At 43.6% G+C, this 72,089-nt stretch overlaps 2 protein-coding genes and 1 long non-coding RNA gene across 13 annotated transcripts in view; 1 reads left to right on the top strand and 2 right to left on the bottom strand.

Annotated features, from left to right (window-relative positions):
- Positions 1 to 9,763: 9,763 nt before the first annotated feature.
- On the bottom strand, positions 9,764 to 10,822 carry LOC142923245 (uncharacterized). 8 transcript variants are annotated; one of them, XR_012940635.1, is made up of 3 exons: positions 10,633 to 10,822; positions 10,033 to 10,532; positions 9,764 to 9,992 (listed from the first exon to the last, which is right to left on the bottom strand). It is a non-coding gene; the product is annotated as an uncharacterized LOC142923245 (long non-coding RNA). The 8 variants fall into 8 exon arrangements; XR_012940632.1 differs by having other exon boundaries at positions 10,563 to 10,822; XR_012940636.1 differs by adding an exon at positions 9,993 to 10,032 and having other exon boundaries at positions 9,764 to 9,922; positions 10,063 to 10,822.
- Positions 10,823 to 18,201: 7,379 nt separating this feature from the next.
- LOC142923244 (ubiquitin-ribosomal protein eL40 fusion protein) lies at positions 18,202 to 38,479 on the bottom strand. Of its 2 annotated transcripts, none has more exons than XM_076064185.1 (4): positions 38,177 to 38,340; positions 31,480 to 31,599; positions 27,586 to 27,672; positions 18,202 to 18,353 (listed from the first exon to the last, which is right to left on the bottom strand). In XM_076064185.1, exons 2-4 carry the CDS (start codon positions 31,580 to 31,582, stop codon positions 18,247 to 18,249), a joined length of 297 nt encoding a protein of 98 aa, XP_075920300.1. In that variant the 5' UTR covers positions 31,583 to 31,599; positions 38,177 to 38,340; the 3' UTR covers positions 18,202 to 18,246. The 2 variants fall into 2 exon arrangements, with proteins under 2 accessions (XP_075920300.1, XP_075920299.1); XM_076064184.1 differs by lacking the exon at positions 38,177 to 38,340 and adding an exon at positions 38,382 to 38,479 and having other exon boundaries at positions 18,203 to 18,353.
- A 22,449-nt stretch (positions 38,480 to 60,928) lies between these two features.
- LOC142923252 (uncharacterized) overlaps positions 60,929 to 72,089 on the top strand; it is a 43,090-nt gene continuing 31,929 nt past the window's right edge. The window contains exons 1-2 of one of the 3 annotated variants that reach the window (XM_076064252.1): positions 60,929 to 61,366; positions 67,978 to 68,112. In XM_076064252.1, coding sequence (XP_075920367.1) covers positions 60,970 to 61,366; positions 67,978 to 68,112 — 532 coding nt within the window. In that variant the 5' untranslated portion in view covers positions 60,929 to 60,969. Of the gene's footprint in view, positions 61,367 to 67,977; positions 68,113 to 68,565; positions 69,086 to 72,089 lie in introns of those variants that run through there. The other 2 variants (XR_012940644.1, XR_012940643.1) reach the window with 2 other exon arrangements.

A 72,089-nucleotide genomic window follows, 5' to 3' on the forward strand; every position in this document is an offset into this window, starting at 1 on the left:
CCGGTACCACCTGGACCTCTGTGGTATTCAGGAGGCCTGGTAGACTGGATTTGGTGTGTACACAGAGGAGAGGCTGACACTACTCTTGTCAGGAGCTGGACCGGTACCACCTGAACCTTTGTGGGATACAGGAGGCCTGGTGGACTGGATCTTGTGTGTGTGTGTAGAGGAGAGGCTGCCACTCCCCTGTCAGGAGCTGGACCGGTACCACGAGGACCGGTACCGCCTGGATCACTGTGGTATTGAGGTCCGGTAGACTGGATCTGGTGTGTGTGTAGAGGAGAGGCTGCCACTCCCCTGTCAGGAGCTGGACCGGTACCACCTGGATCACTGTGGTATTCAGGAGGCCTGGTATACTGGATATGGTGTGTACACAGAGGAGAGGCTGCCACTACTCTTGTCAGGAGCTGGACCAGTACCACGTGGATCACTGTGGTATACAGGAGGCCTGGTGCACTGGATCTGGTGTGTGTGTGTACACAGAGGAGAGGCTGCCACTCTCCTGTCAGGAGCTGGACTGGTACCACCTGGATCACTGTGGGATACAGGAGGCCTGGTGCACTGGATCTTGTGTGTGTGTGTGTAGAGGAGAGGCTGCCACTCCCCTGTCAGGAGCTGGACTGGTACCACGTGGACCTCTGTGGTATTCAGGAGGCCTGGTGCACTGGATATGGTGTGTACACAGAAGAGAGGCTGCCACTCCCCTGTCAGGAGCTGGACCGGTACCACCTGAACCTCTGTGGGATACAGGAGGCCTGGTGCACTGGATCTGGTGTGTACACAGAAGAGAGGCTGCCACTCCCCTGTCAGGAGCTGGACCGGTACCACCTAGATCACTGTGGTATACAGGAGGCCTGGTGCACTGGATCTGGTGTGTGTGTGTAGAGGAGAGGCTGCCACTCTCCTGTCAGGAGCTGGACCGGTACCACGTGGACCTCTGTGGTATTCAGGAGGCCTGGTGGACTGGATCTGGTGTGTGTGTGTAGAGGAGAGGCTGCCACTACTCTTGTCAGGAGCTGGACCGGTACCACGTGGACCTCTGTGGTATACAGGAGGCCTGGTGCACTGGATCTGGTGTGTGTGTGAGTAGAGGAGAGGCTGCCACTCCTCTTGTCAGGAGCTGGACTGGTACCACGTGGATCACTGTGGTATTCAGGAGGCCTGGTGGACTGGATCTTGTGTGTGTGTGTGTAGAGGAGAGGCTGCCACTCCCCTGTCAGGAGCTGGACCGGTACCACCTGGATCAGTGTGTGATACAGGAGGCCTGGTGCACTGGATCTGGTGTGTGTGTGTAGTGGCTACCACCACAGTCTACATTATAGACTGTCAGTACACTCACCATACTTAATAACCATTGCTACAGTCTACATTATAGACTGTCAGTACACTCACCATACTTAATAACCAGGCTACAGTCTACATTATAGACTGTCAGTACACTCACCATACTTAATAACCAGGCTACAGTCTACATTATAGACTGTCAGTACACTCACCATACTTAATAACCATTGCTACAGTCTACATTATAGACTGTCAGTACACTCACCATACTTAATAACCAGGCTACAGTCTACATTATAGACTGTCAGTACACTCACTCAGCTTAATGACCAGGCTAGTCTACATTGTAGACTGTCAGTAGACTCACTCAGATTAATAACCAGGCTACAGTCTACATTATAGACTGTCAGTACACTCAGTTTAATAACCATTACTACAGTCTACATTATAGACTGTCAGTACCCTCAGCTTAATAACCAGGCTACAGTCTACATTATAGACTGTCAGTACACTCAGCTTAAAAACCAGGCTACAGTCTACATTATAGACTGTCAGTACCCTCAGCTTAATAACCATTACTACAGTCTACATTATAGACTGTCAGTACACTCACTCAGCTTAATAACCATTACTACAGTCTACATTATAGACTGTCAGTACACTCAGTTTAATAACCATTACTACAGTCTACATTATAGACTGCCAGTACACTCACCATACTTAATAACCAGGCTACAGTCTACATTATAGACTGTCAGTACACTCACCATACTTAATAACCAGGCTACAGTCTACATTATAGACTGTCAGTACACTCAGCTTAATAACCATTACTACAGTCTACATTATAGACTGTCAGTACACTCACTCAGCTTAATAACCAGGATACAGTCTACATTATAGACTGTCAGTACACTCAGCTTAATAACCATTACTACAGTCTACATTATAGACTGTCAGTACACTCAGCTTAATAACCAGACTACAGTCTACATTATAGACTGTCAGTACCCTCAACTTAATAACCATTACTACAGTCTACATTATAGACTGTCAGTAGACTCAGCTTAATAACCATTACTACAGTCTACATTATAGACTGTCAGTAGACTCAGCTTAATAACCAGGCTACAGTCTACATTATAGACTGTCAGTAGACTCACTCAGCTTAATAACCATTACTACAGTCTACATTATAGACTGTCAGTACACTCACCATACTTAATAACCAGGCTACAGTCTACATTATAGACTGTCAGTACACTCAACTTAATAACCATTACTACAGTCTACATTCTAGACTGTCAGTACACTCACCATACTTAATAACCAGGCTACAGTCTACATTATAGACTGTCAGTACACTCACCATACTTAATAACCAGGCTACAGTCTACATTATAGACTGTCAGTACACTCACCATACTTAATAACCAGGCTACAGTCTACATTATAGACTGTCAGTACACTCACCATACTTAATAACCAGGCTACAGTCTACATTATAGACTGTCAGTACACTCACTCAGCTTAATAACCAGGCTACAGTCTACATTATAGACTGTCAGTACCTTCAACTTAATAACCATTACTACAGTCTACATTATAGACTGTCAGTAGACTCAGCTTAATAACCAGGCTACAGTCTACATTATAGACTGTCAGTAGACTCACTCAGCTTAATAACCATTACTACAGTCTACATTATAGACTGTCAGTACACTCACCATACTTAATAACCATTACTACAGTCTACATTATAGACTGTCAGTACACTCACCATACTTAATAACCAGGCTACAGTCTACATTATAGACTGTCAGTACACTCAACTTAATAACCATTACTACAGTCTACATTCTAGACTGTCAGTACACTCACCATACTTAATAACCAGGCTACAGTCTACATTATAGACTGTCAGTACACTCACCATACTTAATAACCAGGCTACAGTCTACATTATAGACTGTCAGTACACTCACCATACTTAATAACCAGGCTACAGTCTACATTATAGACTGTCAGTACACTCACCATACTTAATAACCAGGCTACAGTCTACATTATAGACTGTCAGTACACTCACTCAGCTTAATAACCAGGCTACAGTCTACATTATAGACTGTCAGTACCTTCAACTTAATAACCATTACTACAGTCTACATTATAGACTGTCAGTAGACTCAGCTTAATAACCAGGCTACAGTCTACATTATAGACTGTCAGTAGACTCAGCTTAATAACCATGCTACAGTCTACATTATAGACTGTCAGTACCCTCAACTTAATAACCATTACTACAGTCTACATTATAGACTGTCAGTACACTCACCATACTTAATAACCAGGCTACAGTCTACATTATAGACTGTCAGTACACTCAACTTAATAACCATTACTACAGTCTACATTCTAGACTGTCAGTACACTCACCATACTTAATAACCAGGCTACAGTCTACATTATAGACTGTCAGTACACTCACCATACTTAATAACCAGGCTACAGTCTACATTATAGACTGTCAGTACACTCACCATACTTAATAACCAGGCTACAGTCTACATTATAGACTGTCAGTACACTCACCATACTTAATAACCAGGCTACAGTCTACATTATAGACTGTCAGTACACTCACCATACTTAATAACCAGGCTACAGTCTACATTATAGACTGTCAGTACCTTCAACTTAATAACCATTACTACAGTCTACATTCTAGACTGTCAGTACACTCACCATACTTAATAACCAGGCTACAGTCTACATTATAGACTGTCAGTACACTCAACTTAATAACCATTACTACAGTCTACATTCTAGACTGTCAGTACACTCACCATACTTAATAACCAGGCTACAGTCTACATTATAGACTGTCAGTACACTCACCATACTTAATAACCAGGCTACAGTCTACATTATAGACTGTCAGTACCTTCAACTTAATAACCATTACTACAGTCTACATTCTAGACTGTCAGTACACTCACCATACTTAATAACCAGGCTACAGTCTACATTATAGACTGTCAGTACACTCACCATACTTAATAACCAGGCTACAGTCTACATTATAGACTGTCAGTACACTCACCATACTTAATAACCAGGCTACAGTCTACATTATAGACTGTCAGTACACTCAACTTAATAACCATTACTACAGTCTACATTATAGACTGTCAGTACACTCACCATACTTAATAACCAGGCTACAGTCTACATTATAGACTGTCAGTACACTCACCATACTTAATAACCAGGCTACAGTCTACATTATAGACTGTCAGCACACTCACCATACTTAATAACCAGGCTACAGTCTACATTATAGACTGTCAGTACACTCACTCAGCTTAATAACCAGGCTACAGTCTACATTATAGACTGTCAGTACCTTCAACTTAATAACCATTACTACAGTCTACATTATAGACTGTCAGTACACTCACCATACTTAATAACCAGGCTACAGTCTACATTATAGACTGTCAGTACACTCACCATACTTAATAACCAGGCTACAGTCTACATTATAGACTGTCAGCACACTCACCATACTTAATAACCAGGCTACAGTCTACATTATAGACTGTCAGTACACTCACTCAGCTTAATAACCAGGCTACAGTCTACATTATAGACTGTCAGTACCTTCAACTTAATAACCATTACTACAGTCTACATTATAGACTGTCAGTACACTCACCATACTTAATAACCAGGCTACAGTCTACATTATAGACTGTCAGTACACTCACCATACTTAATAACCAGGCTACAGTCTACATTATAGACTGTCAGCACACTCACCATACTTAATAACCAGGCTACAGTCTACATTATAGACTGTCAGTACACTCACTCAGCTTAATAACCAGGCTACAGTCTACATTATAGACTGTCAGTACCTTCAACTTAATAACCATTACTACAGTCTACATTATAGACTGTCAGTAGACTCAGCTTAATAACCAGGCTACAGTCTACATTATAGACTGTCAGTAGACTCACTCAGCTTAATAACCATTACTACAGTCTACATTATAGACTGTCAGTACACTCACCATACTTAATAACCATTACTACAGTCTACATTATAGACTGTCAGTACACTCACCATACTTAATAACCAGGCTACAGTCTACATTATAGACTGTCAGTACCTTCAACTTAATAACCATTACTACAGTCTACATTCTAGACTGTCAGTACACTCACCATACTTAATAACCAGGCTACAGTCTACATTATAGACTGTCAGTACACTCACCATACTTAATAACCAGGCTACAGTCTACATTATAGACTGTCAGTACACTCACCATACTTAATAACCAGGCTACAGTCTACATTATAGACTGTCAGTACCCTCGGCTTAATAACCATTACTACAGTCTACATTATAGACTGTCAGTACACTCACTCAGCTTAATAACCATTACTACAGTCTACATTATAGACTGTCAGTACACTCAGTTTAATAACCATTACTACAGTCTACATTATAGACTGCCAGTACACTCACCATACTTAATAACCAGGCTACAGTCTACATTATAGACTGTCAGTACACTCACCATACTTAATAACCAGGCTACAGTCTACATTATAGACTGTCAGTACACTCAGCTTAATAACCATTACTACAGTCTACATTATAGACTGTCAGTACACTCACTCAGCTTAATAACCAGGATACAGTCTACATTATAGACTGTCAGTACACTCAGCTTAATAACCATTACTACAGTCTACATTATAGACTGTCAGTACACTCACCATACTTAATAACCAGGCTACAGTCTACATTATAGACTGTCAGTACACTCAGCTTAATAACCATTACTACAGTCTACATTATAGACTGTCAGTACACTCACTCAGCTTAATAACCAGGATACAGTCTACATTATAGACTGTCAGTACACTCAGCTTAATAACCATTACTACAGTCTACATTATAGACTGTCAGTACACTCAGCTTAATAACCAGACTACAGTCTACATTATAGACTGTCAGTACCCTCAACTTAATAACCATTACTACAGTCTACATTATAGACTGTCAGTAGACTCAGCTTAATAACCATTACTACAGTCTACATTATAGACTGTCAGTAGACTCAGCTTAATAACCAGGCTACAGTCTACATTATAGACTGTCAGTAGACTCACTCAACTTAATAACCATTACTACAGTCTACATTCTAGACTGTCAGTACACTCACCATACTTAATAACCAGGCTACAGTCTACATTATAGACTGTCAGTACACTCACCATACTTAATAACCAGGCTACAGTCTACATTATAGACTGTCAGTACACTCACCATACTTAATAACCAGGCTACAGTCTACATTATAGACTGTCAGTACACTCACTCAGCTTAATAACCAGGCTACAGTCTACATTATAGACTGTCAGTACCTTCAACTTAATAACCATTACTACAGTCTACATTATAGACTGTCAGTAGACTCAGCTTAATAACCAGGCTACAGTCTACATTATAGACTGTCAGTAGACTCACTCAGCTTAATAACCATTACTACAGTCTACATTATAGACTGTCAGTACACTCACCATACTTAATAACCATTACTACAGTCTACATTATAGACTGTCAGTACACTCACCATACTTAATAACCAGGCTACAGTCTACATTATAGACTGTCAGTACACTCAACTTAATAACCATTACTACAGTCTACATTCTAGACTGTCAGTACACTCACCATACTTAATAACCAGGCTACAGTCTACATTATAGACTGTCAGTACACTCACCATACTTAATAACCAGGCTACAGTCTACATTATAGACTGTCAGTACACTCACCATACTTAATAACCAGGCTACAGTCTACATTATAGACTGTCAGCACACTCACCATACTTAATAACCATTACTACAGTCTACATTATAGACTGTCAGTACACTCACCATACTTAATAACCATTACTACAGTCTACATTATAGACTGTCAGTACACTCACCATACTTAATAACCAGGCTACAGTCTACATTATAGACTGTCAGTACACTCACTCAGCTTAATAACCAGGCTACAGTCTACATTATAGACTGTCAGTACCTTCAACTTAATAACCATTACTACAGTCTACATTATAGACTGTCAGTACACTCACCATACTTAATAACCAGGCTACAGTCTACATTATAGACTGTCAGTACACTCACCATACTTAATAACCAGGCTACAGTCTACATTATAGACTGTCAGCACACTCACCATACTTAATAACCAGGCTACAGTCTACATTATAGACTGTCAGTACACTCACTCAGCTTAATAACCAGGCTACAGTCTACATTATAGACTGTCAGTACCTTCAACTTAATAACCATTACTACAGTCTACATTATAGACTGTCAGTAGACTCAGCTTAATAACCAGGCTACAGTCTACATTATAGACTGTCAGTAGACTCACTCAGCTTAATAACCATTACTACAGTCTACATTATAGACTGTCAGTACACTCACCATACTTAATAACCATTACTACAGTCTACATTATAGACTGTCAGTACACTCACCATACTTAATAACCAGGCTACAGTCTACATTATAGACTGTCAGTACACTCACTCAGCTTAATAACCAGGCTACAGTCTACATTATAGACTGTCAGTACCTTCAACTTAATAACCATTACTACAGTCTACATTATAGACTGTCAGTAGACTCAGCTTAATAACCAGGCTACAGTCTACATTATAGACTGTCAGTAGACTCAGCTTAATAACCATGCTACAGTCTACATTATAGACTGTCAGTACCCTCAACTTAATAACCATTACTACAGTCTACATTATAGACTGTCAGTACACTCAGCTTAATAACCAGGCTACAGTCTACATTATAGACTGTCAGTACACTCACCATACTTAATAACCATTACTACAGTCTACATTATAGACTGTCAGTACACTCACTCAGCTTAATAACCATTACTACAGTCTACATTATAGACTGTCAGTACACTCACCATACTTAATAACCAGGCTACAGTCTACATTATAGACTGTCAGTAGACTCAGCTTAATAACCATTACTACAGTCTACATTATAGACTGTCAGTACACTCAGCTTAATAACCATTACTACAGTCTACATTATAGACTGTCAGTACACTCACCATACTTAATAACCATTACTACAGTCTACATTATAGACTGTCAGTACACTCACCTTAATAACCAAGCTACAGTCTACATTATAGACTGTCAGTACTCAGTTTAATAACCATTACTACAGTCTACATTATAGACTGCCAGTACACTCACCATACTTAATAACCAGGCTACAGTCTACATTATAGACTGTCAGTACACTCACCTTAATAACCAGGCTACAGTCTACATTATAGACTGTCAGTACACTCAGTTTAATAACCATTACTACAGTCTACATTATAGACTGCCAGTACACTCACCATACTTAATAACCAGGCTACAGTCTACATTATAGACTGTCAGTACACTCACTCAGCTTAATAACCATTACTACAGTCTACATTATAGACTGTCAGTACACTCACCATACTTAATAACCAGGCTACAGTCTACATTATAGACTGTCAGTAGACTCAGCTTAATAACCATTACTACAGTCTACATTATAGACTGTCAGTACACTCACCATACTTAATAACCAGGCTACAGTCTACATTATAGACTGTCAGTACACTCAACTTAATAACCATTACTACAGTCTACATTATAGACTGTCAGTACACTCAACTTAATAACCAGGCTACAGTCTACATTATAGACTGTCAGTACACTCAGCTTAATAACCAGGCTACAGTCTACATTATAGACTGTCAGTACACTCACCATACTTAATAACCATTACTACAGTCTACATTATAGACTGTCAGTACACTCACCATACTTAATAACCATTACTACACTCTACATTATAGACTGTCAGTACACTCACCCAGCTGAATAACCAGGCTAGAGTCTACATTATAGACTGTCAGTACACTCACCATACTTAACCATTACTACAGTCTACATTATAGACTGTCAGTACACTCACCATACTTAATAACCAGGCTACAGTCTACATTATAGACTGTCAGTACACTCACCATACTTAATAACCATTACTACAGTCTACATTATAGACTGTCAGTAAACTCAGTTTAATAACCATGCTACAGTCTACATTATAGACTGTCAGTAGACTCAGCTTAATAACCATTACTACAGTCTACATTATAGACTGTCAGTAGACTCAGTTTAATAACCATTACTACAATCTACATTATAGACTGTCAGTACACTCACCATACTTAATAACCATTACTACAGTCTACATTAGGTTTTTTTTATTATTTTCATTAACTTGATTCTTTATTTTCCCATCTACGCGACCGTACCGAAGGAATGTTACTTTGTGGGCGTGAAAGGGCAAACAGGGAGAATCGTCAACTTTCATACCAACTCTTTATTCAGAAAGTTACAGCAGACGGAACCTCTCGAGAGACTCACGGAGACTCCCAGAGACTCCAGGAGACTTCCAGAGACTTCCAGAACCTCCTGGAGACTTCCAGAACCTCCCGGAGACTTCCGGAGACTTCCAGAACCTCCTAGAGACTTCCAGAACCTCCCGGAGACTCCCAGAGGCTCCAGGAGACTTCCAGAGACTTCCAGAACCTCCTAGAGACTTCCAGAACCTCCTAGAGACTTCCAGAACCTCCTAGAGACTTCCAGAGACTTCCAGAACCTCCTAGAGACTTCCAGAACCTCCCGGAGACTTCCAGAACCTCCTAGAGACTTCCAGAGACTTCCAGAACCTTCAAGAGACTCCCAGAACCTCCCGGAGACTTCCGGAGACCCCCAGAACCTCCTAGAGACTTCCAGAACCTCCCGGAGACTTCCAGAACCTCCCGGAGACTTCCAGAACCTCCTAGAGACCCCCAGAACCTCCTGGAGACTTCCAGAACCTCCCGGAGACTTCCAGAACCTCCTAGAGACTTCCAGAACCTCCTGGAGACTTCCAGAACCTCCCGGAGACTTCCAGAACCTCCCGGAGACTTCCAGAGACTTCCAGAACCTCCTGGAGACTTCCAGAACCTCCCGGAGACTTCCAGAACCTCCTAGAGACTTCCAGAACCTCCTAGAGACTTCCAGAACCTCCTAGAGACTTCCAGAACCTCCTGGAGACTTCCAGAACCTCCCGGAGACTTCCAGAACCTCACGGAGACTTCCGGAGACTTCCAGAACCTTCAAGAGACTTCCAGAACCTCCTAGAGACCCCCAGAACCTCACGGACACTTCCGGAGACTTCCAGAACCTCCTAGAGACTTCCAGAACCTTCAAGAGACTCCCAGAACCTCCCGGAGACTTCTGGAGACTCCCGGAGACTCCCGGAGACTCCCGGAGACTCCCAGAACCTCCCGGAACCGTCTCCAGCGTGGTTCCTGCGCTCACTTCAGCTTCTTCTTGGGACGCAGGTTGTTGGTGTTGACCGCACTTCTGCTTACGGCAATCACAGGCTGCGTGCAGACAGGTCCATAGCAGAGAGACAGATGGTGAGAGAGAGGTGAGATGGTGAGAGAGATGGGGTAGAGAGAGAGAGTAGAGAGAGAGAGAAGATGGTGAGAGAGAGAGATGGTGAGAGAGAGAGAGTGAGAGAGAGGAGAGAGGAGAGATGGTGAGATGGTGAGAGAGGAGAGAGAGAGGAGAGATGGTGAGAGAGAGATGTTGAGAGATGGTGAGAGAGAGAGATGGGGTAGAGAGAGAGATAGTGAGAGAGAGTGAGAGAGAGAGAGATGGTGAGAATTGGTGAGAGAGAGATGGTGAGAGAGAGATGGTGAGAGAGAGATGGTGAGAGATAGTGAGGTGAGAGAGATGGGGTAGAGAGAGATAGTGAGAGAGAGATGGTGAGATGGAGAGAGAGAGAGAGAGACAGAGATGGTGAGAGATGGTGAGAGAGAGATAGATGGTGAGAGATGGTGAGGAGAGAGATGGGTAGAGAAGAGAGAGATGGAGGAGAGATAGTGAGAGATGGTTGAGAGAGATGGTGAGGAGAGAGATGGTTGAGAGATAGTGAGAGATGGTGAGAGATATGGTGGAGAGAGACAGAGATGGTGAGAGATGGTGAGAGATGGTGAGAGAGATGGGATAGAGAGAGAGATGGAGAGAGATAGTGAGAGATGGTGAGAGAGAGAGAGATGGTGAGAGATGGTGAAAGAGAGGTGGTGAGAGATGGTGAGAGAGAGAGATGGGGTAGAGAGAGAGATGGAGAGAGATAGTGAGAGATGGTGAGGGGAGAGAGATGGTGAGAGATGGTGAAAGAGAGAGATGGTGAGAGATGGTGAGAGATGGTGAGAGAGAGAGATGGGGTAGAGAGAGAGATGGAGAGGGATAGTGAGAGATGGTGAGAGAGAGAGAGAGATGGTGAGAGATGGTGAAAGAGAGAGATGGTGAGAGAGAGAGAGAGAGGTGAGAGAGAGAGAGATGGTGAGAAGACAGTGAGATGGATGGTGAGAGGAGAGATGGTGAGAGATGGTGAAAGAGAGAGATGGTGAGAGATGGTGAGAGATGGTGAGAGAGAGAGATGGGGTTAGGAGAGAGATGGAGAGAGATAGTGAGAGATGGTGAGAGAGAGAGAGAGATGGTGAGAGACAGTGAGATGGATGGTGGAGAGAGAGAGAGAGATGGTGAGGAGATGGTGAAAGAGAGAGATGGGGAGAGAGAGATGGTGAGAGATGGTGAGAGAGAGATGGTGAGAGAGAGAGAGAGATGAGAGAGAGAGAGAGAGATGGTGAGAGAGAGAGATGGTGAGAGATGGTGAGAGAGAGATGGTGAGAGAGAATGAGAGAGAGAGATGGTGAGAGAGATGGTGAGAGAGAGATGGTGAGAGAGAGAGAAGAGAGAGAGATGGTGAGAGATAGTGAGATGGTGAGAGAGATGGGGTAGAGAGAGAGATAGTGAGAGAGAGATGGTGAGATGGTGAGAGAGAGAGAGGAGAGACAGAGATGGTGAGAGATGGTGAGAGAGAGATGGGGAGAGAGAGAGAGAGGAGAGATGGGAAGAGAGAGATGGTGAGAGATGGTGAGATGGTGAGAGAGAGAGAGATGGGGTAGAGAGAGAGATGGAGAGAGATGGTGAGAGATGGTGAGAGAGATGTGAGAGATGGTGAGAGATGGTGAGAGATGGTGAGAGAGATGGTGAGAGAGAGATGGTGAGAGTTAGTGAGAGATGGTGAGAGATATGGTGGAGAGAGACAGAGATGGTGGAGATGGTGAGAGGAGATGGGGTAGAGAGAGAGATGGAGAGAGATAGTGAGAGATGGTGAGAGAGGAGAGAGAGATGGTGAGAGATGGTGAAAGAGAGAGATGGTGAGAGATGGTGAGAGATGGTGAGAGAGAGAGAGGATTGGTGAGAGATGGTGAAAGAGAGAGATGGTTTGAGAGAGAGATGGTGAGAGATGGTGAGAGAGAGATGGTGGAGAGAGAGAGATGGTGAGAGAGAGAGAGATGGTGAGAGATGGTGAGAGAGAGAGGTGGTGAGAGGATGGTGAGAGAGAGAGAGAGATGGTGAGAGAGAGAGAGATGGTGAGAGAGAGAGATGGTGAGAGAGAGAGAGAGATGGTGAGAGAGAGAGGAGAGATGGTTGAGAGACAGTGAGATGGATGGTGAGAGAGAGAGAGAGATGGTGAGAGATGGTTGAAAGAGAGAGAGATGGTGAGAGGACAGTGAGATGGATGGTGAGAGAGAGAGAGAGAGAGGTGAGAGATGGTGAAAGAGAGAGATGGGGAGAGAGAGATGGTGAGAGATGGTGAGAGAGAGATGGTGAGGAGAGAGAGAGAGAGATGGTGAGAGAGAGATTGTGTGGAGAGAGAGATGGTGAGAGAGAGAGAGATGGGTGAGAGAGATGGTGAGAGAGAGAGAGAAGATGGTGAGAGAGGAGAGATGGTGAGAGACGGTGAGATGGATGGTGAGAAGAGAGAGAGATGGTGAGAGATGGTGATGAGAGAGAGGATGGTGAGAGCAGTGAGATGGATGGTGAGAGAGAGAGAGATGGTGAGAGATGGTGGAAAGAGAGAGATGGGGAGAGAGAGATGGTGAGAGAGATGGTGAGAGAGAGAGAGAGATGGTGAGAGAGAGAGAGATGGTGAGGAGAGAGATGGTGAGAGAGAGATGGTGAGAGAGAGATGGTGAGAGAGAGATGGTGAGAGACGGTGAGATGGATGGTGAGAGAGAGAGAGAGATGGTGAGAGATGGTGAGAGAGAGAGAGATGGTGAGAGAGAGATGGTGAGAGAGGTGAGAGATGGTGAGAGATATGGTGGAGAGAGACAGAGATGGTGAGAGATGGTGAGAGAGAGATGGGGTAGAGAGAGAGATGGTGAGAGTTGGTGAGAGATGGTGAGAGATGGTGAGAGAGAGAGAGATGGGGTAGAGAGAGAGATGGTGAGAGTTGGTGAGAGATTGGTGAGAGATATGTGGAGGTAGAGGAGACAGAGATGGTGAGAGATGGTGAGAGATGGTGAGAGAGATGGGGTAGAGAGAGAGATGGAGAGAGATAGTGAGAGATGGTGAGAGAGAGAGAGATGGAGAGAGATAGTGAGAGATGGTGAGAGAGAGAGAGATGGTGAGAGATGGTGAAGAGAGAGATGGTGAGAGATGGTGAGAGATGGTGAGAGAGAGAGATGGGGTAGAGAGAGAGATGGAGAGAGATAGTGAGAGATGGTGAGAGAGAGAGAGAGATGGTGAGAGATGGTGAAAGAGAGAGATGGGGAGAGAGAGATGGTGAGAGATGGTGAGAGAGAGATGGTGAGAGAGAGAGAGACAGAGATGGTGAGAGAGAGAGAGATGGTGAGAGAGATGGGGAGAGAGAGAGATGGTGAAGAGAGATGGGAGAGAGAGATGGTGAGAGAGATGGGGAGAGAGAGAGAGATGGTTGAGGAGGGATGGTGAGAGATGGTGAGAGAGAGAGAGATGGTGAGAGAGATGGGGAGAGATGGTGAGAGAGAGAGAGATGGAGAGAGATAGTGAGAGATGGTGAGAGAGAGAGAGATGGTGAGAGATGGTGAAAGAGAGAGATGGTGAGAGATGGTGAGAGATGGTGAGAGAGAGAGATGGGGTAGAGAGAGAGATGGAGAGAGATAGTGAGAGATGGTGAGAGAGAGAGATGGTGAGAGATGGTGAAAGAGAGAGATGGGGAGAGAGAGATGGTGAGAGATGGTGAGAGAGAGATGGTGAGAGAGAGATGGTGAGAGAGAGAGAGACAGAGATGGTGAGAGAGAGAGAGATGGTGAGAGAGATGGGGAGAGAGAGAGATGGTGAGAGAGATGGGGAGAGAGAGAGAGATGGTGAGAGGGATGGTGAGAGATGGTGAGAGAGAGATGGTGAGAGAGATGGGGAGAGATGGTGAGAGAGAGAGAGATGGTGAGAGAGAGAGAGATGGTGAGAGAGATGGGGAGAGAGAGAGATGGTGAGAGAGATGGGGAGAGATGGTGAGAGAGAGAGAGAGATGGTGAGAGAGATGGTGAGAGAGAGATGGTGAGAGGGAGTGTGAGTGTCTGTGTGTGTGTGTCTGTGTGTGTGTCTGTGTGTGTGTGTCTGTCTGTGTGTCTGTGTGTGTCACTGTGTGTATGTCACTGTATGTATGTGTATCACTGTGTGTGTGTGTGTCTGTGTGTGTGTGTCTGTGTGTATGTGTATCACTGTGTGTGTGTGTATCACTCTGTGTGTGTGTATCACTCTGTGTGTATCACTCTGTGTGTGTATAAGTGTGTGTGTATCACTGTGTGTGGGTGTCTGTCTGTGTGTCTGTGTGTGTGTCTGTGTGTGTCACTGTGTGTATGTGTATCACTCTGTGTGTGTCTGTCTGTGTGTGTGTCTATGTGTGTAACTGTGTGTGTGTGTATCACTCTGTGTGTCTGTGTGTGTGTCTATGTGTGTGTGTCACTGTGTGTATGTGTATCACTCTGTGTGTGTGTCTGTGTGTATCACTGTGTGTGTATCACTCTGTGTGTCTATGTGTATGTATCACTCTGTGTGTTTGTGTGTATCTCTCTGTGTGTATCACTCTGTGTGTGTGTCTGTGTGTATGTGTGTGTGTCACTGTGTGTGTGTGTATGTGTGTGTGTATCACTCTGTGTGTGTGTATCACTGTGTGTGTCTATGTGTGTGTCACTGTGTGTGTATCACTCTGTGTGTGTGTGTGTGTCTGTCTGTGTGTGTCTATGTATGTGTCACTGTGTGTATGTGTATCACTCTGTGTGTGTATCACTCTGTGTGTGTATCACTCTGTGTGTAAGTGTGTGTGTGTGCCACTGTGTGTGTGTATCACTCTGTGTGTGTGTGTGTCTGTCTGTCTGTGTGTGTGTCTATGTGTGTCACTGTGTGTGTGTATCACTCTGTGTGTGTGTGTGTGTATATCACTGTGTGTGTCTGTGTGTGTGTATCACTCTGTGTGTGTATCACTGTGTGTATCACTCTGTGTGTCTGTGTGTGTGTGTGTCTCTGTGTGTGTGTATCACTCTGTGTGTGTGTATCACTCTGTGTGTGTGTATCACTCTGTGTCTGTGTGTATCACTAAGTGTGTGTCACTGTGAGTGTGTCACTGTGTGTGTGTGTCACTGTGTGTGTGTGTCACTGTGTGTGTGTGTCTGTGTGTGTGTGTCACTGTGTGTGTATCACTCTGTGTGTGTCTGTGTGTGTGTATCACTGTGTGTCTGTGTCTGTGTGTAAGTGTGTGTGTATCACTCTGTGTGTCACTCTGTGTGTCTGTGCGAGTGTGTGTGTGTAAGTGTGTGTGTGTGTGTCACTCTGTGTGTGTGTATCACTCTGTGTGTGTGTGTGTCTATGTGTGTGTATCACTCTGTGTGTGTGTGTATCACTCTGTGTGTGTGTGTATCACTCTGTGTCTGTGTGTGTCTATGTGTGTGTGTGTCACTGTGTGTGTGTCACTGTGTGTGTGTTTATGTGTGTGTGTCTATGTGTGTGTCACTGTGTGTGTCTGTGTGTGTGTGTCACTGTGTGTGTGTCTCTGTGTGTCTGTGTGTGTATCACTCTGTGTGTGTGTGTCTATGTGTGTGTATCACTGTGTGTCTGTGTCTGTGTGTAAGTGTGTGTGTATCACTCTGTGTGTCACTCTGTGTGTCTGTGCGAGTGTGTGTGTGTAAGTGTGTGTGTGTGTGTCACTCTGTGTGTGTGTATCACTCTGTGTGTGTGTGTGTGTCTATGTGTGTGTATCACTCTGTGTGTGTGTGTATCACTCTGTGTGTGTGTGTATCACTCTGTGTCTGTGTGTGTCTATGTGTGTGTGTGTCACTGTGTGTGTGTCACTGTGTGTGTGTTTATGTGTGTGTGTCTATGTGTGTGTCACTGTGTGTGTCTGTGTGTGTGTGTCACTGTGTGTGTGTCTCTGTGTGTCTGTGTGTGTATCACTCTGTGTGTGTGTGTCTACGTGTGTGTATCACTGTGTGTCTGTGTCTGTGTGTAAGTGTGTGTGTATCACTCTGTGTGTCACTCTGTGTGTCTGTGCGAGTGTGTGTGTGTAAGTGTGTGTGTGTGTGTCACTGTGTGTGTGTGTATCACTCTGTGTGTGTGTGTGTGTCTATGTGTGTGTATCACTCTGTGTGTGTGTGTATCACTCTGTGTGTGTGTGTATCACTCTGTGTCTGTGTGTGTCTATGTGTGTGTGTGTCACTGTGTGTGTGTCACTGTGTGTGTGTTTATGTGTGTGTGTCTATGTGTGTGTCACTGTGTGTGTCTGTGTGTGTGTGTCACTGTGTGTGTGTCTCTGTGTGTCTGTGTGTGTATCACTCTGTGTGTGTGTGTCTACGTGTGTGTATCACTGTGTGTCTGTGTCTGTGTGTAAGTGTGTGTGTATCACTCTGTGTGTCACTCTGTGTGTCTGTGCGAGTGTGTGTGTGTAAGTGTGTGTGTGTGTGTCACTGTGTGTGTGTATCACTCTGTGTGTGTGTGTGTGTCTATGTGTGTGTATCACTCTGTGTGTGTGTGTATCACTCTGTGTGTGTGTGTATCACTCTGTGTCTGTGTGTGTCTATGTGTGTGTGTGTCACTGTGTGTGTGTCACTGTGTGTGTGTTTATGTGTGTGTGTCTATGTGTGTGTCACTGTGTGTGTCTGTGTGTGTGTGTCACTGTGTGTGTGTCTCTGTGTGTCTGTGTGTGTATCACTCTGTGTGTGTGTGTCTACGTGTGTGTATCACTGTGTGTCTGTGTCTGTGTGTAAGTGTGTGTGTATCACTCTGTGTGTCACTCTGTGTGTCTGTGCGAGTGTGTGTGTGTAAGTGTGTGTGTGTGTGTCACTGTGTGTGTGTATCACTCTGTGTGTGTGTGTGTGTCTATGTGTGTGTATCACTCTGTGTGTGTGTGTATCACTCTGTGTGTGTGTGTATCACTCTGTGTCTGTGTGTGTCTATGTGTGTGTGTGTCACTGTGTGTGTGTCACTGTGTGTGTGTTTATGTGTGTGTGTCTATGTGTGTGTCACTGTGTGTGTCTGTGTGTGTGTGTCACTGTGTGTGTGTCTCTGTGTGTCTGTGTGTGTATCACTCTGTGTGTGTGTGTCTATGTGTGTGTATCACTGTGTGTCTGTGTCTGTGTGTAAGTGTGTGTGTATCACTCTGTGTGTCACTCTGTGTGTCTGTGCGAGTGTGTGTGTGTAAGTGTGTGTGTGTGTGTCACTGTGTGTGTGTGTATCACTCTGTGTGTGTGTGTGTGTCTATGTGTGTGTATCACTCTGTGTGTGTGTGTATCACTCTGTGTGTGTGTGTGTATCACTCTGTGTCTGTGTGTGTCTATGTGTGTCTATGTGTGTGTGTGTCACTGTGTGTGTGTCACTGTGTGTGTGTCTATGTGTGTGTGTCTGTGTGTGTGTCACTGTGTGTGTGTGTGTCTGTGTGTGTCTGTGCGAGTGTCCGTGTCTCTCCTCACTTGCGGCAGATCATCTTGTCACAGTTGTACTTCATGGCTAGCTGCTTCAGCGAAGGCTCAATGATGCCTCCCCTGAGCCTGAGGACGAGGTGAAGGGTCGACTCTACATAGACACGGAGACACACAGTGAGACACACACAGTGAGACACACACAGTGAGACACACACAGTGAGACACACAGTGAGACACACAGTGAGACAGACACAGTGAGACACAGTGAGAGACAGTGAGACACACAGTGAGACACAGTGTGAGACACACAGTGAGACACAGTGAGACACACACACAGTGAGACACACAGTGAGACACACACACAGTGAGACACACACAGTGAGACACACAGTGAGACACACACAGTGAGACACAGTGAGACACACAGTGAGACACAGTGAGACACACACACAGTGAGACACACACACAGTGAGACACACACACAGTGAGACACACAGTGAGACACACAGTGAGACACACACAGTGAGACACACACAGTGAGACACACACAGAGTGAGACACACACAGTGAGACAGACACAGTGAGACACACAGTGAGACACACACAGTGAGACACACACAGTGAGACACACACAGAGTGAGACACACACAGTGAGACACACACAGTGAGACACACAGAGACACACACAGTGAGACACACACAGTGAGACACACACAGTGAGACACACACAGTGAGACACACACAGAGTGAGACACACACAGTGAGACACACACAGAGTGAGACACACACAGAGTGAGACACACAGAGTGAGACACACACAGTGAGACACACACAGTGAGACACACAGTGAGACACACACAGTGAGACACAGTGAGACACACAGTGAGACACAGTGAGACACACACAGTGAGACACACACAGTGTGAGACACACACAGAGTGAGACACACACAGTGAGACACACACAGTGAGACACACAGTGAGACACACACAGTGAGACACACAGTGAGACACACACACAGTGAGACACACAGTGAGACACACAGTGAGACACACACTGAGACACACAGAGTGAGAGACACAGAGAGACACACACACAGTGGGAGACACACAGTGAGACACAGTGGGAGACACACAGTGAGACACAGTGAGACACACACAGTGAGACACACAGTGAGACACACACAGTGAGACACACAGTGAGACACAGTGAGACACACACACAGTGAGACACACAGTGAGACACACAGTGAGACACACACTGAGACACACAGAGTGAGAGACACAGAGAGACACACACACAGTGGGAGACACACAGTGAGACACACAGAGTGAGACACACAATGAGACACACACAGTGACACACACAGTGAGACACACAGTGAGAGACACACACAGACACACACACAGTGAGACACACAGTGAGACACACACAGTGAGACACACAGTGAGACACACACAGTGAGACACACACAGTGAGACGCACAGTGAGACACACACAGTGAGACACACACACAGTGAGAGACACACAGTGAGACACACAGTGACACACAGTGAGACACACAGTGAGAGACACTGAGACACACAGTGAGACACACAGTGAGACACACACAGTGAGACACACACAGTGAGACACACACAGAGTGAGACACACAGTGAGACACACACAGTGAGACACACAGTGAGACACAGTGAGACACACACAGTGAGACACACAGTGAGACACACAGTGAGACACACAGTGAGACACACACTGAGACACACAGAGTGAGAGACACAGAGTGAGACACACACACAGTGAGACACACAGTGAGACACAGTGAGAGACAGAGTGAGACACACACAGTGAGACACACACAGAGTGTGAGACATACACAGTGAGACACACAGTGAGAGACACACAGTGAGACACACAGTGAGACACACAGTGAGACACACACAGTGAGAGACACTGAGACACACAGTGAGACACACACACAGTGAGACACACAGTGAGACACACAGTGAGACACACACACAGTGAGACACACACACACAGTGAGACACACAGTGAGACACACAGTGAGACACAGTGAGACACACACACACAGTGAGACACACAGAGTGAGACACACACAGTGAGACACACACACACAGTGAGACACACAGTGAGACACACAGTGAGACACAGTGAGAGACACAGTGAGAGACACACACACAGTGAGACACACAGTGAGACACACAGTGAGACACACACAGTGAGACACACACACAGTGACACACACACAGTGAGACACACAGAGTGAGACACACACAGTGAGACACACACACAGTGACACACACACAGTGAGACACACACAGTGACACACACACAGTGAGACACACAGTGAGACACACACAGTGAGACACACAGTGAGAGAGACACAGTGAGACACACACAGTGAGACACACACAGAGTGAGACACACAGAGTGAGACACAGAGTGAGACACACACAGTGAGACACACAGTGAGACACACAGTGAGACACACAGTGAGACACACACACAGTGAGACACACAGTGAGACACACAGAGTGAGACACACAGTGAGAGAGACACAGTGAGACACACACACACAGTGAGACACACACAGTGAGACACACAGTGAGAGACACACAGTGAGACACACAGTGAGAGACACTGAGACACACAGTGAGACACACAGTGAGACACACACAGTGAGAGACACTGAGACACACAGTGAGACACACACACAGTGAGACACAGTGAGACACACACACACAGTGAGACACACAGTGAGACACACACACAGTGAGACACACACACAGTGAGACACACACACACAGTGAGACACACAGTGACACACACACAGTGAGAGACACAGTGAGACACACAGAGTGAGACACACAGTGAGACACAGTGAGACACACAGTGAGACACACACACAGTGAGACACACACAGTGAGACACACAGTGAGACACACAGAGACACACACAGTGAGACACACAGTGAGACACACAGAGTGAGACACACACACAGTGAGACACACACAGTGAGACACACACAGTGAGACACACAGAGTGAGACACACACACACAGTGAGACACACACACACAGTGAGACACACACAGTGAGACACACACAGTGAGACACACACTGAGACACACACACACACAGTGAGACACACACACAGTGAGACACACACAGTGAGACACACACTGAGACACACACACACACAGTGAGACACACACACAGTGAGACACACACAGTGAGACACACACACAGTGAGACACACACAGTGAGACACACACAGAGTGAGACACACAGTGAGACACACACAGTGAGACACACAGTGAGACACACAGTGAGACACACACAGTGAGACACACACAGTGAGACACACACAGTGAGAGACACAGTGAGACACACACAGTGAGACACACACAGTGAGACACACACAGTGAGACACACACAGTGAGAGACACAGTGAGACACACACAGTGAGACACACACAGTGAGACACACACAGTGAGACACACACAGTGAGACACACACAGTGAGACACACACAGTGAGACACACACAGTGAGACACACAGTGAGACACACAGTGAGACACACACAGTGACACACACAGTGAGACACACAGTGAGACACACAGTGAGACACACACAGTGAGACACACACAGTGAGACACACACAGTGAGACACACACAGTGAGACACACAGTGAGACACACAGTGAGACACACACAGTGAGACACACACAGTGAGACACACACAGTGAGACACACACAGTGAGACACAGTGAGAGACACACAGTGAGAGAGACACAGTGAGACACACAGTGAGACACACAGAGAGACACACAGAGAGTGAGACACACAGTGAGACACAGTGAGAGACACACAGTGAGACACACACAGAGTGAGACACACACAGTGTGAGACACACAGTGAGACACACACAGTGAGACACACACAGTGAGACACACAGTGAGACACACACAGTGTGACACAGTGGGACACAGTGAGACACACACAGTGAGACACACACAGTGAGACACAGTGAGACACACACAGTGAGACACACAGTGAGACACACAGTGAGACACACAGTGAGACACACAGTGAGACACACACAGTGACACACACAGTGAGACACACAGTGAGACACACAGTGAGACACACACAGTGAGACACACACAGTGAGACACACACAGTGAGACACACAGTGAGACACACAGTGAGACACACAGTGAGACACACACAGTGAGACACACACAGTGAGACACAGTGAGAGACACACAGTGAGAGAGACACAGTGAGACACACAGAGAGACACACAGAGAGTGAGACACACAGTGAGACACAGTGAGACACACAGTGAGACACACACAGTGAGACACACACAGTGAGACACACAGAGTGAGACACACACAGTGAGACACACACAGTGAGACACACACAGTGAGACACACACAGTGAGACACACACAGAGTGAGACACACAGTGAGACACACAGTGAGACACACAGAGTGAGACACACACAGTGAGACACACACAGTGAGACACACACAGTGAGACACACAGTGAGACACACACAGTGAGACACACACAGTGAGACACACAGTGAGACACACAGTGAGACACACACAGTGAGACACAGTGAGAGACACAGTGAGAGAGACACAGTGAGACACACAGTGAGACACACAGTGAGACACACAGAGAGACACACAGAGAGTGAGACACACAGTGAGACACAGTGAGACACACACAGAGTGAGACACACACAGTGTGAGACACACAGTGAGACACACAGTGAGACACACAGTGAGACACACAGTGAGACACACAGTGAGACACACACAGTGAGACACACACAGTGAGACACACACAGAGTGAGACACACACAGAGTGAGACACACAGTGAGACACACACAGTGAGACACACACAGTGAGACACACACAGTGAGACACACACAGTGAGACACACAGTGAGACACACACAGTGAGACACACACAGTGAGACACACACAGTGAGACACACACAGTGAGACACACACAGTGAGACACACACAGTGAGACACACAGTGAGACACACAGAGTGAGACACACACAGTGAGACACACACACAGTGAGACACACACAGTGAGACACACAGAGTGAGACACACACAGTGAGACACACAGTGAGACACACACACAGTGAGACACACAGTGAGACACACACAGTGAGACACACAGTGAGACACACACACACAGTGAGACACACAGTGAGACACACAGTGAGACACACACACAGTGAGACACACACACAGTGAGACACAGAGACACACAGTGAGACACACACAGTGAGACACACAGTGAGACACACACACAGTGAGACACACACAGTGAGACACACAGAGTGAGACACACACAGTGAGACACACACAGTGAGACACACACAGTGAGACACACACAGTGAGACACACAGAGTGAGACACACACAGTGAGACACACACAGAGTGAGACACACACAGTGAGACACACACAGTGAGACACACAGTGAGACACACAGTGAGACACACACAGTGAGACACACAGAGTGAGACACACAGTGAGACACACACAGTGAGACACAGTGAGAGACACACACACAGTGAGACACACACAGGGAGACACACAGTGAGACACAGTGAGACACACACAGTGAGACACACACAGGGAGACACACAGTGAGACACAGTGAGACACACACAGTGAGACACACACAGTGAGACACACACAGTGAGACACAGTGAGACACACACAGTGAGACACACAGAGTGAGACACACACAGTGAGACACACACAGAGTGAGACACACAGTGAGAGACACACACAGTGAGACACACACAGAGTGAGACACACACAGTGAGACACACACAGTGAGACACACACAGTGAGACACACAGTGAGACACACAGTGAGACACACACAGTGAGACACACAGAGTGAGACACACAGTGAGACACACACAGTGAGACACAGTGAGAGACACACACACAGTGAGACACACACAGTGAGACACACACACAGAGTGAGACACACAGTGAGACACACAGTGAGAGACACAGTGAGAGACACACACAGTGAGACACACAGTGAGACACACAGAGTGAGACACACACAGTGAGACACACAGTGAGACACACAGAGTGAGACACACAGTGACACACACAGTGAGACACACAGTGACACACACACACAGTGAGACACACAGAGTGAGACACACAGTGACACACACACAGTGAGACACAAACACAGAGAGACACACACAGAGTGAGACACACAGTAAGACACACACACAGTGAGACACACAGTGAGACACACACACACAGTGAGACACACACACAGTGAGACACACACAGTGAGACACACACAGTGAGACACACACAGTGAGAGACACACAGTGAGACACACAGAGAGACACACAGTGAGACACACACAGAGTGAGACACACACAGTGTGAGACACACACAGTGAGACACACAGTGAGACACACAGTGAGACACAGTGAGACACACAGTGAGACACACACAGTGAGACACACACAGTGAGACACACACAGAGTGAGACACACACAGAGTGAGACACACACAGTGAGACACACACAGAGTGAGACACACAGTGAGACACACAGTGAGACACACAGAGTGAGACACACACAGTGAGACACACACAGAGTGAGACACACAGTGAGACACACACAGTGAGACACACAGAGTGAGACACACAGTGAGACACACACAGTGAGACACACAGTGAGACACACAGAGTGAGACACACACAGTGAGACACACACAGTGAGACACACACAGTGAGACACACACAGAGTGAGACACACACAGAGTGAGACACACACAGTGAGACACACACAGAGTGAGACACACAGTGAGACACACAGTGAGACACACAGAGTGAGACACACACAGTGAGACACACACAGAGTGAGACACACAGTGAGACACACACAGTGAGACACACAGAGTGAGACACACACACAGTGAGACACACACAGTGAGACACACAGAGTGAGACACACACAGTGAGACACACAGTGAGACACACAGTGAGAGACACACACAGTGAGACACACACAGTGAGACACACAGTGAGACACACACAGTGAGACACAGTGAGAGACACACAGTGAGACACACACAGTGAGAGACACACAGTGAGACACACAGTGAGACACACAGAGTGAGAGACACAGTGAGACACACACAGTGAGACACACAGTGAGACACACACAGTGAGACACACAGTGAGACACACACAGTGAGACACACACACAGTGAGACACACAGTGAGAGACACACAGTGAGACACACACAGTGAGAGACACAGTGAGACACACAGTGAGACACACACAGTGAGAGACACAGTGAGACACACAGTGAGACACACACAGTGAGACACACACAGTGAGACACAGTGAGAGACACACAGTGAGACACACAGTGAGACACACACACAGTGAGACACACACACAGTGAGACACACAGTGAGACACACAGTGAGACACACACAGAGTGAGACTCACGGAGACACACACAGTGAGACACACAGTGAGACACACACAGTGAGACACTGAGAGACACACAGTGAGACACACACACAGTGAGACACACACAGAGTGTGAGACACACACAGTGAGAGACACACACACAGTGAGACACACAGTGAGAGACACACACAGACACACACACAGTGAGACACACACACACACACAGTGAGACACACACAGTGAGACACACACACAGTGAGACACACACAGTGAGACACACACAGTGAGACACACACACAGTGAGACACACACAGTGAGACACACACAGTGAGACACACACAGTGAGACACACACAGTGAGACACACACAGTGAGACACACACAGTGAGACACACACAGTGAGACACACACAGTGAGACACACACACAGTGAGACACACACAGTGAGACACACACAGTGAGACACACACACAGTGAGACACACACAGAGTGACACACACAGAGTGACACACACACACAGTGACACACACAGTGAGAGACACAGTGAGAGACACACAGTGAGACACACACACACACAGTGAGACACACACACACAGTGAGACACACACACACAGTGAGACACAGTGAGACACACACACAGAGTGAGACACACACACAGAGACACACACAGTGAGACACACACAGTGACACACACAGTGACACACACTGAGACACACAGTGAGACACACAGTGAGACACACAGTGACACACACAGAGACACACAGTGAGACAGTGAGACAGTGAGACACACAATGAGACAGTGAGACACACACACAGTGAGACACACACTGAGACACAGAGTGAGACACACACAGTGAGACACACACACAGAGTGAGACACACACAGTGAGACACACACACAGAGTGAGACACACGGTGAGACACGGAGACACACACAGTGAGACACACACACAGTGAGACACACAGTGAGACACACGGAGACACACACAGTGAGACACACAGTGAGACACACACCGAGTGAGACACACAGTGAGACACACACACAGAGTGAGACACACACAGTGACACACACACACAGTGAGACACAGAGTGACACACACACGGAGACACACACACAGTGAGACACACTGACAGACACACAGTGAGACACACAGAGAGACACACAGTGAGACACACAGTGAGACACACAGAGAGACACACAGAGTGAGACACAGTGAGACACACAGTGAGACACACACAGTGAGACACACACAGTGAGACACAGTGAGACACAGTGAGACACACAGTGAGACACACAGTGAGACACACAGTGAGACACTGAGACACACACACAGTGAGACACACACACAGTGAGACACACACAGTGAGACACACAGTGAGAGACACAGAGACACACAGAGTGAGACACAGAGAGACACACACAGAGTGAGACACACAGTGAGACACACACACACAGTGAGACACACACACACAGTGAGACACACAGTGAGACACACAGTGAGACACACACACACACAGTGAGACACACAGTGAGACACACAGTGAGACACACACAGTGAGACACACACAGTGAGACACACACAGTGAGACACACAGTGAGACACACACAGTGAGACACACACACACAGTGAGACACACACACACAGTGAGACACACACACACAGTGAGACACACACACACAGTGAGACACAGTGAGACACACAGTGAGACAGTGAGACACACACACAGTGAGACACACAGTGAGACACACACACAGAGTGAGACACACACACACAGTGAGACACACACACACAGTGAGACACACACACACAGTGAGACACAGTGAGACACAGTGAGACAGTGAGACACACACCACACGTCTCTCGCTCACCCTTCTGGATGTTATAATCTCCCAACGTGCGGCCATCCTCCAACTGCTTGCCGGCGAAGATCAGCCTCTGCTGTTCCGGAGGGATTCCTGGGGAGGGGAGAGAGACAGGGAGGGGAGAGAGACACGGGGGAGAGAGACAGGGTCAGAGAGACAGGGAGAGAGAGACAGGGAGGGGAGAGAGACAGGGAGGGGAGACAGGGAGAGAGACAGGGAGAGAGACAGGGTCAGAGAGACAGGGAGAGAGAGACAGGGAGGGGAGAGAGACAGGGAGGGGAGACAGGGAGAGAGACAGGGAGAGAGACAGGGTGAGAGAGACAGGGAGGGGAGAGAGAGACAGGGAGAGAGACAGGGAGGGGAGAGAGACAGGGTCAGAGGGAGAGAGGGAGAGAGACAGGGAGAGAGACAGGGAGGGGAGAGAGACAGGGAGAGAGACAGGGAGAGAGACAGGGAGAGAGACAGGGAGGGGAGAGAGACAGGGTCAGAGACAGGGAGAGAGACAGGGTCAGAGAGAGACAGGGTCAGAGGGAGAGAGGGAGAGATACAGGGTCAGAGAGAGACAGGGAGAGAGAGACAGGGAGAGAGACAGGGTCAGAGAGAGATAGGGAGAGAGACAGGGAGGGGAGAGAGACAGGGAGAGAGACCGGGAGGGGAGAGAGACAGGGAGAGAGACAGGGTCAGAGGGAGAGACGGAGAGAGAGACAGGGAGAGAGAGACAGGGTCAGAGGGAGAGAGAGAGAGAGGGAGGGGAGAGAGACAGGGAGGGGAGAGAGACAGGGAGAGAGACAGGGAGAGAGACAGGGAGAGAGAGACAGGGTCAGAGGGAGAGAGGGAGAGAAACAGGGAGAAAGACAGGGTCAGAGAGAGACAGGGGAGAGACAGGGAGAGAGACAGAGTCAGAGGGAGAGAGGGAGAGAGAGACAGGGTCAGAGAGAGACAGGGAGAGAGACAGGGAGGTGAGAGAGACAGGGAGAGAGACAGGGAGAGAGACAGGGAGAGAGACAGGGAGAGAGACAGGGAGAGAGACAAGGAGAGAGACAGGGAGAGAGACAGGGAGGGGAGAGAGACACGGGGGAGAGAGACAGGGAGAGAGAGACAGGGTCAGAGGGAGAGAGGGAGAGAGAGACAGGGTCAGAGAGAGACAGGGAGAGAGAGACAGGGTCAGAGAGAGACAGGGAGAGAGACAGGGAGACAGGGAGAGACAGGGAGAGAGACAGGGTCAGAGAGAGACAGGGAGAGAGACAGGGTCAGAGAGAGACAGGGAGAGAGACAGGGTCAGAGAGAGACAGGGAGAGAGACAGGGTCAGAGAGAGACAGGGAGAGAAACAGGGAGACAGGGAGAGAGAGACACAGGGAGAGAGAGACAGGGAGACACAGAAAGACAGGGAGAGAGACACAGGGGGAGAGAGACAGGGAGACACAGAAAGACAGGGAGAGAGATACAGGGGGAGAGAGACAGGGAGAGAGACACAGGGAGAGACAGAGAAAGAGACACAGGGAGAAAGACACAGGGAGAGAGACACAGGGAGAGACACGGGGAGAGAGACACACAGGGAGAGACACACAAGGAGACACGGGGAGAGAGACACAGGGAGACAGGGAGTAAGACACGGGGGGAGAGACAAGGAGAGGGACACACAAGTAGAGATACACACAAGGAGATACACACACAGGGAGAGACACGGGGAGACACCGGGAGACAGGGAGAGAGAGACACGGGGAGAGAGACACAGGGAGAGACACGGGGAGAGAGACACACAGGGAGAGACACACAAGGAGACACGGGGAGAGAGACACAGGGAGACAGGGAGTAAGACACGGGGGGAGAGACAAGGAGAGGGACACACAAGTAGAGATACACACAAGGAGATACACACACAGGGAGAGACACGGGGAGACACCGGGAGACAGGGAGAGAGAGACACGGGGAGAGAGACACAGGGAGAGACACAGGGAGAGACACACAGAGAGAGACACACACAGAGAGAGACAGGGAGAGAGACAGGGAGAGAGACACAGGGAGAGACACACACAGGGAGAGACACACACGGGGAGAGAGACACGGGGAGAGAGACACGGGGAGAGAGACACGGGGAGAGAGACACGGGGAGAGAGACACAGGGAGACAGGGAGACAAGGAGAGAGACACAGGGAGACAGGGAGTAAGACACAGGGAGAGAGACACAGGGAGAGACACACAAGGAGACACGGGGAGAGAGACACGGGGAGAGAGACACGGGGAGAGAGACACAGGGAGAGAGACAGGGAGAGCGACACACAGGGAGAGAGACAGGGAGACACAGGGAGACAAGGAGAGAGACACACAGGGAGAGACACAGGGAGAGACACACAAGGAGACACGGGGCTAGAGACACGGGGAGAGAGACACACGGAGAGACACAGGGAGAGACACGGGGAGAGAGACAGGGAGAGAGACACACAGGGAGAGAGACGGAGACAAGGAGAGAGACACAGGGAGAGACACACACAGGGAGAGAGACACGGGGAGAGAGACACGGGGAGAAACACACAAGGAGAGAGACACGGGGAGACACAGGGAGACAGGGAGAGAGACACGGGGAGAGACACACAGGGAGAGAGACACAGGGAGAGACACGGGGAGAGAGACACGGGGAGAGAGACACGGGGAGAGACACAAGGAGAGACACAGGGAGACAGGGAGAGAGACACGGGGAGAGAGACACGGGGAGAGACACAGGGAGAGACACGGGGAGAGACACGGGGAGAGAGACACGGGGAGAGAGACACGGGGAGAGAGACACGGGGAGAGAGACACGGGGAGAGACATGGGGAGAGAGACACGGGGAGAGACACACACAGGGAGGGAGACAGGGAGACAGGGAGACAAGGAGAGAGACACGGGGAGACACAGGGAGACAGACACAGGGTGAGAGACATGGGGAGAGAGACACACAGGGAGAGACAGGGAGACACAGGGAGACAAGGAGAGAGACACAGAGAGACACAGGGAGACAAGGAGTGAGACACGGGGAGAGAGACAAGGGGAGACACACACACAGGGAGAGTGACACGGGGAGAGACGTGGTGAGCGAGAGGTGAGGGTGTGAGAGGAAAGCTGATGATGTTGTTGCTGCTGATGCTGATGTTGCTGATGATGATGCTGATGTTGATGATGCTCCTGATGCTGATGTTGCTGCTGATGCTGATGATGCCACTGATGATGCCGCTGATGCTGCTGCTACTGATTATGATGATGCTACTGATGATGATGCCACTGATGATGCCGCTGATGCTGCTGCTACTGATTATGATGATGCTACTGATGATGATGCTACTGATGATGATGCTACTGATGATGCTGCTGATGCTGCTGCTACTGATTATGATGATGCTACTGATGATGATGCTACTGATGATGATGCTACTGATGATGATGCTACTGATGATGCTGCTGATGCTGCTGCTACTGATTATGATGATGCTACTGATGATGATGCCACTGATGATGCCGCTGATGCTGCTGCTACTGATTATGATGATGCTACTGATGATGATGCTACTGATGATGATGCTACTGATGATGCTGCTGATGCTGCTGCTACTGATTATGATGATGCTACTGATGATGATGCTACTGATGATGATGCTACTGATGATGATGCTACTGATGATGCTGCTGATGCTGCTGCTACTGATTATGATGATGCTACTGATGATGATGCTACTGATGATGCTCCTGATGTTGTTGCTGCTGATGCTGATGATGCTCCTGATGATGTTGATGATGCTACTGATGATGATGCTACTGATGATGATGCTACTGATGATGCTGATGATGCTACTGATGATGATGCTACTGATGATGATGCTACTGATGATGTTGATGATGCTACTGATGGTGGCGATGTGACTCACCCTCCTTGTCATGAATCTTCCCCTTGACGACATCGATGGCATCCGAGGCTTCAACGTCGAGTGTGATCGTCTTGCCCGTGAGGGTCTTGACAAAGATCTGCATCTTGGTCACCCTGCGCACTGCAACAGAGGACACGCACACACACACACAGATATATACACACACAGATATATACACAGATATACACACACACAGATATACACACACAGATATATACACACACAGATATATACACACAGATATACAGATATATACACATACACAGATATATACACATACACAGATATATACACATACACAGATATATACAGATACACACACAGATATACACACACAGATATACACACATACATATACACATATATACACAGATATACACACACACACAGATATATACACACACAGATATACAGATATATACACAGATATACACACACAGATATACAGATATATACACATATACAGATATATATACAGATATACACACACACAGATATATACACACACAGATATATACACACAGATATACAGATATATACACAGATATACACACACACACAGATATACAGATATATACACATATACAGATATATATATACAGATATACACACACAGATATATACACACATATACAGATATATACACATATACACACATATATACACACATACACAGATATACACACACACACAGATATATACACATATATACACACATATATATACACACATATACACAGATATACACAGATATATACACAGATATATATACACACATATACACACAGATATATACACACACACATATACACAGATATACACATATACACACACACACAGATATATACACAGATATATACACACACACATATATACACAGATATACACACACATATACACACAGATATATACACATATATACACACACATATATACACACATATACACAGATATATACACAGATATATACACACACATATACACACAGATATATACACACACACATATACACACAGATATATACACACACACATATACACACATATACACAGATATATACACAGATATATACACACACACATATACACACAGATATATACACACACACATATACACAGATATACACATATATACACACACACACACAGATATACACACAGATATATACACACACACATATATACACAGATATACACATATATACACACACACACAGATATATACACAGATATATACACACACATATATACACAGATATACACATATATACAAACACACACAGATATATACACAGATATATACACACACATATATATACACAGATATACACATATATACACACACACACAGATATATACACAGATATATACACACACATATATACACAGATATACACATATATACACACACACACAGATATATACACAGATATATACACACACATATATATACACAGATATACACATATATACACACACACACACAGATATATACACAGATATATACACACACATATATACACAGATATACACATATATACACACACACACAGATATATACACAGATATATACACACATATATATACACAGATATACACACATATACACAGAGACCCATACCCACAGAGACCCACAGAGACCCACAGAGACCCACACTCATAGAGACCCACAGAGACCCACACTCATAGAGACCCACAGAGACCCACACTCATAGAGACCCACAGAGACCCACACTCACAGAGACCCACAGAGACCCACAGAGACCCACACTCACAGAGACCCATAGAGACCCACAGAGACCCACACTCATAGAGACCCACAGAGACCCACACTCATAGAGACCCACAGAGACCCACACTCATAGAGACCCACAGAGACCCACACTCATAGAGACCCACAGAGACCCACACTCATAGAGACACAGAGACCCATACTCAGAGACACACAGAGACCCACAGAGACCCACACTCATAGAGACCCACAGAGACCCACAGAGACTCACAGAGACCCACAGAGACCCACACTCATAGAGACCCACAGACACCGACACTCATAGAGACACAGAGACCCATACTCATAGAGACACACAGAGACCCCCACTCATAGAGACCCACAGAGACCCACACTCATAGAGACACACACTCATAGAAACCCATACTCACAGAGACCCACACTCAGAGACCCACAGAGACCCACACTCATAGAGACCCACAGACACCGACACTCATAGAGACACAGAGACCCATACTCATAGAGACACACAGAGACCCACAGAGACCCATAGAGACCCACACCCACAGAGACCCATACTCGGAGACACATACCCAGAGACCCATAGATACCCACAGATACGGGGAGACAGAGACACGGGGAGACAGAGACACGGGGAGAGAGACACGGGGAGAGAGACACGGGGAGAGAGACACAGGGAGAGAGACGGGAAAGAGACACGGAGAGACACTAGGAGACAGAGACACCGGGAGAGAGACACGGGGAGAGACAGAAGAGAGACACGGGGAGAGAGACACAGACACAAGGAGAGACACGGGAAAGAGACACGGAGAGACACTAGGAGACGGAGACACGGGGAGAGAGACACGGGGAGAGAGACACAGAGACAAGTAGAGACACGGGAGAGATACCGAGACATGAAGACACGGGGAGAGACACGGGGAGAGAGGGGGAAACGGGGAGGACACGTGGTTTGGGTAGTGACACACTTACTAAGTCCATTCAACGTTTCTCAACAGTACACACCAACACAGCGCACAAGCTACACACATACATTATACACAGACCTATACACACACACTATACACATTATACACAGACCTATACACACACTATACACTATACACAGACCTATATACACACACTATACACATTATACATAGACCTATACACACACACTATACACATTATACACAGACCTATACACACACACTATACACATTATACATAGACCTATACACACACACTATACACATTATACACAGACCTATACACACACACACTATACACATTATACACAGACCTATACACACTATACACATTATACACAGACCTATACACACACACTATACACATTATACACAGACCTATACACACACTATACACACTATACACAGACCTATACACACACTATACACACTATACACAGACCTATACACACACACACTATACACATTATACACAGACCTATACACACTATACACATTATACACAGACCTATACACACACACTATACACATTATACACAGACCTATACACACACTATACACACTATACACAGACCTATACACACACTATACACACTATACACAGACCTATACACACACACACTATATACATTATACACAGACCTATACACACACACTATACACATTATACACAGACCTATACACACACACACTATACACATTATACACAGACCTATATACACACACTATACACATTATACACATACCTATATACACACACTATACACATTATACACATACCTATACACACACTATACACATTATACACAGACCTATACACACACACTATACACATTATACACAGACCTATACACACACACACTATACACAATACACAGACCTATACACACACACACTATACACATTATACACAGACCTATACACACAAACTATACACATTATACACAGACCTATACACACACACTATACACATTATACACAGACCTATACACACACTATACATTATACACAGACCTATACACACTATACACATTATACACAGACCTATACACACTATACACATTATACACAGACCTATACACACACACACTATACATTATACACAGACCTATACACACACACTATACACATTATACACAGACCTATACACACACTATACACATTATACACAGACCTATACACACACTATACACATTATACACAGACCTATACACACACTATACACAGACCTATATACACACACTATACACATCATACACAGACCTATACACACACTATACACATTATACACAGACCTATACACACACACACTATACACATTATACACAGACCTATACACACACACTACACATTATACACAGACCTATACACACACACTATACACATTATACACAGACCTATACACACACTATATACATTATACACAGACCTATACACACACTATACACAGACCTATACACACACTATACACAGACCTATACACACACACTATATACATTATACACAGACCTATACACACACACACTATACACATTATACACAGACCTATACACACACACTATACACATTATACACAGACCTATACACACACACTATACACACTATACACAGACCTATACACACACACTATATACATTATACACAGACCTATACACACACACTATATACATTATACACAGACCTATACACACTATACTATACACATTATACACAGACCTATACACACTATACTATACACATTATACACAGACCTATACACACACACTATACACATTATACACAGACCTATACACACACACTATACACATTATACACATACATATGCACACACTTGTACACATTATACACACTATACATATACACATTATACACACTTGTACACACACATTATACACACTATTCACATATACACATTATACACACTTGTACACATAATACACACACACTTGTACACATAATACACACGCACGTGTACACATAATACACACGCACGTGTACACATTATACACGCACGTGTACACATTATACACACACTTGTACACATTATACACACACTTGTACACATTATACACACAATACACACACGTGTACACATTATACACGCACTTGTACACATTATACACACACTTGTACACATTATACACACACACTTGTACACATTATACACACACTTGCACACATTATACACACACTTGTACACATTATACACACAATACACGCACTTGTACACATTATACACACACTTGTACACATTATACACACACTTGTACACATTATACACACACTTGTACACATTATACACACAATACACACACTTGTACACATTATACACGCACTTGTACACATTATACACACACTTGTACACATTATACACATAATACACACACACTTGTACACATTATACACACACTTGTACACATTATACACACACACTTGTACACATTATACACACTTGTACACATTATACACACACGTACACATTATACACACACACTTGTACACATTATACACACACACTTGTACACATTATACACACACTTGTACACATTATACACACACTTGTACACATTATACACACACTTGTACACATTATACACACGCTTGTACACATTATACACACACTTGTACACATTATACACGCACTTGTACACATTATACACACACATTATACACACACTTGTACACATATACACACACGTGTACACATTATGCACACACACTTGTACACATTATACACACACTTGTACACATTATACACACTTGTACACAATACACACACACTTGTACACATTATACACACTTGTACACATTATACACACTTGTACACATTATACACACACTTGTACACATACACACACAGGTGTACACATTATGCACACACACTTGTACACATTATACACACGCTTGTACACATTATACACACGCTTGTACACATTATACACACGCTTGTACACATTATACACACGCTTGTACACATACTACACACACTTGTACACATACTACACACACTTGTACACATTATACACACTTGTACACATTATACACACACTTGTACACATACACACACGTGTACACATTATGCACACACATTTGTACACATTATGCACACACATTTGTACACATTATGCACACACTTGTACACATTATACACACGCTTGTACACATTATACACACGCTTGTACACATAATACACACGCTTGTACACATAATACACACACTTGTACACATTATACACACTTGTACACATTATACACACTTGTACACATTATACACACACTTGTACACATTATACACACACTTGTACACATTATACACACTTGTACACATAATACACACACTTGTACACATTATACACACACTTGTACACATTATACACATGATACACGCTTGTACACATAATACACACGCTTGTACACATTATACAAACACGCTTGTACACATTATACACACACTTGTACACATTATACATACACACATTACACACACACTTGTACACATTATACACACACTTGTACACATTATACACACACATTATACACACGCTTGTACACATTATACACACTTGTACACATTATACACACACTTGTACACATTATACACACACTTGTACACATAATACACATGATACACACTTGTACACATAATACACACACTTGTACACATTATACACGCACGTGTACACATTATACACACACTTGTACACATTATACACACTTGTACACATTATACACACTTGTACACATTATACACACTTGTACACATTATACACACACATTACACACACACTTGTACACATTATACACACACGCTTGTACACATTATACACACACACACGCGCGTGCACACATAATAACACACACGCGCGGCAAACTAAATCGCGATTAAAAAAACCACACACATTTATTTAAAATAAATAAGAAAAATTTTCTTCGCAGCGACTCAGAAGGGAGCGGGACGGCCGAAAGCCTGCGGCCTACCCGAGCCGAATGCGCTCGGCTCGCGACCGATGGGTCGACGCCGCCGCTGAGGAGACGGGAGCGGGAAGCTGGGAGCGGGGAAGGGATCCACGCGCGCCTCTACGATGGCGGGAGGAGGTGGACGATGACTACGGATGGAGGTGGATAATGATGGTGGTGGAGGGAGAGAAGGGAGAGGCGAGATTATCGGACGCCATTAACTCACCACGCCGTTGAGGAGAGAGAGAGAGGGAGAGAGGGAGGGAGGGAGAGGTGGGCGGAAGTGACGTCAGGCGGGAAATTTATTTATTTTTATTGTGTGAACGGTTTTTCGTTTGAAATCCGGCGATTTTATTCAATTCACCCGAACTTAAGCGATCGATTTCGGTTTTTTTGGTTGTTTTTAATTTTTTTTTTAAAAAAATTTTAGTCGTTTGCGATGCGTTAAAAAAATGAATATTATAGGGGGGGGGAGGGGGATAGGAGCTTCCGGTGACATCACGCCAGCGTCTCACACCTCCGGATGTGACATCATGCGGTCAATTAATTTTTATTTTTAAATCCGTCGGTTTTTATAGGAAAAAAAAGTAGACACGAATTCAAATGATGAATTTGTTTTTCTTTTTAATTTAAAAGCAATGAGAGTCGTTTGCCATGTGTTTAAAAATATATATATAAAAGGGGGCTTAGTAACTTCCGGTGACATCACGCAATCGCCTCACACCTTCGGATGTGACATCACGCGGTCAATTAATTATTATTTTTAAGTCCGTCGATTTTTATAGGAAACACAAAATAAAATGATCGATTTGTTTTCGTTTTTAATTTAAAAGCAGGGAGAGTCGTGGGCGATGTGTTTAAAAAATATAGATATAAAAGGGGGAGTTAGCAACTTCCGGTGACATCACGCCACATGCAACCCCTCCGGATGTGACATCACGCTGCGAATTAATAATAATTTTTATTATTGGTTCTTTCGGTAACGTCACGTAGAAGGGGAAACAATAAAATAATAAAAATATAAAACAATAAAATAATGAAAATATAAAACAATAAAATAATAAAAATATTAAAAAATAAAATAATAAAAATATAAAACACTAAAATAATAAAAATCTAAAAAATCAAATAATAAAAATATAAAACAATAAAATAATGAAAATATAAAACAATAAAATAATAAAAATATTAAAAATAAAATAATAAAAATATAAAACACTAAAATAATAAAAATCTAAAAAATCAAATAATAAAAATATAAAACAATAAAATAATAAAAATATAAAACAATACAATAATAAAAATATAAAACAATAAAATAATAAAAATATAAAACAATAAAATAATAAAAATGTAAAACAATAAAATAATAAAAATATAAAACAGTAAAATAATAAAAATGCAAAACAATAAAATAATAAAAATATAAAACAATTAAATAATAAAAATATAAAACAAAAATAATAAAAATATAAAACAATAAAATAATAAAAATATAAAACAATAAAATAATAACATAAAACAATAAAATAATAAAAATATAAAACAATAAATTAATAAAAATCTAAAACAATAAAATAATAAAAAAATGTATAACGATAAAATAATAAAAATATATAACGATACAATTCTCACGACGTTTCGACTGCAAAACAAAGCAGCAATCATCATCTTGCTGTGGTTTTCTCACCTGATGATGATTGCTTGTGTTGCAGAATGTTATTGTTTAATATTTTTATTATTTTATTGCTTTATATTTTTATTATTTTATTGTTTTTCACACCTGATGGTTTTCACACCTGATGATGATTGCTTCTTGTGTTTGCAGAATTTTATTGTTTTATATTTTTATTATTTTATTGTTTTTCACACCTGATGATGATTGCTTCTTGTGTCGCTGAATTTTATTGTTTTATATTTTTATTATTTTTCACACCTGATGGTTTTCACACCTGATGATGATTGCTTGTGTTGCAGTCGAAACGTCGTGAGAATTTTATTGCTTTATATTTTTATTATTTTATTGTTTCCCTTCTACGTGGCGGTGACTTTACCGAAAGAACCAATAATAATAATTTTATTGTTTTCCAATAATTTTATTGTTTTATATTTTTATTATTTTATTGTTTCCCTTCTAACGTGGTGGTGACTTTACCGAAAGAACCAAGACTATGAATCCCTGCAGTCACGAAAACTTTAAATAACAAAACAAAATAATTATTATTTTTCAATCCGTCGGTTTTTATAATTAAAAAAGACAGGAGTCTCGAATGTAAATGGGTGATTTGCTTTCGTTGTTAATGTAAAAGTGATTGGAGTCGTTTCCTCGTGAAGATACAAGACTACAAAATAAAAGTGATAGGAATAGGTTTTACCCTTTTTTTAACTGGCACAAAAAAAAACTGACACCTTTATTCAAGGCATCGTGTCTGCAATAACCACAAAACACAAGCAGTCAAAATGCGATCAAAAAGCTGTCTCGGGTGTGGACCAATCAAATTCAAGGACAGTGCCAATAATATTATTATCAGAGTTGTCTTTTATTATTATCAATATTATTATCAATATTATTATCAGAGTTGTCTTTTATTATTATCAATATTATTATCAGAGTTGTCTTTTTTATTATCAATATTATTATCAGAGTTGTCTTTTATTATTATCAATATTATTATCAATATTATTATCAGAGTTGTCTCTTATTATTATCAATATTATCAGAGTTGTCTTTTTTATTATCAATATTATTATCAGAGTTGTCTTTTATTATTATCAAGATTATTAATATTATTATCAGAGTTGTCTTTTATTATTACCAATATTATTATCAGAGTTGTCTTTTATTATTATCAATATTATCAATATTATTATCAGAGTTGTCTTTTTCTGTTTGCATTTTGACTGTTTGTGTTGTGGTTATTGCAGACACGATGCCTTGAATAAAGGTGTCAGTTTTTGTGCCAGTTAAAAGGGTAAAACCTATTCCTATATCTTGTTTCTGGCTAAGGAGGTCTCATAATGTAAACGCTCAATCCCGAGCACCTCAATAACTCTGATAGTGCGCTGCTGTTTTTGAGTTGTGTGACGCCTTTTGGAGTCTTCTGGTCCAACACCAGCGGAGAGACTAAAGGGCTCTAAGAAAAGCCGTCTCTGGTGTGGACCAATCAAATTCAAGGACAGTGCCAATATCATTATTATTATCATCAGAGTTGTCTTTTTGTTTGCATATTGATATTGATAATATTGATAATAATATTATTATCAGAGTTGTCTTTTTGTTTGCATTTTGACTGCTTGTGTTGTGGTTATTGCAGACACGATGCCTTGAATTAAAGGTGTCAGTTTTTTGTGCCAGTTAAAAAAGGGGTTAAAACCTATTTCTATATCTTGTTTCTGGCAAAGGAGGTCTCATAATGGGTGATTTGCTTTCGTTGTTAATGTAAAAGTGATTGGAGTCGTTTCCTCGAGAAGATACAAGACTACAAAATAAAAGTGATAGGAATAGGTTTTACCCTTTTTTTAACTGGCACAAAAAAAAACTGACACCTTTATTCAAGGCATCGTGTTTGCAATAACCACAACACAGGCAGTCAGAATGCGATCAAAAAGCTGTCTCGGGTGTGGACCAATCAAATTCAAGGACAGTGCCAATAATATTATTATCAGAGTTGTCTTTTATTATTATCAATATTATTATCAATATTATTATCAGAGTTGTCTTTTATTATTATCAATATTATTATCAGAGTTGTCTTTTTTATTATCAATATTATTATCAGAGTTGTCTTTTATTATTATCAATATTATTATCAATATTATTATCAGAGTTGTCTCTTATTATTATCAATATTATTATCAGAGTTGTCTTTTTTATTATCAATATTATTATCAATATTATTATCAGAGTTGTCTTTTATTATTATCAATATTATTATCAATATTATTATCAGAGTTGTCTTTTATTATTATCAATATTATTATCAATATTATTATCAGAGTTGTCTTTTATTATTATCAATATTATTATCAGAGTTGTCTTTTTTATTATCAATATTATTATCAGAGTTGTCTTTTATTATTATCAATATTATTATCAATATTATTATCAGAGTTGTCTCTTATTATTATCAATATTATTATCAGAGTTGTCTTTTTTATTATCAATATTATTATCAATATTATTATCAGAGTTGTCTTTTATTATTATCAATATTATTATCAATATTATTATCAGAGAAGTCTTTTATTATTATCAATATTATTATCAGAGTTGTCTTTTATTATTACCAATATTATTATCAGAGTTGTCTTTTATTATTATCAATATTATCAATATTATTATCAGAGTTGTCTTTTTCTGTTTGCATTTTGACTGTTTGTGTTGTGGTTATTGCAGACACGATGCCTTCAATAAAGGTGTCAGTTTTTGTGCCAGTTAAAAGGGTAAAACCTATTCCTATATCTTGTTACTGGCAAAGGAGGTCTCATAATGTAAATGCTCACCCCGAGCACCTCAATAACTCTGATGGTGGCGCTGTTTTTGAGTTGTGTGACGCCTTTTGGCGTCTTCTGGTCCAACACCAGCGGAGAGACTAAAGGGCTCTAAGAAAAGTCGTCTCTGGTGTGGACCAATCAAATTCAAGGACAGTGCCAATATTATTATTATTATTATCAGAGTTGTCTATTATTATTATCAATATTATTATCAGAGTTGTCTTTTATTATTATCAATATTATTATCAGAGTTGTCTTTTATTATTATCAATATTATTATCAATATTATTATCAGAGTTGTCTTTTATTATTATCAATATTATTATCAGAGTTGTCTTTTATTATTATCAATATTATTATCAGAGTTGTCTTTTATTATTATCAATATTATTATCAATATTATTATCAGAGTTGTCTTTTATTATTATCAATATTATTATCAGAGTTGTCTTTTTTATTATCAATATTATTATCAGAGTTGTCTTTTATTATTATCAATATTATTATCAATATTATTATCAGAGTTGTCTTTTATTATTATCAATATTATTATCAGAGTTGTCTTTTATTATTATCAATATTATTATCAGAGTTGTCTTTTTTATTATCAATATTATCAATATTATTATCAGAGTTGTCTTTTATTATTATCAATATTATTATCAATATTATTATCAGAGTTGTCTCTTATTATTATCAATATTATTATCAGAGTTGTCTTTTATTATTATCAATATTATTATCAATATTATTATCAGAGTTGTCTTTTATTATTATCAATATTATTATCAATATTATTATCAGAGTTGTCTTTTATTATTATCAATATTATTATCAATATTATTATCAGAGTTGTCTCTTATTATTATCAATATTATTATCAGAGTTGTCTTTTTTATTATCAATATTATCAATATTATTATCAGAGTTGTCTTTTATTATTATCAATATTATTATCAATATTATTATCAGAGTTGTCTCTTATTATTATCAATATTATTATCAGAGTTGTCTTTTTTATTATCAATATTATCAATATTATTATCAGAGTTGTCTTTTATTATTATCAATATTATTATCAATATTATTATCAGAGTTGTCTCTTATTATTATCAATAGTATTATCAGAGTTGTCTTTTTTATTATCAATATTATTATCAATATTATTATCAGAGTTGTCTTTTATTATTATCAAGATTATTATCAATATTATTATCAGAGTTGTCTTTTATTATTACCAATATTATTATCAGAGTTGTCTTTTATTATTATCAATATTATCAATATTATTATCAGAGTTGTCTTTTTCTGTTTGCATTTTGACTGTTTGTGTTGTGGTTATTGCAGACACGATGCCTTGAATAAAGGTATCAGTTTTTGTGCCAGTTAAAAGGGTAAAACCTCATTACCTATATCTTGTTTCTGGCAAAGGAGGTCTCAGAATGGGTGATTTGCTTTCGTTGTTAATGTAAAAGTGATTGGAGTCGTTTCCTCGAGAAGATACAAGACTACAAAATAAAAGTGATAGGAATAGGTTTTACCCTTTTTTTAACTGGCACAAAAAAAAACTGACACCTTTATTCAAGGCATCGTGTCTGCAATAACCACAACACAAGCAGTCAGAATGCGATCAAAAAGCTGTCTCGGGTGTGGACCAATCAAATTCAAGGACAGTGCCAATAATATTATTATCAGAGTTGTCTTTTATTATTATCAATATTATTATCAATATTATTATCAGAGTTGTCTTTTATTATTATCAATATTATTATCAGAGTTGTCTTTTTTATTATCAATATTATTATCAGAGTTGTCTTTTATTATTATCAATATTATTATCAATATTATTATCAGAGTTGTCTCTTATTATTATCAATATTATTATCAGAGTTGTCTTTTTTATTATCAATATTATTATCAATATTATTATCAGAGTTGTCTTTTATTATTATCAATATTATTATCAATATTATTATCAGAGTTGTCTCTTATTATTATCAATATTATTATCAGAGTTGTCTTTTTTATTATCAATATTATCAATATTATTATCAGAGTTGTCTTTTATTATTATCAATATTATTATCAATATTATTATCAGAGTTGTCTCTTATTATTATCAATATTATTATCAGAGTTGTCTTTTTTATTATCAATATTATTATCAATATTATTATCAGAGTTGTCTTTTATTATTATCAATATTATTATCAATATTATTATCAGAGTTGTCTCTTATTATTATCAATATTATTATCAGAGTTGTCTTTTTTATTATCAATATTATCAATATTATTATCAGAGTTGTCTTTTATTATTATCAATATTATTATCAATATTATTATCAGAGTTGTCTCTTATTATTATCAATATTATTATCAGAGTTGTCTTTTATTATTATCAATATTATTATCAGAGTTGTCTTTTTTATTATCAATATTATTATCAGAGTTGTCTTTTATTATTATCAATATTATTATCAATATTATTATCAGAGTTGTCTCTTATTATTATCAATATTATTATCAGAGTTGTCTTTTTTATTATCAATATTATTATCAATATTATTATCAGAGTTGTCTTTTATTATTATCAATATTATTATCAATATTATTATCAGAGTTGTCTCTTATTATTATCAATATTATTATCAGAGTTGTCTTTTTTATTATCAATATTATCAATATTATTATCAGAGTTGTCTTTTATTATTATCAATATTATTATCAATATTATTATCAGAGTTGTCTCTTATTATTATCAATATTATTATCAGAGTTGTCTTTTTTATTATCAATATTATTATCAATATTATTATCAGAGTTGTCTCTTATTATTATCAATATTATTATCAGAGTTGTCTTTTTTATTATCAATATTATCAATATTATTATCAGAGTTGTCTTTTATTATTATCAATATTATTATCAATATTATTATCAGAGTTGTCTCTTATTATTATCAATATTATTATCAGAGTTGTCTTTTTTATTATCAATATTATTATCAATATTATTATCAGAGTTGTCTTTTATTATTATCAAGATTATTATCAATATTATTATCAGAGTTGTCTTTTATTATTACCAATATTATTATCAGAGTTGTCTTTTATTATTATCAATATTATTATCAATATTATTATCAGAGTTGTCTCTTATTATTATCAATATTATTATCAGAGTTGTCTTTTTTATTATCAATATTATCAATATTATTATCAGAGTTGTCTTTTATTATTATCAATATTATTATCAATATTATTATCAGAGTTGTCTTTTATTATTACCAATATTATTATCAGAGTTGTCTTTTATTATTATCAATATTATCAATATTATTATCAGAGTTGTCTTTTTCTGTTTGCATTTTGACTGTTTGTGTTGTGGTTATTGCAGACACGATGCCTTGAATAAAGGTGTCAGTTTTTGTGCCAGTTAAAAAAGGGTAAAACCTATTCCTATATCTTGTTACTGGCTAAGGAGGTCTCATAATGTAAACGCTCAATCCCGAGCACCTCAATAACTCTGATAGTGCGCTGCTGTTTTTGAGTTGTGTGACGCCTTTTGGAGTCTTCTGGTCCAACACCAGCGGAGAGACTAAAGGGCTCTAAGAAAAGCCGTCTCTGGTGTGGACCAATCAAATTCAAGGACAGTGCCAATATCATTATTATTATCATCAGAGTTGTCTTTTTGTTTGCATATTGATATTGATAATATTGATAATAATATTATTATCAGAGTTGTCTTTTTGTTTGCATTTTGACTGCTTGTGTTGTGGTTATTGCAGACACGATGCCTTGAATTAAAGGTGTCAGTTTTTTGTGCCAGTTAAAAAAGGGGTTAAAACCTATTTCTATATCTTGTTTCTGGCAAAGGAGGTCTCATAATGGGTGATTTGCTTTCGTTGTTAATGTAAAAGTGATTGGAGTCGTTTCCTCGAGAAGATACAAGACTACAAAATAAAAGTGATAGGAATAGGTTTTACCCTTTTTTTAACTGGCACAAAAAAAAACTGACACCTTTATTCAAGGCATCGTGTTTGCAATAACCACAACACAGGCAGTCAGAATGCGATCAAAAAGCTGTCTCGGGTGTGGACCAATCAAATTCAAGGACAGTGCCAATAATATTATTATCAGAGTTGTCTTTTATTATTATCAATATTATTATCAATATTATTATCAGAGTTGTCTTTTATTATTATCAATATTATTATCAGAGTTGTCTTTTTTATTATCAATATTATTATCAGAGTTGTCTTTTATTATTATCAATATTATTATCAATATTATTATCAGAGTTGTCTCTTATTATTATCAATATTATTATCAGAGTTGTCTTTTTTATTATCAATATTATTATCAATATTATTATCAGAGTTGTCTTTTATTATTATCAATATTATTATCAATATTATTATCAGAGTTGTCTTTTATTATTATCAATATTATTATCAATATTATTATCAGAGTTGTCTTTTATTATTATCAATATTATTATCAGAGTTGTCTTTTTTATTATCAATATTATTATCAGAGTTGTCTTTTATTATTATCAATATTATTATCAATATTATTATCAGAGTTGTCTCTTATTATTATCAATATTATTATCAGAGTTGTCTTTTTTATTATCAATATTATTATCAATATTATTATCAGAGTTGTCTTTTATTATTATCAATATTATTATCAATATTATTATCAGAGAAGTCTTTTATTATTATCAATATTATTATCAGAGTTGTCTTTTATTATTACCAATATTATTATCAGAGTTGTCTTTTATTATTATCAATATTATCAATATTATTATCAGAGTTGTCTTTTTCTGTTTGCATTTTGACTGTTTGTGTTGTGGTTATTGCAGACACGATGCCTTCAATAAAGGTGTCAGTTTTTGTGCCAGTTAAAAGGGTAAAACCTATTCCTATATCTTGTTACTGGCAAAGGAGGTCTCATAATGTAAATGCTCACCCCGAGCACCTCAATAACTCTGATGGTGGCGCTGTTTTTGAGTTGTGTGACGCCTTTTGGCGTCTTCTGGTCCAACACCAGCGGAGAGACTAAAGGGCTCTAAGAAAAGTCGTCTCTGGTGTGGACCAATCAAATTCAAGGACAGTGCCAATATTATTATTATTATTATTATCAGAGTTGTCTATTATTATTATCAATATTATTATCAGAGTTGTCTTTTATTATTATCAATATTATTATCAGAGTTGTCTTTTATTATTATCAATATTATTATCAATATTATTATCAGAGTTGTCTTTTATTATTATCAATATTATTATCAGAGTTGTCTTTTATTATTATCAATATTATTATCAGAGTTGTCTTTTATTATTATCAATATTATTATCAATATTATTATCAGAGTTGTCTTTTATTATTATCAATATTATTATCAGAGTTGTCTTTTTTATTATCAATATTATTATCAGAGTTGTCTTTTATTATTATCAATATTATTATCAGAGTTGTCTTTTATTATTATCAATATTATTATCAGAGTTGTCTTTTTTATTATCAATATTATCAATATTATTATCAGAGTTGTCTTTTATTATTATCAATATTATTATCAATATTATTATCAGAGTTGTCTCTTATTATTATCAATATTATTATCAGAGTTGTCTTTTATTATTATCAATATTATTATCAATATTATTATCAGAGTTGTCTTTTATTATTATCAATATTATTATCAATATTATTATCAGAGTTGTCTTTTATTATTATCAATATTATTATCAATATTATTATCAGAGTTGTCTCTTATTATTATCAATATTATTATCAGAGTTGTCTTTTTTATTATCAATATTATCAATATTATTATCAGAGTTGTCTTTTATTATTATCAATATTATTATCAATATTATTATCAGAGTTGTCTCTTATTATTATCAATATTATTATCAGAGTTGTCTTTTTTATTATCAATATTATCAATATTATTATCAGAGTTGTCTTTTATTATTATCAATATTATTATCAATATTATTATCAGAGTTGTCTCTTATTATTATCAATAGTATTATCAGAGTTGTCTTTTTTATTATCAATATTATTATCAATATTATTATCAGAGTTGTCTTTTATTATTATCAAGATTATTATCAATATTATTATCAGAGTTGTCTTTTATTATTACCAATATTATTATCAGAGTTGTCTTTTATTATTATCAATATTATCAATATTATTATCAGAGTTGTCTTTTTCTGTTTGCATTTTGACTGTTTGTGTTGTGGTTATTGCAGACACGATGCCTTGAATAAAGGTATCAGTTTTTGTGCCAGTTAAAAGGGTAAAACCTCATTACCTATATCTTGTTTCTGGCAAAGGAGGTCTCAGAATGGGTGATTTGCTTTCGTTGTTAATGTAAAAGTGATTGGAGTCGTTTCCTCGAGAAGATACAAGACTACAAAATAAAAGTGATAGGAATAGGTTTTACCCTTTTTTTAACTGGCACAAAAAAAAACTGACACCTTTATTCAAGGCATCGTGTCTGCAATAACCACAACACAAGCAGTCAGAATGCGATCAAAAAGCTGTCTCGGGTGTGGACCAATCAAATTCAAGGACAGTGCCAATAATATTATTATCAGAGTTGTCTTTTATTATTATCAATATTATTATCAATATTATTATCAGAGTTGTCTTTTATTATTATCAATATTATTATCAGAGTTGTCTTTTTTATTATCAATATTATTATCAGAGTTGTCTTTTATTATTATCAATATTATTATCAATATTATTATCAGAGTTGTCTCTTATTATTATCAATATTATTATCAGAGTTGTCTTTTTTATTATCAATATTATTATCAATATTATTATCAGAGTTGTCTTTTATTATTATCAATATTATTATCAATATTATTATCAGAGTTGTCTCTTATTATTATCAATATTATTATCAGAGTTGTCTTTTTTATTATCAATATTATCAATATTATTATCAGAGTTGTCTTTTATTATTATCAATATTATTATCAATATTATTATCAGAGTTGTCTCTTATTATTATCAATATTATTATCAGAGTTGTCTTTTTTATTATCAATATTATTATCAATATTATTATCAGAGTTGTCTTTTATTATTATCAATATTATTATCAATATTATTATCAGAGTTGTCTCTTATTATTATCAATATTATTATCAGAGTTGTCTTTTTTATTATCAATATTATCAATATTATTATCAGAGTTGTCTTTTATTATTATCAATATTATTATCAATATTATTATCAGAGTTGTCTCTTATTATTATCAATATTATTATCAGAGTTGTCTTTTTTATTATCAATATTATTATCAATATTATTATCAGAGTTGTCTTTTATTATTATCAAGATTATTATCAATATTATTATCAGAGTTGTCTTTTATTATTACCAATATTATTATCAGAGTTGTCTTTTATTATTATCAATATTATTATCAATATTATTATCAGAGTTGTCTCTTATTATTATCAATATTATTATCAGAGTTGTCTTTTTTATTATCAATATTATCAATATTATTATCAGAGTTGTCTTTTATTATTATCAATATTATTATCAATATTATTATCAGAGTTGTCTTTTATTATTACCAATATTATTATCAGAGTTGTCTTTTATTATTATCAATATTATCAATATTATTATCAGAGTTGTCTTTTATTATTATCAAGATTATTATCAATATTATTATCAGAGTTGTCTTTTATTATTACCAATATTATTATCAGAGTTGTCTTTTATTATTATCAATATTATTATCAATATTATTATCAGAGTTGTCTCTTATTATTATCAATATTATTATCAGAGTTGTCTTTTTTATTATCAATATTATCAATATTATTATCAGAGTTGTCTTTTATTATTATCAATATTATTATCAATATTATTATCAGAGTTGTCTTTTATTATTACCAATATTATTATCAGAGTTGTCTTTTATTATTATCAATATTATCAATATTATTATCAGAGTTGTCTTTTTCTGTTTGCATTTTGACTGTTTGTGTTGTGGTTATTGCAGACACGATGCCTTGAATAAAGGTGTCAGTTTTTGTGCCAGTTAAAAGTGTAAAACCTATTCCTATATCTTGTTACTGGCAAAGGAGGTCTCATAATGTAAATGCTCACCCCAAGCCCTCAATAACTCTGATAGTGGCGCTGTTTTTTAGTTGTGTGACGCCTTTTGGCGTCTTCTGGTCCGATATTATTATTATCAGAGTTGTCTTTTATTATTATCAATATTATTATCAATATTATTATCAGAGTTGTCTTTTATTATTATCAATATTATTATCAGGGTTGTCTTTTATTATTATCAATATTATTATCAATATTATTATCAGAGTTGTGTTTTGGTTATATTTTGACTGCTTGTGTTGTGGTTATTGCAAACACGATGCCTTGAATAAAGGTGTCAGTTTTTTGTGCCAGTTAAAAAAGGGTAAAACCTATTCCTATATCTTGTTTCTGGCAAAGGAGGTCTCATAATGTAAATGCTCACCCCGAGCACCTCAATAACTCTGATAGTGGCGCTGTTTTTGAGTTGTGTGACGCCTTTTGGCGTCTTCTGGTCCAACACCAATGGAGACTAAAGGGCTCTAAGAAAAGCCGTCTCTGGTGTGGACCAATCAAATTCAAGGACAGTGCCAATATTATTATTATTATCAGAGTTGTCTTTTATTATTATCAATATTATTATCAATATTATTATCAGAGTTGTCTTTTTGTGTTTGCATTCTGACTGCTTGTGTTGTGGCTATTGCAGACACGATGCCTTGAATTAAAGGTGTCAGTTTTTTGTGCCAGTTAAAAAAAGGGGTTAAAACCTATTTCTATATCTTGTTACTGGCAAAGGAGGTCTCATAATGTAAATAAAAGTTGATTGTTAAAAAAAATTAATCCAGGAGATAAGAGCTTCCGGGGACGTCAGAGCCTCCCCGCTCTGCCTAACAAAACATTATTATATTATATTTCGATTTAAAACTTTCGTGACTGCAATGATTCATCTTCTTTGGTTCTTTCGGTAAAGTCACGTAGAATGAGAATAAAATAATAAATTGATAAAATAAAATAACGCAATAATATTCTCAATTTATTATTTTATTCTCATTCTACGTGACTTTAACGAAAGAACCAAAGAAGATTATTATATTATATTCTTAGTTTTTTCGGTAAAGTCACGTTGAAGAGAAACAACAAAATAATAAAATATATATAAAACAATAAAAAATTGTCACGACGTTTCGACCATTTATTTATTTAAATAAATAAATTGAATATATAAATGCGCCGTTTACAAATGAATTTATGCAAACCAACACACACCTGAAGATGACCGTTTGAGTTATGGTTGAAACGTCCGTGAGAATTTTTTATTGTTTTATATATATATTATTAATTTGTTGTTTCTCTTCAACGTGGTGACTTTACCGAAAAAACTAAGAATATGAATTACTGCAGTCACGAAAGCTTTAAATCAAAATTTAAAACATTATTATTTCGTGTCCCTGGTTAGTCAGTGTTATTTTTGCTAATTGCTTATGCCTCAAGAGTACATAAACGGCTGTTATTCACCACACACTTTGCTTTTGTGATCAAGACCGGTGGACATTGAAGACAGGAGAGTGAACCTATTCATCTTCTTTGGTTCTTTCGGTAAAGTCACCACGTAGAATGAGAATGAAATAATAAATTGACGAAATAAAATTACACAATAATATCATATTCTTAGTTTTTTCGGTAAAGTCACGTTGAAGAGAAACAACAAAATAATAATATATATAAAACAATAAAACAAATAAAAAAATTCTCACGACGTCGTGAGTTATGGTCGAAACGTCGTGAGAATTTTTTTATTGTTTTATATATATTTTATTAATTTGTTGTTTCTCTTCAACGTGGTGACTTTACCGAAAAAAACTAAGAATATGAATTACTGCAGTCACGAAAGCTTTAAATCAACAATAATATCAATTTATTATTTCATTCTCATTCTACGTGGTGGTGGTGACTTTCCCGAAAGAACCAAAGAAGATGAATCCTCGCAGTCACGAAAGCTTTAAATCGAAAGTGAACTCATTGTCAACGTGAAAACGTGGCGTGCATTTGTGCCTTCACGTAGAGTTGTGTACTTTTGAGGCATGGGCAATTAGCAAAATGACACTTCTGAATGACACTAACTACCCAGGGACACACACCGCGCTACGTAAAAATATCTGACCTCATATGTCCATGCAAATGCATAATTTTTATTCATATTCTTAGTCACGTTGAAGGGAAGCAATGAAATAATAATAATAATTAAAATAAATATAAAACAATTAAAATTCTCACGACATTTCGACCACAACACAAACGGTGGTCATCAGGTGTCGGTTTTCATTACACACCTAATGACGACCGTTTGTGTTATGGTCGAAACGTCCGTGAGAATTTTGTTATTGTTTTATATATATATTTTATTATTATTTTATTGTTTCCCTTCAACGTGGTGACTTTACTGAAAGAGCTAAAGAATAACAATTTTATTGTTTTACAATAATTATATTGTTTTATATTTTTATTATTTTATTGTTTCCCTATCTACGTGGTGACTTTACTGAAAGAGCTAAAGAATAACAATTTTATTGTTTTACAATAATTTTATTGTTTTATATTTTTATTATTTTATTGTTTCCCTATCTACGTGGTGGTGACTTTACCGAAAGAACCAAAGAATAATAATTGTTATTGTTTTACAATAATTTTATTGTTTTATATATATTTTATTATTTTATTGTTTCCCTTCAACGTGGTGACTTTACTGAAAGAGCTAAAGAATAACAATTTTATTGTTTTACAATAATTATATTGTTTTATATTTTTATTATTTTATTGTTTCCCTATCTACGTGGTGGTGACTTTACCGAAAGAACCAAAGAATAATAATTTTATTGTTTTACAATAATTTTATTGTTTTATATATATTTTATTATTCTTTTAGTGTTTCCCTTCAACGTGGTGGTGACTTTACCGAAAGAGCTAAGAATATGAATTACTGCATTCACGAAAGCTTTAAATCATGCATAATTTTTATTTTATTTATCACGGCTATGGCCAAAAGTTATATACGGATATGCCCATATTAGGAAATCAACGTCGTTAGCATAATCTTACGCGCAGAGTCTCAGCCAATCACAGCACGCTGTCCTGTTAATTTATCACAGCTTTGCCCATATTAGGAATGAACTTCATTAACATAATTATTCGCGGCTCGTTTCAGCCAATCAGCGAACGCTGGCTGGTATAATTAACATAATTTATTACGGATATTCTCATATTAGGAAATCAACGTCGTTAGCATAATCTTACGCGCCCCGTCTCAGCCAATCAACGCACGCTGTCCTGTTAATTTATCACAGCTTTGCCCATATTAGGAATGAACTTCATTAACATCATTTTACGCGGCTCGTCTCAGCCAATCAGCGCACTCTGGCTGGTATAATTAACATAATTTATACGGATATTCTCATATGAGGAAATCAACGTCGTTATCATAAACTTACTTTGCGCGTCTCAGCCAATCAGAGTACGCTCTCCTGTAATTTATCACAGCTTTGCCCATATTAGGAATTAACTTCATTAACATAATTTTACGCGGATCTTCTCAGTCAGTCCAGCGCACGCTGTCTGGTATACTTAACATAATTAATCTCAGCTATGCCCATATAAGAAATAACTAAATTCTTCCATGTCTCATCTGAGCCAATAACTGCACGCTGTCTGGTGTTAATTAACATAATGTGTACAGCCCATGCCCATATAAGGAATCCAACGAGTTAATGTGATCTTCCGCGGCATGTCTCAGCCAATCAGCGCACGCTGTTTGTGGATGATTAACATAATTATTACCGCCGATGCCCATATCTCGTTACTATTATCGTCTCACCGCACGTCTCAGCCAATCAGCGCAGGTTGTCTGTCGATAATTCACATAATTTATACCGCCCATGCCCAAATCTCGTTACTATTATCGTCCAACGGCAAGTTTCAGCCAATCAGCGCACGATGTCATGCAACGATTAACATAATCTATACTACCGATGCCCATATTAGGAATTAACTTCGTTAACATCCTCTGACGGGCGCGTCTCAGCCAATCACTGCACGCTGTCTGTGGCGGCGGGAAGGTTGGGTGTTAAATTAACATAATCTATGCTGCCCGTGCCCATATTAGGAAGACAACTTCCGGGACTCCCTGAGACGACTGCGGCCTACTGAGGGCTTTATCGCTGAGCAAAGGAGGTAAACACCGCGGATTTATTTATCTTATTTTTTATTTACAACAACAACAACAAAGTTCACGTCTGAGGGGTTATTCGAACGGAGCGCGGTCTCGCCGTCAATACGAGTACAATGTCGACTATGGTCTAAAATAATTATAAGGGTATTAGACTCGCCTCACGCAGAGAGACCCATAGACTCTCATAGAGACCCACAGACTCACCACACAGAGACCCATAGACTCACCACACAGAGACCCACAGACTCACCACACAGAGACCCATAGACTCACCACACAGAGACCCATAGACTCTCATAGAGACCCACAGACTCACAACACAGAGACCCATAGACTCACCACACAGAGACCCATAGACTCTCATAGAGACCCACAGACTCACCACACAGAGACCCACAGACTCACCACACAGAGACCCATAGACTCACCACACAGAGACCCACAGACTCACCACACAAAGACTCATAGACTCACCACACGGACACCCATAGACTCACCACACAGAGACCCACAGACTCACCACACAGAGACCCACAGACTCACCACACAGAGACCCACAGACTCACCACACAGAGACCCATAGACTCTCATAGAGACCCACAGACTCACCACACAGAGACCCATAGACTCACCACACAGAGACCCACAGACTCACCACACAGAGACCCACAGACTCACCACATAGAGACCCATAGACTCACCACACAGAGACCCACAGACTCACCACACAGAGACCCATAGACTCTCATAGAGACCCACAGACTCACCACACAGAGACCCATAGACTCACCACACAGAGACCCACAGACTCACCACATAGAGACCCATAGACTCACCACACAGAGACCCACAGACTCACCACACAGAGACCCATAGACTCACCACACAGAGACCCATAGACTCACTACACAGAGACCCATAGACTCTCATAGACACCCATAGACTCACCACACAGAGACCCACAGACTCACCACACAGAGACCCACAGACTCACCACACAGAGACCCATAGACTCACCACACAGAGACCCACAGACTCATCACACAGAGACCCGTAGACTCACCACACAGACATCCATAGATGCTCATAGAGACCCGTAGACTCACCACACAGAGACCCACAGACTCACCACACAGAGACCCATAGACTCTCATAGAGACCCATAAACTCACCACACAGACACCACAATCAGGTGAATTGAGTTTGTTTTTTCGAGATGATTTAAAGTTGCATCCTTCCATGTCAACCCTGACGAGTATCTCTGTGTGTGTCTCTGTGTGTGTGTCTCTGTGTGTCTCTGTGTGTCTCTCTGTGTGTGTCTCTGTGTGTGTCTCTATGTGTCTCTGTGTGTGTCTCTGTGTGTGTGTCTCTGTGTGTGTCTCTGTGTGTGTCTCTGTGTGTGTCTCTGTCTCTGTGTGTGTCTCTGTGTCTCTCTGTGTGTCTCTGTGTCTCTCTGTGTGTCTCTGTGTCTCTGTGTGTGTGTCTCTGTGTGTGTGTCTCTGTGTGTGTGTCTCTGTGTGTCTCTGTCTGTGTGTGTGTGTCTCTGTGTGTCTCTGTGTGTGTGTCTCTGTGTGTCTCTGTGTGTGTCTCTGTGTGAGTCTCTGTGTGTGTCTCTGTGTGTGTCTCTCTGTGTGTCTCTGTGTGTCTCTGTGTGTGTGTCTCTGTGTGTGTCTCTGTGTGTGTGTCTCTGTGTGTGTCTCTGTGTCTCTCTGTGTGTGTGTCTGTGTGTGTGTCTCTGTGTGTGTCCTGTGTGTGTGTGTCTGTGTGTGTGTCTCTCTCTGTGTCTCTCTGTCTGTGTCTCTCTGTGTCTGTGTCTCTCTGTGTCTCTGTCTCTGTGTGTGTGCCTCTCTCTGTTTCTCTGTCTCTGAGTGTGTCTCTCTGTGTCTCTCTGTGTCTCTGTGTGTGTCTCTCTGTCTATGTCTCTCTGTGTCTCTGTGTCTCTCTGTGTCTCTGTGTCTGTGTCTCTCTGTGTCTGTGTCTCTCTGTGTCTCTGTCTCTGTGTGTGTGCCTCTCTCTGTCTCTCTATCTCTGAGTGTGTCTCTCTGTGTCTCTATGTGTCTCTGTGTGTGTCTCTCTGTCTGTGTCTCTCTGTGTCTCTGTGTCTCTGTGTCTCTCTGTGTTTCTGTGTGTGTGTCTCTCTGTCTCTGTGTGTGTCTCTCTGTCTGTGTCTCTCTGTGTCTCTGTGTCTCTCTCTCTCTGTGTGTGTCTCTCTGTCTCTCTCTGTGTCTCTCTCTGTGTCTCTGTCTCTGAGTGTGTCTCTCTGTCTGTGTCTCTCTGTGTCTCTCTCTGTGTCTCTATGTGTCTCTCTCTGTCTCTCTGTGTCTCTCTGTCTCTCTGTCTCTCTCTGTCTCTCTGTGTCTCTCTCTGTGTCTCTGTGTGTGTGTCTCTCTGTCTGTGTCTCTCTCTGTCTCTGTGTGTCTCTCTCTGTGTCTCTGTGTCTCTCTGTGTCTCTGTCTCTCTGTGTCTCTGTGTGTGTCTCTCTCTCTGTGTCTCTGTGTCTCTCTGTGTCTCTGTCTCTGTGTGTCTCTGTCTCTCTGTGTCACAGGTAGAAGAGGAGAGAGCCAGTGACCTCAACTCATCAACCTCCTCACCCACTCACCCACCCACCTACCCACCCACCCACCTACCTATCTACCCACCCACCTACCCACTCACCCACCCACCTACCTATCTACCCACCTACCTACCTAACCACCCACCTACCCACCCACCCACTCACTCACCTACCCACCCACTCACTCACCTACCCACCTACCTACCCACCTACCTACTCACCTACCTACCTACCCACCCACCCACCCACCTACCCACCTACCCATCCACCTACCTACCTACCCACCCACCTACCCACCTACCCACCTACCTACCCACCCATCCACCTACCCACCTACCCACCCACCTACCCACCCACCTACCCACCCACTCACCTACCTACCCACATACCCACCCACTCACCCACCTACCTACCCACCTGCCTACCCACCCACCCACCCACCTACCTATCCACCCACCCACCTACCCACTCACCCACCTACCTATCTACCCACCTACCTACCTACCCACCCACCCACCCACCTACCCACCTACCCATCCACCTACCTACCTACCCACCCACCTACCCACCTACCCACCTACCTACCCACCCATCCACCTACCCACCTACCCACCCACCTACCCACCCACCTACCCACCCACTCACCTACCTACCCACATACCCACCCACTCACCCACCTACCTACCCACCTGCCTACCCACCCACCCACCCACCTACCTATCCACCCACCCACCTACCCACTCACCCACCTACCTATCTACCCACCTACCTACCTACCCACCCACCCACCCACCTACCCACCTACCCATCCACCTACCTACCTACCCACCCACCTACCCACCTACCCACCTACCTACCCACCCATCCACCTACCCACCTACCCACCCACCTACCCACCCACCTACCCACCCACTCACCTACCTACCCACATACCCACCCACTCACCCACCTACCTACCCACCTGCCTACCCACCCACCCACCCACCTACCTATCCACCCACCCACCTACCCACGCACCTACCCACCCACCTACCCACCCACTCACCCACCTACCTACCCACCTACCTACCCACCTACCTATCCACCCACCCACCTACCCACCCACCCACTTACCCACCTACCTACCTACCCACCTACCCACCCACCCACCTACCCACCCACCTACCCACCCACCTACCTACCCACCCACCCACTCACTCACTCACCTACCCACCCACCTACCCACCCACCTACCCACCCACCTACCCACCCACTCACTCACTCACCCACCCACCCACCTACCCACCCACCTACCCACCCACCTACCTACCCACCCACCTACCCACCCACCCACTCACCCACCTACCCACCCACCTACCCACTCACTCACTCACCCACCCACCCACCTACCCACCCACCTACCCACCCACCGAACTGATCAACGCGTCAAAGTCTCTGCATCTCTCTAAGAGACGTCCATCTCCTCTCTGTTTATTTTTTTATTTTTTTTGCTAACTGCGGATTTTTTTTAACCTTGTTTTAAATACGTATTTATTTATTGTTTTTATCGTCATCTTAATCATATTTAAAAATAATTTTAAAAAATACCAATTTCTTTTTTACTTGATTTTAAGGACTCGCTTGGTCACTAAGTCGGTCACCAAGTCACTCATTCAGTCACTCAGTCAGTCAGTCACTCAGTCAGTCACTCACTCATTAGTCACTCAGTCACTCACTCAGTCACTCACTCACCAAGTCACTCATTCAGTCACTCAGTCACTCAGTCAGTCAGTCAGTCACTCACTCAGTCACTCTCTAATTAGTCACTCAGTCACTCACTCAGTCACTCACTCAGTCACTCACTCAGTCACTCACTCACCCACTCACTCACTCACTCACCGACTCACCCACTCACCCACCCACCCACTCACTCACCCACCCACCCACCCACTCACTCACTCACTCACCCACCCACTCACTCACCCACCCACTCACCCACTCACCCACTCACCCACTCACTCACTCACCCACCCACCCACTCACTCACCCACTCACTCACTCACCCACTCACTCACCCACTCACTCACTCACCCACTCACCCACCCACCCACTCACTCACCCACTCACTCACTCACCCACTCACCCACTCACTCACCCACTCACCCACTCACCCACCCACCCACTCACTCACTCACCCACTCACCCACCCACTCACCCACTCACTCACCCACCCACTCACCCACCCACTCACTCACCCACTCACCCACTCACCCACCCACTCACCCACCCACTCACCCCCTCACCCACTCACCCACCCACTCACCCACCCACTCACTCACCCACCCACTCACTCACCCACCCACTCACCCACTCACTCACTCACTCACCCACTCACTCACCCACTCACCCACCCACCCACTCACCCACTCACCCACTCACTCACCCACTCACTCACCCACTCACCCACCCACCCACTCACCCACCCACTCACTCACACACTCACCCACTCACTCACTCACCCACTCACTCACCCACCCACCCACTCACCCACTCACCCACTCACTCACCCACTCACCCACTCACTCACCCACTCACTCACCCACTCACCAACCCACTCACTCACTCACCCACTCACCCACCCACTCACTCACCCACCCACTCACCCACTCACTCACCCACTCACTCACCCACCCACTCACCCACTCACCAACCCACTCACTCACTCACCCACTCACTCACCCACCCACCCACTCACTCACCCACTCACTCACTCACCCACCCACTCACTCACCCACTCACCCACTCACCCACCCACCCACTCACTCACCCACTCACCCACTCACCCACTCACCCACTCACCCACTCACTCACCCACCCACTCACTCACCCACTCACTCACCCACTCACCCACTCACTCACTCACCCACTCACCCACTCACTCACCCACCCACTCACCCACTCACTCACCCACTCACCCACTCACCCACCCACTCACCCACCCACCCACCCACCCACTCACCCACTCACTCACCCACTCACCCACTCACCCACCCACCCACCCACTCACCCACTCACTCACTCACCCACCCACCCACTCACCCACTCACTCACCCACCCACCCACCCTCTCACCCACCCACCCATTCACCCACTCACCCACCCACTCACCCACCCACCCACTCACCCACCCACCCACTCACTCACCCACTCACCCACCCACTCACCCACCCACTCACTCACCCACTCACCCACCCACCCACTCACTCACCCACTCACCCACTCACCCACCCACCCACTCACTCACCCACTCACCCACCCACCCACCCACCCACTCACCCACCCACTCACTCACTCACTCACCCACTCACTCACTCACTCACCCACCCACTCACTCACCCACTCACCCACCCACCCACCCACTCACCCACTCACCCACCCACTCACTCACTCACCCACCCACCCACCCACGTGGCCATGCAGGGCCGTTTTGCCACTGCGCTGGTAATGGCTTGCGTGCTCTGTGTCATCAGCGCCGCTTGCCTCTGTGCCGCTCTGGCCACCGATTTCTGGCTCCTTTACCACGGCAGCACCGGTGTCACCGGCGCCGGTGTCGCCGGTGACGCCGGTGCCGGTGACACCGGCCGGCGGGATGGCCTCCTGGCTTCGGCGTCTTCGGTGGGAGGAGGAGCGGAGGGTGGCGGTGGTGATGGTGGTGGTGGTGATGGTGATGGTGGTGGTGGTGATGGTGGTGATGGTGGTGATGGTGGTGGTGGTGGTGGTGGTGCCATCACCAAACCGGACCGTCAGCGTCGCGAGAGAGGCGGTGGAGGTGGAGACACGGTGATGATCGGAGGGGTGAATGGGACGAGAGGTAATGGCGGTGGTGGTGGTGGTGGATGTGGTGGAGGTGGTGATGGTGGTGATGGTGGTGGTGGATGTGGTGGTGGTGGTGGAGGTGGTGGTGGTGATGGTGGAGGTAGTAGTCGTGGTGGATGTGGTTGAGGTGGTGGTGGTGGAGGTGATGGCGGTGGTGGATGTGGTGGTGGTGGTGGTGGTGATGGGGGTGGTGGTGGTGATGGTGGAGGTGGTGGTGGAGGTGGTGGTGGTGGAGGTGGTGATGGGGGTGGTGGTGGTGATGGTGGTGGATGTGGTGGATGTGGTGGTGGAGGTGGTGGTGGTGGTGGAGGTGGTGGTGGTGGTGGTAGTGGAGGTGGTGATGGTGGTGGTGATGGTGGTGGTGATGGTGGTGGTGGTGATGGGGGTGGTGGTGGTGGTGGTGATGGTGGTGGTGATGGTGGTTGAGGTGGTGGTGGAGGTGGTAGTGGTGGTGGTGGTATTGGTGGAGGTGGTGGTGGAGGTGGTGGTGGTGGTGGTGGTGGTGGAGGTGGTGATGGTGGTGGTGGTGGTGATGGGGGTGGTGGTGGTGGTGGTGATGGTGGTGGTGATGGTGGTTGAGGTGGTGGTGGAGGTGGTAGTGGTGGTGGTGGTGGTATTGGTGGAGGTGGTGGTGGAGGTGGTGGTGGTGGTGGTGGTGGAGGTGGTGATGGTGGTGGTGGTGGTGATGGTGGTGGAGGTGGTGATGGTGGTGGTGGTGGTGATGGTGGTGGAGGTGGTTGAGGTGGTGGTGGTGGTGGTGGTGGATGTGGTGGTGGAGGTGGTAGTAGTGGTGGTGGTGGTATTGGTGGTGGTGGTGGTGGATGTGGTGGTGGCGGAGGTGGCGGAGGTGGTAGTGGATGTGGTGGTGATGGAGGTGATGGAGGTGGTGGATGTGGTGGATTTGTAGGTGGTGGGGGTGGTGGTTGAGGTGGTGGATGTGGAGGTGGTGGATGTGGTGGTGGAGGTGGTGGTGGTGGTGGATGTGGAGGTGGTGGAGGTGGATGTGGTGGTGGAGGTGGTGGTGGTGGTGGTGGTGGAGGTGGTGGTCGAGGTGGTGGATGAGGTGGTGGAGGTGGAGACATGGTGATGAGCGGAGGGATAAATAAGAGGTGAGGTAAGCATGGTGGTGGTGATTGTGGTGACTGTGGTGAGCGTGTGTCTGTGTGTATATATATGTGTCTGTGTGTATATATGTGTGTCTGTGTGTGTATGTGTGTCTGTGTGTATATATGTGTGTCTGTGTGTGTATGTGTGTCTGTGTGTATATATGTGTGTCTGTGTGTATATATGTGTGTCTGTGTGTATATATGTGTGTCTGTGTGTGTATGTGTGTCTGTGTGTATATATGTGTGTCTGTGTGTATATATGTGTGTCTGTGTGTATATATGTGTGTCTGTGTGTATATATGTGTGTCTGTGTGTATATATGTGTGTCTGTGTGTGTATGTGTGTCTGTGTGTATATATGTGTGTCTGTGTGTATATATGTGTGTCTGTGTGTGTATGTGTGTCTGTGTGTATATATGTGTGTCTGTGTGTGTATGTGTGTCTGTGTGTATATATGTGTGTCTGTGTGTGTATGTGTGTCTGTGTGTATATATGTGTGTCTGTGTGTGTATGTGTGTCTGTGTGTATATATGTGTGTCTGTGTGTATATATGTGTGTCTGTGTGTATATATGTGTGTCTGTGTGTATATATGTGTGTCTGTGTGTATATATGTGTGTCTGTGTGTGTATGTGTGTCTGTGTGTATATATGTGTGTCTGTGTGTATATATGTGTGTCTGTGTGTGTATGTGTGTCTGTGTGTATATATGTGTGTCTGTGTGTGTATGTGTGTCTGTGTGTATATATGTGTGTCTGTGTGTGTATGTGTGTCTGTGTGTATATATGTGTGTCTGTGTGTGTATGTGTGTCTGTGTGTATATATGTGTGTCTGTGTGTATATATGTGTGTCTGTGTGTATATATGTGTCTGTGTGTGTGGCCTCAAGGTGCACATGGCCTGGCACAAGCGTCGTGGTGACGTCACCGCCACTTAGTGGCGAATGGCGGTTGTTGTTGTCTGTGTGTGTGTCTGTGTGTCTGTGTGTGTCTGTGTGTGTGTGTCTGTGTGTGAGTGTCTCTGTGTGCGTGTCTGTGTGTGTGTGTGTCTGTGTGTGTCTTTGTCTGTGTGTGTGTGTGTCTGTGCGTGTGTCTGTGCGTGTGTCTGTGCGTGTGTCTGTGTGTGTGTCTGTGTGTCTGTGCATGTGTCTGTGTGTGTGTCTGTGTGTGTGTCTGTGTGTGTGTCTGTGTGTGTGTCTGTGTGTCTGTGCATGTGTCTGTGTGTGTGTCTGTGCGTGTGTCTGTGCGTGTGTCTGTGCGTGTGTCTGTGTGTCTGTGTGTGTGTCTGTGTGTGTGTCTGTGTGTGAGTGTCTCTGTGTGCGTGTCTGTGTGTCTGTGTGTGTCTTTGTCTGTGTGTGTGTGTGTGTCTGTGTGTGTGTGTCTGTGCGTGTGTCTGTGCGTGTGTCTGTGTGTATGTCTGTGTGTCTGTGCATGTGTCTGTGTGTGTGTGGCAAAACAACCCCCTACCTCCTCGCGGTGCCGGACGGGCAACTCTGTCGTGGACAATGCTGTGGCGGGAGATCTAATTTTGATTGGTTCCTCCCCTCATGGCGTCTGTGACCACCACAGGGGCTAAACGGGGGCTCTGGACGGGTGCGAGGGGCTGGTGACCCCTCCACCTTCAATTAATTACCACGAAACCACGAGTTAAATTGAAATATGTAACTAATAAGCTTGTGCCGGAGGCCCCGGGGGGCCAGGCGTCTATGACGTCTCCTGGCCAAACCCCAATTGGCGGAGCCAGGAGATTGAATACCTACCCTCGGGGCTACTCCAGAAACAACGAAAAGCCACTACGGGTGGCCACGTGGAATGTTCGAATGCTCACTGCGGAGGAGAGGCTGCCACTCCTCTGTCGGGAGCTGGACCGGTACCGCCTGGATCTATGCGGCATTCAGGAGGTCCGGTGGACCGGCTCTGGCTCCTGCCACCATGAGGGGTGGACAGTCCTCTATTCGGGGCAGCAGACTGCCAAACAACAGAGTGTGGCTCTTCTTTTGAACAAAAGAATGAAGGGGGCGTGGGAGCATGGCGGTGAGGTGTGGGAAGCTGTAAGCCCCAGGCTACTTTGGGCTCGCCTTCCCATCAACCGGAGGCGAGGAATGGTGGTCGTGGTTACTTATGCCCCCACCGAAGATGAACATCCGTGGAGGGATGCAGGCAAAGCCGATGAGTCAGATGCCTTCTATGACCTCCTGTCACAGGTGCTGGCTAAAGTGGCCCCTCGGGATAGAGTCATCATGTTGGGTGACTTCAATGCCCGAGTTGGTCATGATACTGGCACCTGGTCTGGAGTGATTGGAGGGCATGGGCCAGATCAGCTCAATAACAACGGTAGGAGGCTGCTAGATTTTTGTGCAGCCCATGGGCTTGTAATTACCAACACGCTGTTCCGGCATCGGCGCATCCACACAACATCATGGATGCATGCCGGGTCCAAGCAAGAACATCTGCTGGACTACATAGTGACGGACCAGCGGATGCGAGCCCATGTCCTTGACACCAGGACCTACCGTGGAGCTGATCTGCCCTCTGACCATCGACTAGTCATCTGTAAGATGCGCCTGCCATTCTTCCACTCCGGTGGTGGGTGTACACCCAGGACCCCATTCCGACCTAAAGTGGCCTGGTCTCAGTTATCTGATGAAAGTTGCAAGCGAGAATTTCATCATCGCTTGCGGCTGGGATTGGCATCGTCCCCGACTCCTCCTGATGTCGAGGGTAAATGGGCGAGGTTTAGGACTGTGACTCATGCAGCTGCAATGGCTGCTTTGGGTACGCGGTCCAGACCTCCCCAGAGACCCTGGCTGACAGAGGAGGTGTTCAGGATGGTTGAGAAAAAGCGACAGGCCCACTGCCATCGGCTACAGAATCCCACGTCAGAGAATGAGGAGGCTTACCGCAGCCTTCGCTCGGAGGTTCGGAGAGCTGTGAGGCGCTGCAAGGATGGGTGGTGGTCACGGGTTGCTGAGGAGATGGAGTCTGCCTCAGTGGCCCGTGATCACAAATCTCTATTTATCTCCATCAAAAAAGTGACCTGCAGCGCCACACCTATTACCATCATTAGGGGAAAAAACGGTGATCCAATCTCCGACCCCCAGGAACAGGTTTGCAGATTTGCTGAGCATTTCTGTGAGGTCCTGGGGGAGGGAAAATCCCTCAGCCAGGAAAACATCGTGGCACAAAGTGAGGATGACCCTGCTGAGGCTGCGGTGCCTCAAATATTGGAAGAAGTCACCCCCTGTGAGTGGCTGGCTGAGGTGCCATCTGTTGAGGAAGTACTGAAGGCGATCCAGAGTCTGAGACCAGGAAAGGCAGCGGGCAGAGATGATCTCCCAAGCGAAATGCTGAGGGAGGGTGGCGTTTGTGCACAGACTGCCCTATATGACATCATAACAACAGTCGGGACCACTGGACGGGTTCCGCAGGATTGGAAAGATGCCCTGGTGGTCCCCCTTTTTAAGATGGGGGACCGCACAGACTGTAACAACTACAGGGGCATCTCACTCCTCAGTGTGCCGGGAAAGGTCCTGGCAAGGATTATTCAGCATCGCCTTGCCAGGCACGCTGAGGAGAGGCTTGCGGAGCCCCAATGCGGTTTCAGGATAGGGCGGTCCTGCACAGATGCCATATTTTCTGTCCGTCTGCTACAGCAGAGGTGTAGGGAATTCCAACAAGACCTACATCTCTGCTTTATTGACCTGGTCAAGGCCTATGATACCATCAGTAGGCCTGGGCTCTGGGTCGTTCTTCGTGCTTTTGGAGTACCTGACCCTCTGCTCACGATCATTAAGGACCTTCATGATGGTGAGCGGGCCCGGGTAAAACTACGTGGCCGGGAGTCAGAGCCATTCCCTGTACACCTTGGGGTGCGACAGGGATGTCCTCTGGCTCCCATATTATTTAACATCTATTTTGACCACGTAGTTCGTGAAGCCTTCAATAGCTGTACTGGGGGAATCTCCATATGGTACAGATATAATGGGAGGCTGATCGATGCCCGGGTGCGGTCAAGGGATGGCTCCCTATTGCTCAACCACGTTATGTATGCTGATGATTTGGTAATAGCTGCTCAGTCAGAGGAGGAGTTGGAGACGCTGCTGCTGAGACTGGAGCGTGCCACTAAGAGGTGGGGCCTTACCATCAGCCCCACCAAAACTAAGCACCTGCCTGGGTATTTTGTACCATCGGACACTCCACCCCCACAACTCCCGATCGGTGATGGGGGAGTTGTGGAGAGAGTGGAGAGTTTCCCATACCTGGGCAGTGTGCTTATGACTGGCTCCAGTTTAACAGCAGAGGTCTCACTCCGAATCAGTCGAGCGGCAATATCTTTTCATCGGTTGCGTAACGCTGTGTGGAAGCTACCTGGTCTGTCGCTCCGCACTAAGCTTCAGGTCTTCTCGGCCACGGTCATTCCCTCCCTTCTCTACGCTTGCGAAACGTGGACCCCCCTAATGGAACATCTTCGCCGGTTAGAAACATTTAGGCTGGCCTGCCTACGATCCATCCTGGGTTTAACCAGACTGGATTGTGTGAGGAGCTCACAAATCCTTGAAAGATCTGGGCAAGGTCCCATCGGCGAGCTCCTCCGGCGGGCAAGGCTGCGATGGCTGGGTCATGTAGCCCGCATGCCCAGCCACCGCATTCCGAAACAGCTTTTGTTCGGCCGGATTGAGGGGGCAAAGCGGGCGCGGCACGGGCTAGAGAGGAGATGGAGTGACGTGGTACAGGAGGACGTGGAGCTGAGTGGACTTGCCGATGACTGGTACCAGCGGTGTCAAGATCGGCCTCTGTGGAGGAGGCTCGTGAAGGACGCTATGGGCTGTTGGAGGTAGTCGCCCTCCAACAACAACGGAGGGCGGAGGAGCGACGCTCACAACAATGAGTGGAGCGCCGGGTGGCTAAAGCACAGCGGGTTGGCACAGTATGGGGCACAGGTGGTGCATCAGCCAGTCATCTCAGTGATCTCAGTCAGTCGACCCGTGGCACCTGCTGGGTCTGCCCCGTGACCTCCTGCCAGCGGGCGTTCGACACTTCACGTGGCCTCAGGGTGCACATAGCCTGGCACAAGCGTCGTGGTGACGTCACCGCCACTTAGTGGCGAATGGCGGTTGTGTGTGTGTGTGTCTATGTGTGTGTGTGTGTCTGTGTGTGTGTCTGTGTGTGTGAGTGTCTGTCTCTGTGTCTCTGTGTGTGAGTGTGTGTCTGTCTCTGTGTGTGTCTGTGTGTGTGTGTCTCTGTGTGTGTGTGTCTCTGTCTCTGTGTGTCTGTGTGTGAGTGTGTCTTTGTCTCTCTCTGTGTGTGTGTGTGTGTCTGTGTGTGTGTGTGTGTCTGTGTGTGTGTGTCTGTCTGTGTGTGTGTGTCTGTATGTGAGTGTCTGTGTGTGTGTGTCTGTGTGTAAGTGTATCTTTGTCTCTCTCTCTGTGTGTGTGTCTGTGTGTAAGTGTATCTTTGTCTCTCTCTCTGTGTCTCCGTGTCTCACCCCCACCACCACCAATCCCAGTCCCCGTGTCGTCCCTCATTGAGGGATTTGCCGAGCCGGACGCCGATGAGAATGCGGTGATGATGGCTCTCTGTGCCCTGGGAGGTCACACCGGACTATGGGGACGGTGTCTGAACCTCCCGTCACACCGGGGCGGTGAGTTACCACGTGACTCACTCACCACGTGACTCACTCACTCACCACGTGACTCACCACGTGACTCACTCACCACGTGACTCACCACGTGACTCACTCACCACGTATCTCACTCACTCACCACGTGACTCACCAAGTGACTCACTCACCACGTGTCTCACTCACTCACCACGTGACTCACCACGTGTCTCACTGTCTCACCGTCTCACTCACCACGTGTCTCACTCACTCACCACGTGTCTCTCTCACCACGTGTCTCACTGTCTCTCTCACCACGTGACTCACCACGTGACTCACCACGTGACTCACCACGTGACTCACCACGTGTCTCACTCACCACGTGTCTCACTCACCACGTGTCTCACTGTCTCACTCACCACGTGTCTCACTCACCACGTGTCTCACTGTCTCTCTCACCACGTGTCTCACTGTCTCACCACGTGTCTCACTGTCTCACCACGTGTCTCTCTCACCACGTGTCTCACTCACCACGTGTCTCACTGTCTCACTGTCTCTCTCACCACGTGTCTCACTCACCACGTGTCTCACTCACCACGTGTCTCACTCACCACGTGTCTCTCTCACCACGTGTCTCACTCACCACGTGTCTCACTCACCACGTGTCTCACTGTCTCACTGTCTCTCTCACCACGTGTCTCACTCACCACGTGTCTCACTCACCACGTGTCTCACTCACCACGTGTCTCTCTCACCACGTGTCTCACTCACCACGTGTCTCACTCACCACGTGTCTCACTGTCTCACTGTCTCTCTCACCACGTGTCTCACTCACCACGTGTCTCACTGTCTCTCTCACTCACTCACCACGTGACTCACCACGTGTCTCACTGTCTCACTGTCTCACCACGTGTCTCACTCACCACGTGTCTCTCTGTGATGATGGCTCTCTGTGCCCTGGGTGGTCACACCGGACTGTGGGGACGGTGTCTGAACCTCCCGTCACACCGGGGCGGTCAGTCACCACGTGACTCACTCACCACGTGACTCACCACGTGACTCTCTGTCTGACTCACCACGTGACTCACCACGTGACTCACCACGTGACTCACTCACTCACCACGTGTCTCACTCACCACGTGTATCACTCACCACGTGTCTCACTCACCACGTGTCTCACTGTCTCTCTCACTCACTCACCACGTGACTCACCACGTGTCTCACTCACCACGTGTCTCACTCACTCACCACGTGTCTCACTCACCACGTGTCTCACTCACCACGTGTATCACTCACCACGTGTCTCACTCACCACGTGTCTCACTGTCTCTCTCACTCACTCACCACGTGACTCACCACGTGTCTCACTGTCTCACTGTCTCATCACGTGTCTCTCTGTCTCACTCACCACGTGTCTCACTCACTCACCACGTGTCTCACTCACCACGTGTCTCACTGTCTCTCTCACTCACTCACCACGTGACTCACCACGTGTCTCACTGTCTCACTGTCTCATCACGTGTCTCTCTGTCTCACTCACCACGTGTCTCACTCACTCACCACGTGTCTCACTGTCTCACCACGTGTCTCTCTGTCTCACCACGTGTCTCACTCACTCACCACGTGTCTCTCTGTCTCACCACGTGTCTCTCTGTCTCACCACGTGTCTCTCTGTCTCACCACGTGTCTCACTCACTCACCACGTGTCTCTCTGTCTCACCACGTGTCTCTCACTCACTCACCACGTGTCTCACTGTCTCACCACGTGTCTCTCTGTCTCACCACGTGTCTCTCTGTCTCACCACGTGTCTCACTGTCTCACCACGTGTCTCTCTGTCTCACCACGTGTCTCTCTGTCTCACCACGTGTCTCACTCACTCACCACGTGTCTCTCTGTCTCACCACGTGTCTCTCTGTCTCACCACGTGTCTCTCTGTCTCACCACGTGTCTCACTCACTCACCACGTGTCTCTCTGTCTCACCACGTGTCTCACTCACTCACCACGTGTCTCTCTGTCTCACCACGTGTCTCTCTGTCTCACCACGTGTCTCTCTGTCTCACCACGTGTCTCACTCACTCACCACGTGTCTCTCTGTCTCACCACGTGTCTCACTCACTCACCACGTGTCTCTCTGTCTCACCACGTGTCTCTCTGTCTCACCACTTGTCTCTCTGTCTCACCACTTGTCTCTCTGTCTCACCACGTGTCTCACTCACTCACCACGTGTCTCTCTCACTCACCACGTGTCTCACTGTCTCACCACGTGTCTCTCTGTCTCACCACGTGTCTCTCTGTCTCACCACGTGTCTCACTGTCTCACCACGTGTCTCTCTGTCTCACCACGTGTCTCTCTGTCTCACCACGTGTCTCTCTGTCTCACCACGTGTCTCTCTGTCTCACCACGTGTCTCTCTGTCTCATCACGTGTCTCACTCACTCACCACGTGTCTCTCTGTCTCACCACGTGTCTCACTCACTCACCACGTGTCTCTCTGTCTCACCACGTGTCTCTCTGTCTCACCACGTGTCTCTCTGTCTCACCACGTGTCTCTCTGTCTCACCACCTGTCTCTCTGTCTCACCACGTGTCTCACTGTCTCACCACGTGTCTCACTCACTCACCACGTGTCTCTCTGTCTCACCACGTGTCTTTCTGTCTCACCACGTGTCTCTCTGTCTCACCACGTGTCTCACTCACTCACCACGTGTCTCTCTGTCTCACCACGTGTCTCTCTGTCTCACCACGTGTCTCTCTGTCTCACCACGTGTCTCACTGTCTCACCACGTGTCTCTCTGTCTCACCACGTGTCTCTCTGTCTCACTCACCACGTGTCTCTCTGTCTCACCACGTGTCTCTCTGTCTCACCACGTGTCTCTCTGTCTCACCACGTGTCTCACTCACTCACCACGTGTCTCTCTGTCTCACCACGTGTCTCACTCACTCACCACGTGTCTCACTCACTCACCACGTGTCTCACTGTCTCACCACTTGTCTCTCTGTCTCACCACGTGTCTCTCTGTCTCACCACGTGTCTCTCTGTCTCACCACGTGTCTCACTGTCTCACCACGTGTCTCTCTGTCTCACCACGTGTCTCTCTGTCTCACCACGTGTCTCACTCACTCACCACGTGTCTCTCTGTCTCACGACGTGTCTCTCTTTCTCACCACGTGTCTCTCTGTCTCACCACGTGTCTCACTCACTCACCACGTGTCTCTCTGTCTCACCACGTGTCTCTCTGTCTCACCACGTGTCTCTCTGTCTCACCACGTGTCTCTCTGTCTCACCACGTGTCTCTCTGTCTCACCACGTGTCTCTCTCACTCACCACGTGTCTCTCTGTCTCACCACGTGTCTCTCTGTCTCACCACGTGTCTCACTGTCTCACCACGTGTCTCTCTGTCTCACCACGTGTCTCTCTGTCTCACCACGTGTCTCTCTCACTCACCACGTGTCTCTCTGTCTCACCACGTGTCTCTCTGTCTCACCACGTGTCTCTCTGTCTCACCACGTGTCTCTCTGTCTCACCACGTGTCTCTCTGTCTCACCACGTGTCTCTCTGTCTCAACCACGTGTCTCTCTGTCTCACCACGTGTCTCTCTGTCTCACCACGTGTCTCTCTGTCTCACCACGTGTCTCTCTGTCTCACCACGTGTCTCTCTGTCTCACCACGTGTCTCTCTGTCTCACCACGTGTCTCACTCACTCACCACGTGTCTCACTGTCTCACCACGTGTCTCTCTGTCTCACCACGTGTCTCTCTGTCTCACCACGTGTCTCTCTGGCTCACCACGTGTCTCTCTGTCTCACCACGTGTCTCACTGTCTCACCACGTGTCTCTCTGTCTCACCACGTGTCTCTCTGTCTCACCACGTGTCTCTCTGTCTCACCACGTGTCTCACTCACTCACCACGTGTCTCTCTGTCTCACCACGTGTCTCTCTGTCTCACCACGTGTCTCTCTGTCTCACCACGTGTCTCTCTGTCTCACCACGTGTCTCTCTGTCTCACCACGTGTCTCAC

The sequence above is a fragment of the Petromyzon marinus genome, unplaced genomic scaffold (genome assembly GCF_048934315.1).
Source record: "Petromyzon marinus isolate PM22_M1 ecotype Great Lakes invasive population unplaced genomic scaffold, UKy_Petmar_22M1.pri1.0 PM_Scaffold_36, whole genome shotgun sequence".
Taxonomy (NCBI): domain Eukaryota; kingdom Metazoa; phylum Chordata; class Hyperoartia; order Petromyzontiformes; family Petromyzontidae; genus Petromyzon; species Petromyzon marinus.

Excerpts from the sequence above, each read along its gene's own strand:
- LOC142923244 (XM_076064185.1), bottom strand. The coding sequence starts at position 31,582 with ATGCAGATCTTTGTCAAGACCCTCACGGGCAAGACGATCACACTCGAC. Across the intron at positions 27,673-31,479 it reads GAAGATTCATGACAAGGAGG|GAATCCCTCCGGAACAGCAG; the intron begins GTGAGTCACATC and ends TCCCCTCCCCAG. Across the intron at positions 18,354-27,585 it reads AGATTATAACATCCAGAAGG|AGTCGACCCTTCACCTCGTC; the intron begins GTGAGCGAGAGA and ends GTGTCTATGTAG.